Source organism: Osmia lignaria, unplaced genomic scaffold, assembly GCF_051020975.1.
Source record: "Osmia lignaria lignaria isolate PbOS001 unplaced genomic scaffold, iyOsmLign1 scaffold0002, whole genome shotgun sequence".
NCBI classification, from domain to species: domain Eukaryota; kingdom Metazoa; phylum Arthropoda; class Insecta; order Hymenoptera; family Megachilidae; genus Osmia; species Osmia lignaria.
Window position 1 is genome coordinate 29,974,366 of NW_027478159.1, and position 72,089 is coordinate 30,046,454.

Consider the following 72,089-nt stretch of genomic DNA (forward strand, 5'->3'; position numbering starts at 1 on the left):
CTTAACATTTTGCCATAGCTTGCTTCGTTTCCGAGATATTTGCAGATTTATCTCAAGGGAAGGGGCCTGACGGACATATTTCGAGATACTTCTTCTTCTTGTTGTTCTTCTTCTGCACAGCTAAGCTGGAAGTGGCATTTGCGGCTCGCACTAGTGCAGAGTTATCTCAAAGAAAGGGGCCACGGTGTTTCTGTATCTCTATTATGTTGGTGCGGCTTCGGAACTTTTAAATATCTCGATATATCTCGAAAACTACGCTTCTGATCAAAAAATATCATAGAACATAAAAAGTAGGAAACTTCATTCTCTACAAAAAAGGTCTCTTAACATTTTGCCATAGCTCGCTTCGTTTCCGAGATGTTTGCAGATTTATCTCAAGGGAAGGGGCCTGACGGACATATTTCGAGATATTTCTTCTTCTTGTTGTTCTTCTTCTGCACAGCTAAGCTGGAAGTGGCATTTGCGGCTCGCACTAGAGCAGAGTTATCTCAAAGAAAGGGGCCACGGTGTTTCTGTATCTCTATTATGTTGGTGCGGCTTCGGAACTTTTAAATATCTTGATATATCTCGAGAACTACGCATCTGATCAAAAAATATCATAGAACATAAATTGTAGGAAACATAATTCTCTACAAAAAACGTCTCTAAACATTTTGCCATAGCTCGCTTCGTTTCCGAGATATTTGCAGATTCAGCTCAAAGGAACGGGCCTGACGGACATATTTCGAGATATTTCTTCTTCTTGTTGTTCTTCTTCTGCACAGCTAAGCTGGAAGTGGCATTTGCAGCTCGCAATAGTGCAGAGTAATCTCAAAGAAAGGGGCCACGGTGTTTCTGTATCTCTATTATGTTGGTGCGGCTTCGGAACTTTTAAATATCTTGATATATCTCGAGAACTACGCATCTGATCAAAAAATATCATAGAACATAAAAAGTAGGAAACTTAATTCTCTACAAAAAAGGTCTCTTAACATTTTGCCATAGCTCGCTGGGTTTCCGAGATACTTGCAGATTTATCTCAAGGGAAGGGGCCTGACGGACATATTTCGAGATATTTCTTCTTCTTGTTGTCCTTCTTCTGCACCGCTAAGCTGGAAGTGGCATTTGCGGCTCGCACTAGTGCAGAGTTATCTCAAAGAAACGGGCCACGGTGTTTCTGTATCTCTATTATGTTGGTGCGGCTTCGGAACTTTTAAATATCTCGATACATCTCGAAAACTACGCTTCTGATCAAAAAATATCATAGAACATAAATTGTAGGAAACATAATTCTCTACAAAAAACGTCTCTTAACATTTTGCCATAGCTCGCTTCGTTTCCGAGATATTTGCAGATTCAGCTCAAAGGAACGGGCCTGACGGACATATTTCGAGATATTTCTTCTTCTTGTTGTTCTTCCTCTGCACAGCTAAGCTGGAAGTGGCATTTGCAGCTCGCAATAGTGCAGAGTAATCTCAAAGAAAGGGGCCACGGTGTTTCTGTATCTCTATTATGTTGGTGCGGCTTCGGAACTTTTAAATATCTTGATATATCTCGAGAACTACGCATCTGATCAAAAAATACCATAGAACATAAAAAGTAGGAAACTTAATTCTCTACAAAAAGGTCTGTCAACATTTTGCCATAGCTCGCTTCGTTTCCGAGATATTTGCAGATTTATCTCAAGGGAAGGGGCCTGACGGACATATTTCGAGATATTTCATCTTCTTGTTGTTCTTCTTCTGCACAGCTAAGCTGGAAGTGGCATTTGCGGCTCGCACTAGTGCAGAGTTATCTCAAAGAAAGGGGCCACGGTGTTTCTGTATCTCCATTATGTTGGTGCGGCTTCGGAACTTTTAAATATCTTGATATATCTCGAGAACTACGCATCTGATCAAAAAATATCATAGAACATAAAAAGTAGGAAACTTAATTCTCTACAAAAAAGGTCTCTTAACATTTTGCCATAGCTCGCTTCGTTTCCGAGATATTTGCAGATTTATCTCAAGGGAAGGGGCCTGACGGACATATTTCGAGATACTTCTTCTTCTTGTTGTTCTTCTTCTGCACAGCTAAGCTGGAAGTGGCATTTGCGGCTCGCACTAGTGCAGAGTTATCTCAAAGAAAGGGGCCACGGTGTTTCTGTATCTCTATTATGTTGGTGCGGCTTCGGAACTTTTAAATATCTCGATATATCTCGAAAACTACGCTTCTGATCAAAAAATATCATAGAACATAAAAAGTAGGAAACTTCATTCTCTACAAAAAAGGTCTCTTAACATTTTGCCATAGCTCGCTTCGTTTCCGAGATGTTTGCAGATTTATCTCAAGGGAAGGGGCCTGACGGACATATTTCGAGATATTTCTTCTTCTTGTTGTTCTTCTTCTGCACAGCTAAGCTGGAAGTGGCATTTGCGGCTCGCACTAGAGCAGAGTTATCTCAAAGAAAGGGGCCACGGTGTTTCTGTATCTCTATTATGTTGGTGCGGCTTCGGAACTTTTAAATATCTTGATATATCTCGAGAACTACGCATCTGATCAAAAAATATCATAGAACATAAAAAGTAGGAAACTTAATTCTCTACAAAAAAGGTCTCTTATCATTTTGCCATAGCTCGCTTCGTTTCCGAGATATTTGCAGATTTATCTCAAGGGAAGGGGCCTGACGGACATATTTCGAGATATTTCTTCTTCTTGTTGTTCTTCCTCTGCACAGCTAAGCTGGAAGTGGCATTTGCAGCTCGCAATAGTGCAGAGTCATCTCAAAGAAAGGGGCCACGGTGTTTCTGTATCTCTATTATGTTGGTGCGGCTTCGGAACTTTTAAATATCTTGATATATCTCGAGAACTACGCATCTGATCAAAAAATATCATAGAACATAAAAAGTAGGAAACTTAATTCTCTACAAAAAAGGTCTCTTATCATTTTGCCATAGCTCGCTTCGTTTCCGAGATATTTGCAGATTTATCTCAAGGGAAGGGGCCTGACGGACATATTTCGAGATATTTCTTCTTCTTGTTGTTCTTCCTCTGCACAGCTAAGCTGGAAGTGGCATTTGCAGCTCGCAATAGTGCAGAGTTATCTCAAAGAAAGGGGCCACGGTGTTTCTGTACCTCTAGTATGTTGGTGCGGCTTCGGAACTTTTAAGTATCTTGATATATCTCGAGAACCACGCATCTGATCAAAAAATATCATAGAACATAAAAAGTAGGAAACTTAATTCTCTACAAAAAAGGTATCTTAACATTTTGCCATAGTTCGCTTCGTTTCCGAGATATTTGCAGATTTATCTCAAGGGAAGGGGCCTGACGGACATATTTCGTGATATTTCTTCTTCTTGTTGTTCTTCTTCTGCACAGCTAAGCTGGAAGTGGCATTTGCGGCTCGCACTAGTGCAGAGTTATCTCAAAGAAAGGGGCCACGGTGTTTCTGTATCTCTATTATGTTGGTGCGGCTTCGGAACTTTTAAATATCTTGATATATCTCGAGAACTACGCATCTGATCAAAAAATATCATAGAACATAAAAAGTAGGAAACTTAATTCTCTACAAGAAAGGTCTCTTAACATTTTGCCATAGCTCGCTTCGTTTCCGAGATATTTGCAGATTTATCTCAAGGGAAGGGGCCTGACGGACATATTTCGAGATATTTCTTCTTATTGTTGTTCTTCTTCTGCACAGCTAAGCTGGAAGTGGCATTTGCAGCTCGCAATAGTGCAGAGTTATCTCAAAGAAAGGGGCCACGGTGTTTCTGTATCTCTATTATGTTGGTGCAGCTTCGGAACTTTTAAATATCTTGATATATCTCGAGAACTACGCATCTGATCAAAAAATATCATGGAACATAAAAAGTAGAAAACTTTATTCTCTACAAAAACGGTCTTTTAACATTTTGCCATAGCTCGCTTCGTTTCCGACATATTTGCAGATTTATCTCAAGGGAAGGGGCCTGACGGACATATTTCGAGATATTTCTTCTTCTTGTTGTTCTTCTTCTGCACAGCTAAGCTGGAAGTGGCATTTGCAGCTCGCAATAGTGCATAGTTATCTCAAAGAAAGGGGCCACGGTGTTTCTGTATCTCTATTATGTTGGTGCGGCTTCGGAGCTTTTAAATATCTTGATATATCTCGAGAACTACGCTTCTGATCAAAAAATATCATAGAACATAAATTGTAGGAAACATAATTCTCTACAAAAAAGGTCTCTTAACATTTTGCCATAGCTCGCTTCGTTTCCGAGATATTTGCAGATTTATCTCAAGGGAAGGGGCCTGACGGACATATTTCGAGATATTTCTTCTTCCTGTTGTTCTTCTTCTGCACAGCTAAGCTGGAAGTGGCATTTGCAGCCCGCAATAGTGCAGAGTTATCTCAAAGAAAGAGGCCACGGTGTTTCTGTACCTCTATTATGTTGGTGCAGCTTCGGAACTTTTAAATATCTTGATATATCTCGAGAACTACGCATCTGATCAAAAAATATCATAGAACATAAAAAGTAGGAAACCTAATTTTCTACAAAAAACGTCTCTTAACATTTTGCCGTAGCCCGCTTCGTTTCCGAGATATTTGCAGATTTATCTCAAGGGTAGGGGCCTGACGGACATATTTCGAGATATTTCTTCTTCTTGTTGTTCTTCCTCTGCACAGCTAAGCTGGAAGTGGCAATTGCGGCTCGCACTAGTGCAGAGTTATCTCAAAGAAAGGGGCCACGGTGTTTCTGTATCTCTATTATGTTGGTGCGGCTTCGGAACTTTTAAATATCTTGATATATCTCGAGAACTACGCATCTGATCAAAAAATATCATAGAACATAAAAAGTAGGAAACTTAATTCTCTACAAAAAAGGTCTCTTAACATTTTGCCATAGCTCGCTGGGTTTCCGAGATACTTGCAGATTTATCTCAAGGGAAGGGGCCTGACGGACATATTTCGAGATATTTCTTCTTCTTGTTGTCCTTCTTCTGCACCGCTAAGCTCGAAGTGGCATTTGCGGCTCGCACTAGTGCAGAGTTATCTCAAAGAAACGGGCCACGGTGTTTCTGTATCTCTATTATGTTGGTGCGGCTTCGGAACTTTTAAATATCTCGATACATCTCGAAAACTACGCTTCTGATCAAAAAATATCATAGAACATAAATTGTAGGAAACATAATTCTCTACAAAAAACGTCTCTTAACATTTTGCCATAGCTCGCTTCGTTTCCGAGATATTTGCAGATTCAGCTCAAAGGAACGGGCCTGACGGACATATTTCGAGATATTTCTTCTTCTTGTTGTTCTTCCTCTGCACAGCTAAGCTGGAAGTGGCATTTGCAGCTCGCAATAGTGCAGAGTAATCTCAAAGAAAGGGGCCACGGTGTTTCTGTATCTCTATTATGTTGGTGCGGCTTCGGAACTTTTAAATATCTTGATATATCTCGAGAACTACGCATCTGATCAAAAAATACCATAGAACATAAAAAGTAGGAAACTTAATTCTCTACAAAAAGGTCTGTCAACATTTTGCCATAGCTCGCTTCGTTTCCGAGATATTTGCAGATTTATCTCAAGGGAAGGGGCCTGACGGACATATTTCGAGATATTTCATCTTCTTGTTGTTCTTCTTCTGCACAGCTAAGCTGGAAGTGGCATTTGCGGCTCGCACTAGTGCAGAGTTATCTCAAAGAAAGGGGCCACGGTGTTTCTGTATCTCCATTATGTTGGTGCGGCTTCGGAACTTTTAAATATCTTGATATATCTCGAGAACTACGCATCTGATCAAAAAATATCATAGAACATAAAAAGTAGGAAACTTAATTCTCTACAAAAAAGGTCTCTTAACATTTTGCCATAGCTCGCTTCGTTTCCGAGATATTTGCAGATTTATCTCAAGGGAAGGGGCCTGACGGACATATTTCGAGATACTTCTTCTTCTTGTTGTTCTTCTTCTGCACAGCTAAGCTGGAAGTGGCATTTGCGGCTCGCACTAGTGCAGAGTTATCTCAAAGAAAGGGGCCACGGTGTTTCTGTATCTCTATTATGTTGGTGCGGCTTCGGAACTTTTAAATATCTTGATATATCTCGAAAACTACGCTTCTGATCAAAAAATATCATAGAACATAAAAAGTAGGAAACTTCATTCTCTACAAAAAAGGTCTCTTAACATTTTGCCATAGCTCGCTTCGTTTCCGAGATGTTTGCAGATTTATCTCAAGGGAAGGGGCCTGACGGACATATTTCGAGATATTTCTTCTTCTTGTTGTTCTTCTTCTGCACAGCTAAGCTGGAAGTGGCATTTGCGGCTCGCACTAGAGCAGAGTTATCTCAAAGAAAGGGGCCACGGTGTTTCTGTATCTCTATTATGTTGGTGCGGCTTCGGAACTTTTAAATATCTTGATATATCTCGAGAACTACGCATCTGATCAAAAAATATCATAGAACATAAAAAGTAGGAAACTTAATTCTCTACAAAAAAGGTCTCTTATCATTTTGCCATAGCTCGCTTCGTTTCCGAGATATTTGCAGATTTATCTCAAGGGAAGGGGCCTGACGGACATATTTCGAGATATTTCTTCTTCTTGTTGTTCTTCCTCTGCACAGCTAAGCTGGAAGTGGCATTTGCAGCTCGCAATAGTGCAGAGTAATCTCAAAGAAAGGGGCCACGGTGTTTCTGTATCTCTATTATGTTGGTGCGGCTTCGGAACTTTTAAATATCTTGATATATCTCGAGAACTACGCATCTGATCAAAAAATATCATAGAACATAAAAAGTAGGAAACTTAATTCTCTACAAAAAAGGTCTCTTATCATTTTGCCATAGCTCGCTTCGTTTCCGAGATATTTGCAGATTTATCTCAAGGGAAGGGGCCTGACGGACATATTTCGAGATATTTCTTCTTCTTGTTGTTCTTCCTCTGCACAGCTAAGCTGGAAGTGGCATTTGCAGCTCGCAATAGTGCAGAGTTATCTCAAAGAAAGGGGCCACGGTGTTTCTGTACCTCTAGTATGTTGGTGCGGCTTCGGAACTTTTAAGTATCTTGATATATCTCGAGAACCACGCATCTGATCAAAAAATATCATAGAACATAAAAAGTAGGAAACTTAATTCTCTACAAAAAAGGTATCTTAACATTTTGCCATAGTTCGCTTCGTTTCCGAGATATTTGCAGATTTATCTCAAGGGAAGGGGCCTGACGGACATATTTCGTGATATTTCTTCTTCTTGTTGTTCTTCTTCTGCACAGCTAAGCTGGAAGTGGCATTTGCGGCTCGCACTAGTGCAGAGTTATCTCAAAGAAAGGGGCCACGGTGTTTCTGTATCTCTACTATGTTGGTGCGGCTTCGGAACTTTTAAATATCTTGATATATCTCGAGAACTACGCATCTGATCAAAAAATATCATAGAACATAAAAAGTAGGAAACTTAATTCTCTACAAGAAAGGTCTCTTAACATTTTGCCATAGCTCGCTTCGTTTCCGAGATATTTGCAGATTTATCTCAAGGGAAGGGGCCTGACGGACATATTTCGAGATATTTCTTCTTATTGTTGTTCTTCTTCTGCACAGCTAAGCTGGAAGTGGCATTTGCAGCTCGCAATAGTGCAGAGTTATCTCAAAGAAAGGGGCCACGGTGTTTCTGTATCTCTATTATGTTGGTGCAGCTTCGGAACTTTTAAATATCTTGATATATCTCGAGAACTACGCATCTGATCAAAAAATATCATGGAACATAAAAAGTAGAAAACTTAATTCTCTACAAAAACGGTCTTTTAATATTTTGCCATAGCTCGCTTCGTTTCCGACATATTTGCAGATTTATCTCAAGGGAAGGGGCCTGACGGACATATTTCGAGATATTTCTTCTTCTTGTTGTTCTTCTTCTGCACAGCTAAGCTGGAAGTGGCATTTGCAGCTCGCAATAGTGCATAGTTATCTCAAAGAAAGGGGCCACGGTGTTTCTGTATCTCTATTATGTTGGTGCGGCTTCGGAGCTTTTAAATATCTTGATATATCTCGAGAACTACGCTTCTGATCAAAAAATATCATAGAACATAAATTGTAGGAAACATAATTCTCTACAAAAAAGGTCTCTTAACATTTTGCCATAGCTCGTTTCGTTTCCGAGATATTTGCAGATATATCTCAAGGGAAGGGGCCTAACGGACATATTTCGTGTTATTTCTTCTTCTTGTTGTTCTTCTTCTGCACAGCTAAAGTGGAAGTGGCATTTCCAGCTCGCAATAGTGCAGAGTTATCTCAAAGAAAGGGGCCACGGTGTTTCTGTATCTCTATTATGTTGGTGCGGCTTCGGAACTTTTAAATATCTTGATATATCTCGAGAACTACGCATCTGATCAAAAAATATCATAGAACATAAAAAGTAGGAAACCTAATTTTCTACAAAAAACGTCTCTTAACATTTTGCCGTAGCTCGCTTCGTTTCCGAGATATTTGCAGATTTATCTCAAGGGAAGGGGCCTGACGGACATATTTCGAGATATTTCTTCTTCTTGTTGTTCTTCCTCTGCACAGCTAAGCTGGAAGTGGCAATTGCGGCTCGCACTAGTGCAGAGTTATCTCAAAGAAAGGGGCCACGGTGTTTCTGTATCTCTATTATGTTGGTGCGGCTTCGGAACTTTTAAATATCTTGATATATCTCGAGAACTACGCATCTGATCAAAAAATATCATAGAACATAAAAAGTAGGAAACTTAATTCTCTACAAAAAAGGTCTCTTAACATTTTGCCATAGCTCGCTGGGTTTCCGAGATACTTGCAGATTTATCTCAAGGGAAGGGGCCTGACGGACATATTTCGAGATATTTCTTCTTCTTGTTGTCCTTCTTCTGCACCGCTAAGCTGGAAGTGGCATTTGCGGCTCGCACTAGTGCAGAGTTATCTCAAAGAAACGGGCCACGGTGTTTCTGTATCTCTATTATGTTGGTGCGGCTTCGGAACTTTTAAATATCTCGATACATCTCGAAAACTACGCTTCTGATCAAAAAATATCATAGAACATAAATTGTAGGAAACATAATTCTCTACAAAAAACGTCTCTTAACATTTTGCCATAGCTCGCTTCGTTTCCGAGATATTTGCAGATTCAGCTCAAAGGAACGGGCCTGACGGACATATTTCGAGATATTTCTTCTTCTTGTTGTTCTTCCTCTGCACAGCTAAGCTGGAAGTGGCATTTGCAGCTCGCAATAGTGCAGAGTAATCTCAAAGAAAGGGGCCACGGTGTTTCTGTATCTCTATTATGTTGGTGCGGCTTCGGAACTTTTAAATATCTTGATATATCTCGAGAACTACGCATCTGATCAAAAAATACCATAGAACATAAAAAGTAGGAAACTTAATTCTCTACAAAAAGGTCTGTCAACATTTTGCCATAGCTCGCTTCGTTTCCGAGATATTTGCAGATTTATCTCAAGGGAAGGGGCCTGACGGACATATTTCGAGATATTTCATCTTCTTGTTGTTCTTCTTCTGCACAGCTAAGCTGGAAGTGGCATTTGCGGCTCGCACTAGTGCAGAGTTATCTCAAAGAAAGGGGCCACGGTGGTTCTGTATCTCCATTATGTTGGTGCGGCTTCGGAACTTTTAAATATCTTGATATATCTCGAGAACTACGCATCTGATCAAAAAATATCATAGAACATAAAAAGTAGGAAACTTAATTCTCTACAAAAAAGGTCTCTTAACATTTTGCCATAGCTCGCTTCGTTTCCGAGATATTTGCAGATTTATCTCAAGGGAAGGGGCCTGACGGACATATTTCGAGATACTTCTTCTTCTTGTTGTTCTTCTTCTGCACAGCTAAGCTGGAAGTGGCATTTGCGGCTCGCACTAGTGCAGAGTTATCTCAAAGAAAGGGGCCACGGTGTTTCTGTATCTCTATTATGTTGGTGCGGCTTCGGAACTTTTAAATATCTCGATATATCTCGAAAACTACGCTTCTGATCAAAAAATATCATAGAACATAAAAAGTAGGAAACTTCATTCTCTACAAAAAAGGTCTCTTAACATTTTGCCATAGCTCGCTTCGTTTCCGAGATGTTTGCAGATTTATCTCAAGGGAAGGGGCCTGACGGACATATTTCGAGATATTTCTTCTTCTTGTTGTTCTTCTTCTGCACAGCTAAGCTGGAAGTGGCATTTGCGGCTCGCACTAGAGCAGAGTTATCTCAAAGAAAGGGGCCACGGTGTTTCTGTATCTCTATTATGTTGGTGCGGCTTCGGAACTTTTAAATATCTTGATATATCTCGAGAACTACGCATCTGATCAAAAAATATCATAGAACATAAATTGTAGGAAACATAATTCTCTACAAAAAACGTCTCTAAACATTTTGCCATAGCTCGCTTCGTTTCCGAGATATTTGCAGATTCAGCTCAAAGGAACGGGCCTGACGGACATATTTCGAGATATTTCTTCTTCTTGTTGTTCTTCTTCTGCACAGCTAAGCTGGAAGTGGCATTTGCAGCTCGCAATAGTGCAGAGTAATCTCAAAGAAAGGGGCCACGGTGTTTCTGTATCTCTATTATGTTGGTGCGGCTTCGGAACTTTTAAATATCTTGATATATCTCGAGAACTACGCATCTGATCAAAAAATATCATAGAACATAAAAAGTAGGAAACTTAATTCTCTACAAAAAAGGTCTCTTAACATTTTGCCATAGCTCGCTTCGTTTCCGAGATATTTGCAGATTTATCTCAAGGGAAGGGGCCTGACGGACATATTTCGAGATATTTCTTCTTCTTGTTGTTCTTCTTCTGCACAGCTAAGCTGGAAGTGGCATTTGCAGCTCGCAATAGTGCAGAGTTGTCTCAAAGAAGGGGGCCACGGTGTTTCTGTATCTCTATTATGTTGGTGCGGCTTCGGAACTTTTAAATATCTTGATATATCTCGAGAACTACGCATCTGATCAAAAAATATCATAGAACATAAAAAGTAGGAAACTTAATTCTCTACAAAAAAGGTCTCTAAACATTTTGCCATAGCTCGCTTCGTTTCCGAGATATTGGCAGATTTATCTCAAGGGAAGGGGCCTGACGGACATATTTCGAGATATTTCTTCTTCTTGTTGTTCTTCCTCTGCACAGCTAAGCTGGAAGTGGCATTTGCAGCTCGCAATAGTGCAGAGTAATCTCAAAGAAAGGGGCCACGGTGTTTCTGTATCTCTATTATGTTGGTGCGGCTTCGGAACTTTTAAATATCTTGATATATCTCGAGAACTACGCATCTGATCAAAAAATATCATAGAACATAAAAAGTAGGAAACTTAATTCTCTGCAACAAAGGTCTCTTAACATTTTGCCATAGCTCGCTTCGTTTCCGAGATATTTGCAGATTTATCTCAAGGGAAGGGGCCTGACGGACATATTTCGAGATATTTCTTCTTCTTGTTGTTCTTCCTCTGCACAGCTAAGCTGGAAGTGGCATTTGCAGCTCGCAATAGTGCATAGTTATCTCAAAGAAAGGGGCCACGGTGTTTCTGTATCTCTATCATGTTGGTGCGGCTTCGGAACTTTTAAATATCTTGATATATCTCGAGAACTACGCATCTGATCAAAAAATATCATAGAACATAAAAAGTAGGAAACTTAATTCTCTGCAACAAAGGTCTCTTAACATTTTGCCATAGCTCGCTTCGTTTCCGAGATATTTGCAGATTTATCTCGAGGGAAGGGGCCTGACGGACATATTTCGAGATATTTCTTCTTCTTGTTGTTCTTCTTCTGCACAGCTAAGCTGGAAGTGGCATTTGCGGCTCGCACTAGTGCAGAGTTATCTCAAAGAAAGGGGCCACGGTGTTTCTGGATCTCTATTATGTTGGTGCGGCTTCGGAACTTTTAAATATCTCGATATATCTCGAAAACTACGCTTCTGATCAGAAAATATCATATAACATAAATTGTAGGAAACATAATTCTCTACAAAAAAGGTCTCTTAACATTTTGCCATAGCTCGTTTCGTTTCCGAGATATTTGCAGATATATCTCAAGGGAAGGGGCCTGACGGACATATTTCGAGATATTTCTTCTTCTTGTTGTTCTTCTTCTGCACAGCTAAACTGGAAGTGGCATTTGCAGCTCGCAATAGTGCATAGTTATCTCAAAGAAAGGGGCCACGGTGTTTCTGTATCTCTATTATGTTGGTGCGGCTTCGGAACTTTTAAATATCTTGATGTATCTCGAGAACTACGAATCTGATCAAAAAATATCATAGAACATAAAAAGTAGGAAACTTAATTCTCTACAAAAAAGGTCTCTTAACATTATGCCATAGCTCGCTTCGTTTCCGAGATATTTGCAGATTTATCTCGAGGGAAGGGGCCTGACGGACATATTTCGAGATATTTCTTCTTCTTGTTGTTCTTCTTCTGCACAGCTAAGCTGGAAGTGGCATTTGCGGCTCGCACTAGTGCAGAGTTATCTCAAAGAAAGGGGCCACGGTGTTTCTGGATCTCTATTATGTTGGTGCGGCTTCGGAACTTTTAAATATCTCGATATATCTCGAAAACTACGCTTCTGATCAGAAAATATCATATAACATAAATTGTAGGAAACATAATTCTCTACAAAAAAGGTCTCTTAACATTTTGCCATAGCTCGTTTCGTTTCCGAGATATTTGCAGATATATCTCAAGGGAAGGGGCCTGACGGACATATTTCGAGATATTTCTTCTTCTTGTTGTTCTTCTTCTGCACAGCTAAACTGGAAGTGGCATTTCCAGCTCGCAATAGTGCAGAGTTATCTCAAAGAAAGGGGCCACGGTGTTTCTGTATCTCTATTATGTTGGTGCGGCTTCGGAACTTTTAAATATCTTGATGTATCTCGAGAACTACGAATCTGATCAAAAAATATCATAGAACATAAAAAGTAGGAAACTTAATTCTCTACAAAAAAGGTCTCTAAACATTTTGCCATAGCTCGCTTCGTTTCCGAGATATTTGCTGATTTATCTCAAGGGAAGGGGCCTGACGGACATATTTCGAGATATTTCTTCTTCTTGTTGTTCTTCCTCTGCACAGCTAAGCTGGAAGTGGCATTTGCAGCTCGCAATAGTGCAGAGTAATCTCAAAGAAAGGGGCCACGGTGTTTCTGTATCTCTATTATGTTGGTGCGGCTTCGGAACTTTTAAATATCTTGATATATCTCGAGAACTACGCATCTGATCAAAAAATATCATAGAACATAAAAAGTAGGAAACTTAATTCTCTGCAACAAAGGTCTCTTAACATTTTGCCATAGCTCGCTTCGTTTCCGAGATATTTGCAGATTTATCTCAAGGGAAGGGGCCTGACGGACATATTTCGAGATATTTCTTCTTCTTGTTGTTCTTCCTCTGCACAGCTAAGCTGGAAGTGGCATTTGCAGCTCGCAATAGTGCATAGTTATCTCAAAGAAAGGGGCCACGGTGTTTCTGTATCTCTATCATGTTGGTGCGGCTTCGGAACTTTTAAATATCTTGATATATCTCGAGAACTACGCATCTGATCAAAAAATATCATAGAACATAAAAAGTAGGAAACTTAATTCTCTGCAACAAAGGTCTCTTAACATTTTGCCATAGCTCGCTTCGTTTCCGAGATATTTGCAGATTTATCTCGAGGGAAGGGGCCTGACGGACATATTTCGAGATATTTCTTCTTCTTGTTGTTCTTCTTCTGCACAGCTAAGCTGGAAGTGGCATTTGCGGCTCGCACTAGTGCAGAGTTATCTCAAAGAAAGGGGCCACGGTGTTTCTGGATCTCTATTATGTTGGTGCGGCTTCGGAACTTTTAAATATCTCGATATATCTCGAAAACTACGCTTCTGATCAGAAAATATCATATAACATAAATTGTAGGAAACATAATTCTCTACAAAAAAGGTCTCTTAACATTTTGCCATAGCTCGTTTCGTTTCCGAGATATTTGCAGATATATCTCAAGGGAAGGGGCCTGACGGACATATTTCGAGATATTTCTTCTTCTTGTTGTTCTTCTTCTGCACAGCTAAACTGGAAGTGGCATTTGCAGCTCGCAATAGTGCATAGTTATCTCAAAGAAAGGGGCCACGGTGTTTCTGTATCTCTATTATGTTGGTGCGGCTTCGGAACTTTTAAATATCTTGATGTATCTCGAGAACTACGAATCTGATCAAAAAATATCATAGAACATAAAAAGTAGGAAACTTAATTCTCTACAAAAAAGGTCTCTTAACATTATGCCATAGCTCGCTTCGTTTCCGAGATATTTGCAGATTTATCTCGAGGGAAGGGGCCTGACGGACATATTTCGAGATATTTCTTCTTCTTGTTGTTCTTCTTCTGCACAGCTAAGCTGGAAGTGGCATTTGCGGCTCGCACTAGTGCAGAGTTATCTCAAAGAAAGGGGCCACGTTGTTTCTGGATCTCTATTATGTTGGTGCGGCTTCGGAACTTTTAAATATCTCGATATATCTCGAAAACTACGCTTCTGATCAGAAAATATCATATAACATAAATTGTAGGAAACATAATTCTCTACAAAAAAGGTCTCTTAACATTTTGCCATAGCTCGTTTCGTTTCCGAGATATTTGCAGATATATCTCAAGGGAAGGGGCCTGACGGACATATTTCGAGATATTTCTTCTTCTTGTTGTTCTTCTTCTGCACAGCTAAACTGGAAGTGGCATTTCCAGCTCGCAATAGTGCAGAGTTATCTCAAAGAAAGGGGCCACGGTGTTTCTGTATCTCTATTATGTTGGTGCGGCTTCGGAACTTTTAAATATCTTGATGTATCTCGAGAACTACGAATCTGATCAAAAAATATCATAGAACATAAAAAGTAGGAAACTTAATTCTCTACAAAAAAGGTCTCTTAACATTATGCCATAGCTCGCTTCGTTTCCGAGATATTTGCTGATTTATCTCAAGGGAAGGGGCCTGACGGACATATTTCGAGATATTTCTTCTTCTTGTTGTTCTTCTTCTGCACAGCTAAGCTGGAAGTGGCATTTGCAGCTCGCAATAGTGCAGAGTTATCTCAAAGAAAGGGGCCACGGTGTTTCTGTATCTCTATTATGTTGGTGTGGCTTCGGAACTTTTAAATATCTTGATATATCTCAAGAACTACGCATCTGATCAAAAAATATCATAGAACATAAATAGTAGGAAACTTAATTCTCTACAAAAAAGGTCCCTCAACATTTTGCCATAGCTCGCTTCGTTTCCGAGATATTTGCACATTTATCTGAAGGGAAGCGGCCTAACGGACATATTTCGAGATATTTCTTCTTCTTGTTGTTCTTCTTCTGCACAGCTAAGCTGGAAGTGGCATTTGCGGCTCGCACTAGTGCAGAGTTATCTCAAAGAAAGGGGCCACGGTGTTTCTGTATCTCTATTATGTTGGTGCGGCTTCGGAACTTTTAAATATCTCGATATATCTCGAAAACTACGCTTCTGATCAAAAAATATCATAGCACATAAATTGTAGGAAACATAATTCTCTACAAAAAACGTCTCTTAACATTTTGTCATAGCTCGCTTCGTTTCCGAGATATTTGCAGATTTATCTCAAGGGAAGGGGCCTGACGGACATATTTCGAGATATTTCTTCTTCTTGTTGTTCTTCTTCTGCACAGCTAGACTGGAAGTGGCATTTCCAGCTCGCAATAGTGCAGAGTTATCTCAAAGAATGGGGCCACGGTGTTTCTGTATCTCTATTATGTTGGTGCGGCTTCGGAACTTTTAAATATCTTGATATATCTCGAGAACTACGCATCTGATCAAAAAATATCATAGAACATAAAAAGTAGGAAACTTAATTCTCTACAAATAAGGTCTCTTAACATTTTGCCATAGCTCGCTTCGTTTCGGAGATATTTGCAGATTTATCTCAACGGAAGGGGCCTGACGGACATATTTCGAGATATTTCTTCTTCTTGTTGTTCTTCCGCTGCACAGCTAAGCTGGAAGTGGCATTTGCAGCTCGCAATAGTGCAGAGTAATCTCAAAGAAAGGGGCCACGGTGTTTCTGTATCTCTATTATGTTGGTGCGGCTTCGGAACTTTTAAATATCTTGATATATCTCGAGAACTACGCATCTGATCAAAAAATATCATAGAACATAAAAAGTAGGAAACCTAATTTTCTACAAAAAACGTCTCTTAACATTTTGCCGTAGCTCGCTTCGTTTCCGAGATATTTGCAGATTTATCTCAAGGGAAGGGGCCTGACGGACATATTTCGAGATATTTCTTCTTCTTGTTGTTCTTCCTCTGCACAGCTAAGCTGGAAGTGGCAATTGCGGCTCGCACTAGTGCAGAGTTATCTCAAAGAAAGGGGCCACGGTGTTTCTGTATCTCCATTATGTTGGTGCGGCTTCGGAACTTTTAAATATCTTGATATATCTCGAGAACTACGCATCTGATCAAAAAATATCATAGAACATAAAAAGTAGGAAACTTAATTCTCTACAAAAAAGGTCTCTTAACATTTTGCCATAGCTCGCTTCGTTTCCGAGATATTTGCAGATTTATCTCAAGGGAAGGGGCCTGACGGACATATTTCGAGATACTTCTTCTTCTTGTTGTTCTTCTTCTGCACAGCTAAGCTGGAAGTGGCATTTGCGGCTCGCACTAGTGCAGAGTTATCTCAAAGAAAGGGGCCACGGTGTTTCTGTATCTCTATTATGTTGGTGCGGCTTCGGAACTTTTAAATATCTCGATATATCTCGAAAACTACGCTTCTGATCAAAAAATATCATAGAACATAAAAAGTAGGAAACTTCATTCTCTACAAAAAAGGTCTCTTAACATTTTGCCATAGCTCGCTTCGTTTCCGAGATGTTTGCAGATTTATCTCAAGGGAAGGGGCCTGACGGACATATTTCGAGATATTTCTTCTTCTTGTTGTTCTTCTTCTGCACAGCTAAGCTGGAAGTGGCATTTGCGGCTCGCACTAGAGCAGAGTTATCTCAAAGAAAGGGGCCACGGTGTTTCTGTATCTCTATTATGTTGGTGCGGCTTCGGAACTTTTAAATATCTTGATATATCTCGAGAACTACGCATCTGATCAAAAAATATCATAGAACATAAATTGTAGGAAACATAATTCTCTACAAAAAACGTCTCTAAACATTTTGCCATAGCTCGCTTCGTTTCCGAGATATTTGCAGATTCAGCTCAAAGGAACGGGCCTGACGGACATATTTCGAGATATTTCTTCTTCTTGTTGTTCTTCTTCTGCACAGCTAAGCTGGAAGTGGCATTTGCAGCTCGCAATAGTGCAGAGTAATCTCAAAGAAAGGGGCCACGGTGTTTCTGTATCTCTATTATGTTGGTGCGGCTTCGGAACTTTTAAATATCTTGATATATCTCGAGAACTACGCATCTGATCAAAAAATATCATAGAACATAAAAAGTAGGAAACTTAATTCTCTACAAAAAAGGTCTCTTAACATTTTGCCATAGCTCGCTTCGTTTCCGAGATATTTGCAGATTTATCTCAAGGGAAGGGGCCTGACGGACATATTGCGAGATATTTCTTCTTCTTGTTGTTCTTCTTCTGCACAGCTAAGCTGGAAGTGGCATTTGCAGCTCGCAATAGTGCAGAGTTATCTCAAAGAAGGGGGCCACGGTGTTTCTGGATCTCTATTATGTTGGTGCGGCTTCGGAACTTTTAAATATCTTGATATATCTCGAGAACTACGCATCTGATCAAAAAATATCATAGAACATAAAAAGTAGGAAACTTAATTCTCTACAAAAAAGGTCTCTAAACATTTTGCCATAGCTCGCTTCGTTTCCGAGATATTTGCAGATTTATCTCCAGGGAAGGGGCCTGACGGACATATTTCGAGATATTTCTTCTTCTTGTTGTTCTTCTTCTGCACAGCTAAGCTGGAAGTGGCATTTGCGGCTCGCACTAGTGCAGAGTTATCTCAAAGAAAGGGGCCACGGTGTTTCTGTATCTCTATTATGTTGGTGCGGCTTCGGAACTTTTAAATATCTCGATATATCTCGAAAACTACGCTTCTGATCAAAAAACATCATAGAACATAAATTGTAGGAAACATAATTCTCTACAAAAAACGTGTCTTAACATTTTGCCATAGCTCGCTTCGTTTCCGAGATATTTGCAGATTCAGCTCAAAGGAACGGGCCTGACGGACATATTTCGAGATATTTCTTCTTCTTGTTGTTCTTCCTCTGCACAGCTAAGCTGGAAGTGGCATTTGCAGCCCGCAATAGTGCAGAGTTATCTCAAAGAAAGAGGCCACGGTGTTTCTGTACCTCTATTATGTTGGTGCAGCTTCGGAACTTTTAAATATCTTGATATATCTCGAGAACTACGCATCTGATCAAAAAATATCATAGAACATAAAAAGTAGGAAACCTAATTTTCTACAAAAAACGTCTCTTAACATTTTGCCGTAGCTCGCTTCGTTTCCGAGATATTTGCAGATTTATCTCAAGGGAAGGGGCCTGACGGACATATTTCGAGATATTTCTTCTTCTTGTTGTTCTTCCTCTGCACAGCTAAGCTGGAAGTGGCAATTGCGGCTCGCACTAGTGCAGAGTTATCTCAAAGAAAGGGGCCACGGTGTTTCTGTATCTCCATTATGTTGGTGCGGCTTCGGAACTTTTAAATATCTTGATATATCTCGAGAACTACGCATCTGATCAAAAAATATCATAGAACATAAAAAGTAGGAAACTTAATTCTCTACAAAAAAGGTCTCTTAACATTTTGCCATAGCTCGCTTCGTTTCCGAGATATTTGCAGATTTATCTCAAGGGAAGGGGCCTGACGGACATATTTCGAGATACTTCTTCTTCTTGTTGTTCTTCTTCTGCACAGCTAAGCTGGAAGTGGCATTTGCGGCTCGCACTAGTGCAGAGTTATCTCAAAGAAAGGGGCCACGGTGTTTCTGTATCTCTATTATGTTGGTGCGGCTTCGGAACTTTTAAATATCTCGATATATCTCGAAAACTACGCTTCTGATCAAAAAATATCATAGAACATAAAAAGTAGGAAACTTCATTCTCTACAAAAAAGGTCTCTTAACATTTTGCCATAGCTCGCTTCGTTTCCGAGATGTTTGCAGATTTATCTCAAGGGAAGGGGCCTGACGGACATATTTCGAGATATTTCTTCTTCTTGTTGTTCTTCTTCTGCACAGCTAAGCTGGAAGTGGCATTTGCGGCTCGCACTAGAGCAGAGTTATCTCAAAGAAAGGGGCCACGGTGTTTCTGTATCTCTATTATGTTGGTGCGGCTTCGGAACTTTTAAATATCTTGATATATCTCGAGAACTACGCATCTGATCAAAAAATATCATAGAACATAAATTGTAGGAAACATAACTCTCTACAAAAAACGTCTCTAAACATTTTGCCATAGCTCGCTTCGTTTCCGAGATATTTGCAGATTCAGCTCAAAGGAACGGGCCTGACGGACATATTTCGAGATATTTCTTCTTCTTGTTGTTCTTCTTCTGCACAGCTAAGCTGGAAGTGGCATTTGCAGCTCGCAATAGTGCAGAGTAATCTCAAAGAAAGGGGCCACGGTGTTTCTGTATCTCTATTATGTTGGTGCGGCTTCGGAACTTTTAAATATCTTGATATATCTCGAGAACTACGCATCTGATCAAAAAATATCATAGAACATAAAAAGTAGGAAACTTAATTCTCTACAAAAAAGGTCTCTTAACATTTTGCCATAGCTCGCTTCGTTTCCGAGATATTTGCAGATTTATCTCAAGGGAAGGGGCCTGACGGACATATTGCGAGATATTTCTTCTTCTTGTTGTTCTTCTTCTGCACAGCTAAGCTGGAAGTGGCATTTGCAGCTCGCAATAGTGCAGAGTTATCTCAAAGAAGGGGGCCACGGTGTTTCTGGATCTCTATTATGTTGGTGCGGCTTCGGAACTTTTAAATATCTTGATATATCTCGAGAACTACGCATCTGATCAAAAAATATCATAGAACATAAAAAGTAGGAAACTTAATTCTCTACAAAAAAGGTCTCTAAACATTTTGCCATAGCTCGCTTCGTTTCCGAGATATTTGCAGATTTATCTCCAGGGAAGGGGCCTGACGGACATATTTCGAGATATTTCTTCTTCTTGTTGTTCTTCTTCTGCACAGCTAAGCTGGAAGTGGCATTTGCGGCTCGCACTAGTGCAGAGTTATCTCAAAGAAAGGGGCCACGGTGTTTCTGTATCTCTATTATGTTGGTGCGGCTTCGGAACTTTTAAATATCTCGATATATCTCGAAAACTACGCTTCTGATCAAAAAACATCATAGAACATAAATTGTAGGAAACATAATTCTCTACAAAAAACGTGTCTTAACATTTTGCCATAGCTCGCTTCGTTTCCGAGATATTTGCAGATTCAGCTCAAAGGAACGGGCCTGACGGACATATTTCGAGATATTTCTTCTTCTTGTTGTTCTTCCTCTGCACAGCTAAGCTGGAAGTGGCATTTGCAGCCCGCAATAGTGCAGAGTTATCTCAAAGAAAGAGGCCACGGTGTTTCTGTACCTCTATTATGTTGGTGCAGCTTCGGAACTTTTAAATATCTTGATATATCTCGAGAACTACGCATCTGATCAAAAAATATCATAGAACATAAAAAGTAGGAAACCTAATTTTCTACAAAAAACGTCTCTTAACATTTTGCCGTAGCTCGCTTCGTTTCCGAGATATTTGCAGATTTATCTCAAGGGAAGGGGCCTGACGGACATATTTCGAGATATTTCTTCTTCTTGTTGTTCTTCCTCTGCACAGCTAAGCTGGAAGTGGCATTTGCGGCTCGCACTAGTGCAGAGTTATCTCAAAGAAAGGGGCCACGGTGTTTCTGTATCTCTATTATGTTGGTGCGGCTTCGGAACTTTTAAATATCTCGATATATCTCGAAAACTACGCTTCTGATCAAAAAATATCATAGAACATAAAAAGTAGGAAACATCATTCTCTACAAAAAAGGTCTCTTAACATTTTGCCATAGCTCGCTTCGTTTCCGAGATGTTTGCAGATTTATCTCAAGGGAAGGGGCCTGACGGACATATTTCGAGATATTTCTTCTTCTTGTTGTTCTTCTTCTGCACAGCTAAGCTGGAAGTGGCATTTGCGGCTCGCACTAGAGCAGAGTTATCTCAAAGAAAGGGGCCACGGTGTTTCTGTATCTCTATTATGTTGGTGCGGCTTCGGAACTTTTAAATATCTTGATATATCTCGAGAACTACGCATCTGATCAAAAAATATCATAGAACATAAATTGTAGGAAACATAACTCTCTACAAAAAACGTCTCTAAACATTTTGCCATAGCTCGCTTCGTTTCCGAGATATTTGCAGATTCAGCTCAAAGGAACGGGCCTGACGGACATATTTCGAGATATTTCTTCTTCTTGTTGTTCTTCTTCTGCACAGCTAAGCTGGAAGTGGCATTTGCAGCTCGCAATAGTGCAGAGTAATCTCAAAGAAAGGGGCCACGGTGTTTCTGTATCTCTATTATGTTGGTGCGGCTTCGGAACTTTTAAATATCTTGATATATCTCGAGAACTACGCATCTGATCAAAAAATATCATAGAACATAAAAAGTAGGAAACTTAATTCTCTACAAAAAAGGTCTCTTAACATTTTGCCATAGCTCGCTTCGTTTCCGAGATATTTGCAGATTTATCTCAAGGGAAGGGGCCTGACGGACATATTGCGAGATATTTCTTCTTCTTGTTGTTCTTCTTCTGCACAGCTAAGCTGGAAGTGGCATTTGCAGCTCGCAATAGTGCAGAGTTATCTCAAAGAAGGGGGCCACGGTGTTTCTGGATCTCTATTATGTTGGTGCGGCTTCGGAACTTTTAAATATCTTGATATATCTCGAGAACTACGCATCTGATCAAAAAATATCATAGAACATAAAAAGTAGGAAACTTAATTCTCTACAAAAAAGGTCTCTAAACATTTTGCCATAGCTCGCTTCGTTTCCGAGATATTTGCAGATTTATCTCCAGGGAAGGGGCCTGACGGACATATTTCGAGATATTTCTTCTTCTTGTTGTTCTTCTTCTGCACAGCTAAGCTGGAAGTGGCATTTGCGGCTCGCACTAGTGCAGAGTTATCTCAAAGAAAGGGGCCACGGTGTTTCTGTATCTCTATTATGTTGGTGCGGCTTCGGAACTTTTAAATATCTCGATATATCTCGAAAACTACGCTTCTGATCAAAAAACATCATAGAACATAAATTGTAGGAAACATAATTCTCTACAAAAAACGTGTCTTAACATTTTGCCATAGCTCGCTTCGTTTCCGAGATATTTGCAGATTCAGCTCAAAGGAACGGGCCTGACGGACATATTTCGAGATATTTCTTCTTCTTGTTGTTCTTCCTCTGCACAGCTAAGCTGGAAGTGGCATTTGCAGCCCGCAATAGTGCAGAGTTATCTCAAAGAAAGAGGCCACGGTGTTTCTGTACCTCTATTATGTTGGTGCAGCTTCGGAACTTTTAAATATCTTGATATATCTCGAGAACTACGCATCTGATCAAAAAATATCATAGAACATAAAAAGTAGGAAACCTAATTTTCTACAAAAAACGTCTCTTAACATTTTGCCGTAGCTCGCTTCGTTTCCGAGATATTTGCAGATTTATCTCAAGGGAAGGGGCCTGACGGACATATTTCGAGATATTTCTTCTTCTTGTTGTTCTTCCTCTGCACAGCTAAGCTGGAAGTGGCAATTGCGGCTCGCACTAGTGCAGAGTTATCTCAAAGAAAGGGGCCACGGTGTTTCTGTATCTCCATTATGTTGGTGCGGCTTCGGAACTTTTAAATATCTTGATATATCTCGAGAACTACGCATCTGATCAAAAAATATCATAGAACATAAAAAGTAGGAAACTTAATTCTCTACAAAAAAGGTCTCTTAACATTTTGCCATAGCTCGCTTCGTTTCCGAGATATTTGCAGATTTATCTCAAGGGAAGGGGCCTGACGGACATATTTCGAGATACTTCTTCTTCTTGTTGTTCTTCTTCTGCACAGCTAAGCTGGAAGTGGCATTTGCGGCTCGCACTAGTGCAGAGTTATCTCAAAGAAAGGGGCCACGGTGTTTCTGTATCTCTATTATGTTGGTGCGGCTTCGGAACTTTTAAATATCTCGATATATCTCGAAAACTACGCTTCTGATCAAAAAATATCATAGAACATAAAAAGTAGGAAACTTCATTCTCTACAAAAAAGGTCTCTTAACATTTTGCCATAGCTCGCTTCGTTTCCGAGATGTTTGCAGATTTATCTCAAGGGAAGGGGCCTGACGGACATATTTCGAGATATTTCTTCTTCTTGTTGTTCTTCTTCTGCACAGCTAAGCTGGAAGTGGCATTTGCGGCTCGCACTAGAGCAGAGTTATCTCAAAGAAAGGGGCCACGGTGTTTCTGTATCTCTATTATGTTGGTGCGGCTTCGGAACTTTTAAATATCTTGATATATCTCGAGAACTACGCATCTGATCAAAAAATATCATAGAACATAAATTGTAGGAAACATAATTCTCTACAAAAAACGTCTCTAAACATTTTGCCATAGCTCGCTTCGTTTCCGAGATATTTGCAGATTCAGCTCAAAGGAACGGGCCTGACGGACATATTTCGAGATATTTCTTCTTCTTGTTGTTCTTCTTCTGCACAGCTAAGCTGGAAGTGGCATTTGCAGCTCGCAATAGTGCAGAGTAATCTCAAAGAAAGGGGCCACGGTGTTTCTGTATCTCTATTATGTTGGTGCGGCTTCGGAACTTTTAAATATCTTGATATATCTCGAGAACTACGCATCTGATCAAAAAATATCATAGAACATGAAAAGTAGGAAACTTAATTCTCTACAAAAAAGGTCTCTAAACATTTTGCCATAGCTCGCTTCGTTTCCGAGATATTTGCAGATTTATCTCCAGGGAAGGGGCCTGACGGACATATTTCGAGATATTTCTTCTTCTTGTTGTTCTTCTTCTGCACAGCTAAGCTGGAAGTGGCATTTGCGGCTCGCACTAGTGCAGAGTTATCTCAAAGAAAGGGGCCACGGTGTTTCTGTATCTCTATTATGTTGGTGCGGCTTCGGAACTTTTAAATATCTCGATATATCTCGAAAACTACGCTTCTGATCAAAAAATATCATAGAACATGAATTGTAGGAAACATAATTCTGTACAAAAAACGTCTCTTAACATTTTGCCATAGCTCGTTTCGTTTCCGAGATATGTGCAGATTCAGCTTAAAGGAACGGGCCTGACGGACATATTTCGAGATACTTCTTCTTCTTGTTGTTCTTCCTCTGCACAGCTAAGCTGGAAGTGGCATTTGCAGCTCGCAATAGTGCAGAGTTATCTCAAAGAAGGGGGCCACGGTGTTTCTGTATCTCTATTATGTTGGTGCGGCTTCGGAACTTTTAAATATCTTGATATATCTCGAGAACTGCGCATCTGATCAAAAAATATCATAGAAAATAAAAAGTAGGAAACTTAATTCTCTACAAAAAAGGTCTCTTAACATTTTGCCATAGCTCGCTTCGTTTCCGAGATATTTGCAGATTTATCTCAAGGGAAGGGGCCTGACGGACATATTTCGAGATATTTCTTCTTCTTGTTGTTCTTCTTCTGCACAGCTAAGCTGGAAGTGGCATTTGCGGCTCGCACTAGTGCAGAGTTATCTCGAAGAAAGGGGCCACGGTGTTTCTGTATCTCTATTATGTTGGTGCGGCTTCGGAACTTTCAAATATCTTGATATATCTCGAGAACTACGCATCTGATCAAAAAATATCATAGAACATAAAAAGTAGGAAACTTAATTCTCTACAAAAAAGGTCTCTTATCATTTTGCCATAGCTCGCTTCGTTTCCGAGATATTTGCAGATTTATCTCAAGGGAAGGGGCCTGACGGACATATTTCGAGATATTTCTTCTTCTTGTTGTTCTTCCTCTGCACAGCTAAGCTGGAAGTGGCATTTGCAGCTCGCAATAGTGCAGAGTAATCTCAAAGAAAGGGGCCACGGTGTTTCTGTATCTCTATTATGTTGGTGCGGCTTCGGAACTTTTAAATATCTTGATATATCTCGAGAACTACGCATCTGATCAAAAAATATCATAGAACATAAAAAGTAGGAAACTTAATTCTCTACAAAAAAGGTCTCTTATCATTTTGCCATAGCTCGCTTCGTTTCCGAGATATTTGCAGATTTATCTCAAGGGAAGGGGCCTGACGGACATATTTCGAGATATTTCTTCTTCTTGTTGTTCTTCCTCTGCACAGCTAAGCTGGAAGTGGCATTTGCAGCTCGCAATAGTGCAGAGTTATCTCAAAGAAAGGGGCCACGGTGTTTCTGTACCTCTAGTATGTTGGTGCGGCTTCGGAACTTTTAAGTATCTTGATATATCTCGAGAACCACGCATCTGATCAAAAAATATCATAGAACATAAAAAGTAGGAAACTTAATTCTCTACAAAAAAGGTATCTTAACATTTTGCCATAGTTCGCTTCGTTTCCGAGATATTTGCAGATTTATCTCAAGGGAAGGGGCCTGACGGACATATTCCGTGATATTTCTTCTTCTTGTTGTTCTTCTTCTGCACAGCTAAGCTGGAAGTGGCATTTGCGGCTCGCACTAGTGCAGAGTTATCTCAAAGAAAGGGGCCACGGTGTTTCTGTATCTCTATTATGTTGGTGCGGCTTCGGAACTTTTAAATATCTTGATATATCTCGAGAACTACGCATCTGATCAAAAAATATCATAGAACATAAAAAGTAGGAAACTTAATTCTCTACAAATAAGGTCTCTTAACATTTTGTCATAGCCCGCTTCGTTTCCGAGATATTTGCAGATTTATCTCAAGGGAAGGGGCCTGACGGACATATTTCGAGATATTTCTTCTTCTTGTTGTTATTCTTCTGCACAGCTAAGCTGGAAGTGGCATTTGCAGCTCGCAATAGTGCAGAGTTATCGCAAAGAAAGGGGCCACGGTGTTTCTGTATCTCTATTATGTTGGTGCGGCTTCGGAACTTTTAAATATCTTGATATATCTCGAGAACTACGCATCTGATCAAAAAATATCATAGAACATAAAAAGTAGGAAACTTAATTCTCTACAAAAAAGGTCTCTTATCATTTTGCCATAGCTCGCTTCGTTTCCGAGATATTTGCAGATTTATCTCAAGGGAAGGGGCCTGACGGACATATTTCGAGATATTTCTTCTTCTTGTTGTTCTTCCTCTGCACAGCTAAGCTGGACGTGGCATTTGCAGCTCGCAATAGTGCAGAGTTATCTCAAAGAAAGGGGCCACGGTGTTTCTGTACCTCTATTATGTTGGTGCGGCTTCGGAACTTTTAAATATCTTGATATATCTCGAGAACTACGCATCTGATCAAAAAATATCATAGAACATAAATTGTAGGAAACATAATTCTCTACAAAAAACGTCTCTAAACATTTTGCCATAGCTCGCTTCGTTTCCGAGATATTTGCAGATTCAGCTCAAAGGAACGGGCCTGACGGACATATTTCGAGATATTTCTTCTTCTTGTTGTTCTTCTTCTGCACAGCTAAGCTGGAAGTGGCATTTGCAGCTCGCAATAGTGCAGAGTAATCTCAAAGAAAGGGGCCACGGTGTTTCTGTATCTCTATTATGTTGGTGCGGCTTCGGAACTTTTAAATATCTTGATATATCTCGAGAACTACGCATCTGATCAAAAAATATCATAGAACATAAAAAGTAGGAAACTTAATTCTCTACAAAAAAGGTCTCTTAACATTTTGCCATAGCTCGCTTCGTTTCCGAGATATTTGCAGATTTATCTCAAGGGAAGGGGCCTGACGGACATATTGCGAGATATTTCTTCTTCTTGTTGTTCTTCTTCTGCACAGCTAAGCTGGAAGTGGCATTTGCAGCTCGCAATAGTGCAGAGTTATCTCAAAGAAGGGGGCCACGGTGTTTCTGTATCTCTATTATGTTGGTGCGGCTTCGGAACTTTTAAATATCTTGATATATCTCGAGAACTACGCATCTGATCAAAAAATATCATAGAACATAAAAAGTAGGAAACTTAATTCTCTACAAAAAAGGTCTCTAAACATTTTGCCATAGCTCGCTTCGTTTCCGAGATATTTGCAGATTTATCTCAAGGGAAGGGGCCTGACGGACATATTTCGAGATATTTCTTCTTCTTGTTGTTCTTCTTCTGCACAGCTAAGCTGGAAGTGGCATTTGCGGCTCGCACTAGTGCAGAGTTATCTCAAAGAAAGGGGCCACGGTGTTTCTGTATCTCTATTATGTTGGTGCGGCTTCGGAACTTTTAAATATCTCGATATATCTCGAAAACTACGCTTCTGATCAAAAAATATCATAGAACATGAATTGTAGGAAACATAATTCTGTACAAAAAACGTCTCTTAACATTTTGCCATAGCTCGTTTCGTTTCCGAGATATGTGCAGATTCAGCTTAAAGGAACGGGCCTGACGGACATATTTCGAGATACTTCTTCTTCTTGTTGTTCTTCCTCTGCACAGCTAAGCTGGAAGTGGCATTTGCAGCTCGCAATAGTGCAGAGTTATCTCAAAGAAGGGGGCCACGGTGTTTCTGTATCTCTATTATGTTGGTGCGGCTTCGGAACTTTTAAATATCTTGATATATCTCGAGAACTGCGCATCTGATCAAAAAATATCATAGAAAATAAAAAGTAGGAAACTTAATTCTCTACAAAAAAGGTCTCTTAACATTTTGCCATAGCTCGCTTCGTTTCCGAGATATTTGCAGATTTATCTCAAGGGAAGGGGCCTGACGGACATATTTCGAGATGTTTCTTCTTCTTGTTGTTCTTCTTCTGCACAGCTAAGCTGGAAGTGGCATTTGCGGCTCGCACTAGTGCAGAGTTATCTCGAAGAAAGGGGCCACGGTGTTTCTGTATCTCTATTATGTTGGTGCGGCTTCGGAACTTTCAAATATCTTGATATATCTCGAGAACTACGCATCTGATCAAAAAATATCATAGAACATAAAAAGTAGGAAACTTAATTCTCTACAAAAAAGGTCTCTTATCATTTTGCCATAGCTCGCTTCGTTTCCGAGATATTTGCAGATTTATCTCAAGGGAAGGGGCCTGACGGACATATTTCGAGATATTTCTTCTTCTTGTTGTTCTTCCTCTGCACAGCTAAGCTGGAAGTGGCATTTGCAGCTCGCAATAGTGCAGAGTAATCTCAAAGAAAGGGGCCACGGTGTTTCTGTATCTCTATTATGTTGGTGCGGCTTCGGAACTTTTAAATATCTTGATATATCTCGAGAACTACGCATCTGATCAAAAAATATCATAGAACATAAAAAGTAGGAAACTTAATTCTCTACAAAAAAGGTCTCTTATCATTTTGCCATAGCTCGCTTCGTTTCCGAGATATTTGCAGATTTATCTCAAGGGAAGGGGCCTGACGGACATATTTCGAGATATTTCTTCTTCTTGTTGTTCTTCCTCTGCACAGCTAAGCTGGAAGTGGCATTTGCAGCTCGCAATAGTGCAGAGTTATCTCAAAGAAAGGGGCCACGGTGTTTCTGTACCTCTAGTATGTTGGTGCGGCTTCGGAACTTTTAAGTATCTTGATATATCTCGAGAACCACGCATCTGATCAAAAAATATCATAGAACATAAAAAGTAGGAAACTCAATTCTCTACAAAAAAGGTATCTTAACATTTTGCCATAGTTCGCTTCGTTTCCGAGATATTTGCAGATTTATCTCAAGGGAAGGGGCCTGACGGACATATTTCGTGATATTTCTTCTTCTTGTTGTTCTTCTTCTGCACAGCTAAGCTGGAAGTGGCATTTGCGGCTCGCACTAGTGCAGAGTTATCTCAAAGAAAGGGGCCACGGTGTTTCTGTATCTCTATTATGTTGGTGCGGCTTCGGAACTTTTAAATATCTTGATATATCTCGAGAACTACGCATCTGATCAAAAAATATCATAGAACATAAAAAGTAGGAAACTTAATTCTCTACAAATAAGGTCTCTTAACATTTTGTCATAGCCCGCTTCGTTTCCGAGATATTTGCAGATTTATCTCAAGGGAAGGGGCCTGACGGACATATTTCGAGATATTTCTTCTTCTTGTTGTTATTCTTCTGCACAGCTAAGCTGGAAGTGGCATTTGCAGCTCGCAATAGTGCAGAGTTATCGCAAAGAAAGGGGCCACGGTGTTTCTGTATCTCTATTATGTTGGTGCGGCTTCGGAACTTTTAAATATCTTGATATATCTCGAGAACTACGCATCTGATCAAAAAATATCATAGAACATAAAAAGTAGGAAACTTAATTCTCTACAAGAAAGGTCTCTTAACATTTTGCCATAGCTCGCTTCGTTTCCGAGATATTTGCAGATTTATCTCAAGGGAAGGGGCCTGACGGACATATTTCGAGATATTTCTTCTTATTGTTGTTCTTCTTCTGCACAGCTAAGCTGGAAGTGGCATTTGCAGCTCGCAATAGTGCAGAGTTATCTCAAAGAAAGGGGCCACGGTGTTTCTGTATCTCTATTATGTTGGTGCAGCTTCGGAACTTTTAAATATCTTGATATATCTCGAGAACTACGCATCTGATCAAAAAATATCATGGAACATAAAAAGTAGAAAACTTAATTCTCTACAAAAACGGTCTTTTAACATTTTGCCATAGCTCGCTTCGTTTCCGACATATTTGCAGATTTATCTCAAGGGAAGGGGCCTGACGGACATATTTCGAGATATTTCTTCTTCTTGTTGTTCTTCTTCTGCACAGCTAAGCTGGAAGTGGCATTTGCAGCTCGCAATAGTGCATAGTTATCTCAAAGAAAGGGGCCACGGTGTTTCTGTATCTCTATTATGTTGGTGCGGCTTCGGAGCTTTTAAATATCTTGATATATCTCGAGAACTACGCTTCTGATCAAAAAATATCATAGAACATAAATTGTAGGAAACATAATTCTCTCCAAAAAAGGTCTCTTAACATTTTGCCATAGCTCGTTTCGTTTCCGAGATATTTGCAGATATATCTCAAGGGAAGGGGCCTAACGGACATATTTCGTGTTATTTCTTCTTCTTGTTGTTCTTCTTCTGCACAGCTAAAGTGGAAGTGGCATTTCCAGCTCGCAATAGTGCAGAGTTATCTCAAAGAAAGGGGCCACGGTGTTTCTGTATCTCTATTATGTTGGTGCGGCTTCGGAACTTTTAAATATCTTGATATATCTCGAGAAGTACGCATCTGATCAAAAAATATCATAGAACATAAAAAGTAGGAAACTTAATTCTCTACAAAAAAGGTCTCCTAACATTATGCCATAGCTCGCTTCGTTTCCGAGATATTTGCTGATTTATCTCAAGGGAAGGGGCCTGACGGACATATTTCGAGATATTTCTTCTTCTTGTTGTTCTTCTTCTGCACAGCTAAACTGGAAGTGGCATTTCCAGCTCGCAATAGTGCAGAGTTATCTCAAAGAAAGGGGCCACGGTGTTTCTGTATCTCTATTATGTTGGTGCGGCTTCGGAACTTTTAAATATCTTGATATATCTCGAGAACTACGCATCTGATCAAAAAATATCATAGAACATAAAAAGTAGGAAACTTAATTCTCTACAAAAAAGGTCTCTTAACATTTTGCCATAGCTCGCTTCGTTTCCGAGATGTTTGCAGATTTATCTCAAGGGAAGGGGCCTGACGGACATATTTCGAGATATTTCTTCTTCTTGTTGTCCTTCTTCTGCACAGCTAAGCTGGAAGTGGCATTTGCGGCTCGCACTATTGCAGAGTTATCTCAAAGAAAGGGGCCACGTTGTTTCTGTATCTCTATTATGTTGGTGCGGCTTCGGAACTTTTAAATATCTCGATATATCTCGAAAACTACGCTTCTGATCAAAAAACATCATAGAACATAAATTGTAGGAAACATAATTCTCTACAAAAAACGTGTCTTAACATTTTGCCATAGCTCGCTTCGTTTCCGAGATATTTGCAGATTCAGCTCAAAGGAACGGGCCTGACGGACATATTTCGAGATATTTCTTCTTCTTGTTGTTCTTCCTCTGCACAGCTAAGCTGGAAGTGGCATTTGCAGCCCGCAATAGTGCAGAGTTATCTCAAAGAAAGAGGCCACGGTGTTTCTGTACCTCTATTATGTTGGTGCAGCTTCGGAACTTTTAAATATCTTGATATATCTCGAGAACTACGCATCTGATCAAAAAATATCATAGAACATAAAAAGTAGGAAACCTAATTTTCTACAAAAAACGTCTCTTAACATTTTGCCGTAGCTCGCTTCGTTTCCGAGATATTTGCAGATTTATCTCAAGGGAAGGGGCCTGACGGACATATTTCGAGATATTTCTTCTTCTTGTTGTTCTTCCTCTGCACAGCTAAGCTGGAAGTGGCAATTGCGGCTCGCACTAGTGCAGAGTTATCTCAAAGAAAGGGGCCACGGTGTTTCTGTATCTCTATTATGTTGGTGCGGCTTCGGAACTTTTAAATATCTTGATATATCTCGAGAACTACGCATCTGATCAAAAAATATCATAGAACATAAAAGGTAGGAAACTTAATTCTCTACAAAAAAGGTCTCTTAACATTTTGCCATAGCTCGCTGGGTTTCCGAGATACTTGCAGATTTATCTCAAGGGAAGGGGCCTGACGGACATATTTCGAGATATTTCTTCTTCTTGTTGTCCTTCTTCTGCACCGCTAAGCTGGAAGTGGCATTTGCGGCTCGCACTAGTGCAGAGTTATCTCAAAGAAACGGGCCACGGTGTTTCTGTATCTCTATTATGTTGGTGCGGCTTCGGAACTTTTAAATATCTCGATACATCTCGAAAACTACGCTTCTGATCAAAAAATATCATAGAACATAAATTGTAGGAAACATAATTCTCTACAAAAAACGTCTCTTAACATTTTGCCATAGCTCGCTTCGTTTCCGAGATATTTGCAGATTCAGCTCAAAGGAACGGGCCTGACGGACATATTTCGAGATATTTCTTCTTCTTGTTGTTCTTCCTCTGCACAGCTAAGCTGGAAGTGGCATTTGCAGCTCGCAATAGTGCAGAGTAATCTCAAAGAAAGGGGCCACGGTGTTTCTGTATCTCTATTATGTTGGTGCGGCTTCGGAACTTTTAAATATCTTGATATATCTCGAGAACTACGCATCTGATCAAAAAATACCATAGAACATAAAAAGTAGGAAACTTAATTCTCTACAAAAAGGTCTGTCAACATTTTGCCATAGCTCGCTTCGTTTCCGAGATATTTGCAGATTTATCTCAAGGGAAGGGGCCTGACGGACATATTTCGAGATATTTCATCTTCTTGTTGTTCTTCTTCTGCACAGCTAAGCTGGAAGTGGCATTTGCGGCTCGCACTAGTGCAGAGTTATCTCAAAGAAAGGGGCCACGGTGTTTCTGTATCTCCATTATGTTGGTGCGGCTTCGGAACTTTTAAATATCTTGATATATCTCGAGAACTACGCATCTGATCAAAAAATATCATAGAACATAAAAAGTAGGAAACTTCATTCTCTACAAAAAAGGTCTCTTAACATTTTGCCATAGCTCGCTTCGTTTCCGAGATGTTTGCAGATTTATCTCAAGGGAAGGGGCCTGACGGACATATTTCGAGATATTTCTTCTTCTTGTTGTTCTTCTTCTGCACAGCTAAGCTGGAAGTGGCATTTGCGGCTCGCACTAGAGCAGAGTTATCTCAAAGAAAGGGGCCACGGTGTTTCTGTATCTCTATTATGTTGGTGCGGCTTCGGAACTTTTAAATATCTTGATATATCTCGAGAACTACGCATCTGATCAAAAAATATCATAGAACATAAAAAGTAGGAAACTTAATTCTCTACAAAAAAGGTCTCTGAACATTTTGCCATAGCTCGCTTCGTTTCCGCGATATTTGCAGATTTATCTCAAGGGAAGGGGCCTGACGGACATATTTCGAGATATTTCTTCTTCTTGTTGTTCTTCTTCTGCACAGCTAAGCTGGAAGTGGCATTTGCAGCTCGCAATAGTGCAGAGTTATCTCAAAGAAGGGGGCCACGGTGTTTCTGTATCTCTATTATGTTGGTGCGGCTTCGGAACTTTTAAATATCTTGATATATCTCGAGAACTACGCATCTGATCAAAAAATATCATAGAACATAAAAAGTAGGAAACTTAATTCTCTACAGAAAAGGTATCTTAACATTTTGCCATAGTTCGCTTCGTTTCCGAGATATTTGCAGATTTATCTCAAGGGAAGGGGCCTGACGGACATATTTCGTGATATTTCTTCTTCTTGTTGTTCTTCTTCTGCACAGCTAAGCTGGAAGTGGCATTTGCGGCTCGCACTAGTGCAGAGTTATCTCAAAGAAAGGGGCCACGTTGTTTCTGTATCTCTATTATGTTGGTGCGGCTTCGGAACTTTTAAATATCTCGATATATCTCGAAAACTACGCTTCTGATCAAAAAACATCATAGAACATAAATTGTAGGAAACATAATTCTCTACAAAAAACGTGTCTTAACATTTTGCCATAGCTCGCTTCGTTTCCGAGATATTTGCAGATTCAGCTCAAAGGAACGGGCCTGACGGACATATTTCGAGATATTTCTTCTTCTTGTTGTTCTTCCTCTGCACAGCTAAGCTGGAAGTGGCATTTGCAGCCCGCAATAGTGCAGAGTTATCTCAAAGAAAGAGGCCACGGTGTTTCTGTACCTCTATTATGTTGGTGCAGCTTCGGAACTTTTAAATATCTTGATATATCTCGAGAACTACGCATCTGATCAAAAAATATCATAGAACATAAAAAGTAGGAAACCTAATTTTCTACAAAAAACGTCTCTTAACATTTTGCCGTAGCTCGCTTCGTTTCCGAGATATTTGCAGATTTATCTCAAGGGAAGGGGCCTGACGGACATATTTCGAGATATTTCTTCTTCTTGTTGTTCTTCCTCTGCACAGCTAAGCTGGAAGTGGCAATTGCGGCTCGCACTAGTGCAGAGTTATCTCAAAGAAAGGGGCCACGGTGTTTCTGTATCTCTATTATGTTGGTGCGGCTTCGGAACTTTTAAATATCTTGATATATCTCGAGAACTACGCATCTGATCAAAAAATATCATAGAACATAAAAGGTAGGAAACTTAATTCTCTACAAAAAAGGTCTCTTAACATTTTGCCATAGCTCGCTGGGTTTCCGAGATACTTGCAGATTTATCTCAAGGGAAGGGGCCTGACGGACATATTTCGAGATATTTCTTCTTCTTGTTGTCCTTCTTCTGCACCGCTAAGCTGGAAGTGGCATTTGCGGCTCGCACTAGTGCAGAGTTATCTCAAAGAAACGGGCCACGGTGTTTCTGTATCTCTATTATGTTGGTGCGGCTTCGGAACTTTTAAATATCTCGATACATCTCGAAAACTACGCTTCTGATCAAAAAATATCATAGAACATAAATTGTAGGAAACATAATTCTCTACAAAAAACGTCTCTTAACATTTTGCCATAGCTCGCTTCGTTTCCGAGATATTTGCAGATTCAGCTCAAAGGAACGGGCCTGACGGACATATTTCGAGATATTTCTTCTTCTTGTTGTTCTTCCTCTGCACAGCTAAGCTGGAAGTGGCATTTGCAGCTCGCAATAGTGCAGAGTAATCTCAAAGAAAGGGGCCACGGTGTTTCTGTATCTCTATTATGTTGGTGCGGCTTCGGAACTTTTAAATATCTTGATATATCTCGAGAACTACGCATCTGATCAAAAAATACCATAGAACATAAAAAGTAGGAAACTTAATTCTCTACAAAAAGGTCTGTCAACATTTTGCCATAGCTCGCTTCGTTTCCGAGATATTTGCAGATTTATCTCAAGGGAAGGGGCCTGACGGACATATTTCGAGATATTTCATCTTCTTGTTGTTCTTCTTCTGCACAGCTAAGCTGGAAGTGGCATTTGCGGCTCGCACTAGTGCAGAGTTATCTCAAAGAAAGGGGCCACGGTGTTTCTGTATCTCCATTATGTTGGTGCGGCTTCGGAACTTTTAAATATCTTGATATATCTCGAGAACTACGCATCTGATCAAAAAATATCATAGAACATAAAAAGTAGGAAACTTCATTCTCTACAAAAAAGGTCTCTTAACATTTTGCCATAGCTCGCTTCGTTTCCGAGATGTTTGCAGATTTATCTCAAGGGAAGGGGCCTGACGGACATATTTCGAGATATTTCTTCTTCTTGTTGTTCTTCTTCTGCACAGCTAAGCTGGAAGTGGCATTTGCGGCTCGCACTAGAGCAGAGTTATCTCAAAGAAAGGGGCCACGGTGTTTCTGTATCTCTATTATGTTGGTGCGGCTTCGGAACTTTTAAATATCTTGATATATCTCGAGAACTACGCATCTGATCAAAAAATATCATAGAACCTAAAAAGTAGGAAACTTAATTCTCTACAAAAAAGGTCTCTGAACATTTTGCCATAGCTCGCTTCGTTTCCGCGATATTTGCAGATTTATCTCAAGGGAAGGGGCCTGACGGACATATTTCGAGATATTTCTTCTTCTTGTTGTTCTTCTTCTGCACAGCTAAGCTGGAAGTGGCATTTGCAGCTCGCAATAGTGCAGAGTTATCTCAAAGAAGGGGGCCACGGTGTTTCTGTATCTCTATTATGTTGGTGCGGCTTCGGAACTTTTAAATATCTTGATATATCTCGAGAACTACGCATCTGATCAAAAAATATCATAGAACATAAAAAGTAGGAAACTTAATTCTCTACAGAAAAGGTATCTTAACATTTTGCCATAGTTCGCTTCGTTTCCGAGATATTTGCAGATTTATCTCAAGGGGAGGGGCCTGACGGACATATTTCGTGATATTTCTTCTTCTTGTTGTTCTTCTTCTGCACAGCTAAGCTGGAAGTGGCATTTGCGGCTCGCACTAGTGCAGAGTTATCTCAAAGAAAGGGGCCACGGTGTTTCTGTATCTCTATTATGTTGGTGCGGCTTCGGAACTTTTAAATATCTTGATATATCTCGAGAACTGCGCATCTGACCAAAAAATATCATAGAACATAAAAAGTAGGAAACTTAATTCTCTACAAATAAGGTCTCTTAACATTTTGTCATAGCCCGCTTCGTTTCCGAGATATTTGCAGATTTATCTCAAGGGAAGGGGCCTGACGGACATATTTCGAGATATTTCTTCTTCTTGTTGTTATTCTTCTGCACAGCTAAGCTGGAAGTGGCATTTGCAGCTCGCAATAGTGCAGAGTTATCGCAAAGAAAGGGGCCACGGTGTTTCTGTATCTCTATTATGTTGGTGCGGCTTCGGAACTTTTAAATATCTTGATATATCTCGAGAACTACGCATCTGATCAAAAAATATCATAGAACATAAAAAGTAGGAAACTTAATTCTCTACAAAAAAGGTCTCTTATCATTTTGCCATAGCTCGCTTCGTTTCCGAGATATTTGCAGATTTATCTCAAGGGAAGGGGCCTGACGGACATATTTCGAGATATTTCTTCTTCTTGTTGTCCTTCTTCTGCACCGCTAAGCTGGAAGTGGCATTTGCGGCTCGCACTAGTGCAGAGTTATCTCAAAGAAACGGGCCACGGTGTTTCTGTATCTCTATTATGTTGGTGCGGCTTCGGAACTTTTAAATATCTCGATACATCTCGAAAACTACGCTTCTGATCAAAAAATATCATAGAACATAAATTGTAGGAAACATAATTCTCTACAAAAAACGTCTCTTAACATTTTGCCATAGCTCGCTTCTTTTCCGAGATATTTGCAGATTCAGCTCAAAGGAACGGGCCTGACGGACATATTTCGAGATATTTCTTCTTCTTGTTGTTCTTCCTCTGCACAGCTAAGCTGGAAGTGGCATTTGCAGCTCGCAATAGTGCAGAGTAATCTCAAAGAAAGGGGCCACGGTGTTTCTGTATCTCTATTATGTTGGTGCGGCTTCGGAACTTTTAAATATCTTGATATATCTCGAGAACTACGCATCTGATCAAAAAATACCATAGAACATAAAAAGTAGGAAACTTAATTCTCTACAAAAAGGTCTGTCAACATTTTGCCATAGCTCGCTTCGTTTCCGAGATATTTGCAGATTTATCTCAAGGGAAGGGGCCTGACGGACATATTTCGAGATATTTCATCTTCTTGTTGTTCTTCTTCTGCACAGCTAAGCTGGAAGTGGCATTTGCGGCTCGCACTAGTGCAGAGTTATCTCAAAGAAAGGGGCCACGGTGTTTCTGTATCTCCATTATGTTGGTGCGGCTTCGGAACTTTTAAATATCTTGATATATCTCGAGAACTACGCATCTGATCAAAAAATATCATAGAACATAAAAAGTAGGAAACTTAATTCTCTACAAAAAAGGTCTCTTAACATTTTGCCATAGCTCGCTTCGTTTCCGAGATATTTGCAGATTTATCTCAAGGGAAGGGGCCTGACGGACATATTTCGAGATATTTCTTCTTCTTGTTGTTCTTCTTCTGCACAGCTAAGCTGGAAGTGGCATTTGCAGCTCGCAATAGTGCAGAGTTATCTCAAAGAAGGGGGCCACGGTGTTTCTGTATCTCTATTATGTTGGTGCGGCTTCGGAACTTTTAAATATCTTGATATATCTCGAGAACTACGCATCTGATCAAAAAATATCATAGAACATAAAAAGTAGGAAACTTAATTCTCTACAGAAAAGGTATCTTAACATTTTGCCATAGTTCGCTTCGTTTCCGAGATATTTGCAGATTTATCTCAAGGGAAGGGGCCTGACGGACATATTTCGTGATATTTCTTCTTCTTGTTGTTCTTCTTCTGCACAGCTAAGCTGGAAGTGGCATTTGCGGCTCGCACTAGTGCAGAGTTATCTCAAAGAAAGGGGCCACGGTGTTTCTGTATCTCTATTATGTTGGTGCGGCTTCGGAACTTTTAAATATCTTGATATATCTCGAGAACTGCGCATCTGACCAAAAAATATCATAGAACATAAAAAGTAGGAAACTTAATTCTCTACAAATAAGGTCTCTTATCATTTTGTCATAGCCCGCTTCGTTTCCGAGATATTTGCAGATTTATCTCAAGGGAAGGGGCCTGACGGACATATTTCGAGATATTTCTTCTTCTTGTTGTTATTCTTCTGCACAGCTAAGCTGGAAGTGGCATTTGCAGCTCGCAATAGTGCAGAGTTATCGCAAAGAAAGGGGCCACGGTGTTTCTGTATCTCTATTATGTTGGTGCGGCTTCGGAACTTTTAAATATCTTGATATATCTCGAGAACTACGCATCTGATCAAAAAATATCATAGAACATAAAAAGTAGAAAACTTAATTCTCTACAAAAAAGGTCTCTTATCATTTTGCCATAGCTCGCTTCGTTTCCGAGATATTTGCAGATTTATCTCAAGGGAAGGGGCCTGACGGACATATTTCGAGATATTTCTTCTTCTTGTTGTCCTTCTTCTGCACCGCTAAGCTGGAAGTGGCATTTGCGGCTCGCACTAGTGCAGAGTTATCTCAAAGAAACGGGCCACGGTGTTTCTGTATCTCTATTATGTTGGTGCGGCTTCGGAACTTTTAAATATCTCGATACATCTCGAAAACTACGCTTCTGATCAAAAAATATCATAGAACATAAATTGTAGGAAACATAATTCTCTACAAAAAACGTCTCTTAACATTTTGCCATAGCTCGCTTCGTTTCCGAGATATTTGCAGATTCAGCTCAAAGGAACGGGCCTGACGGACATATTTCGAGATATTTCTTCTTCTTGTTGTTCTTCCTCTGCACAGCTAAGCTGGAAGTGGCATTTGCAGCTCGCAATAGTGCAGAGTAATCTCAAAGAAAGGGGCCACGGTGTTTCTGTATCTCTATTATGTTGGTGCGGCTTCGGAACTTTTAAATATCTTGATATATCTCGAGAACTACGCATCTGATCAAAAAATACCATAGAACATAAAAAGTAGGAAACTTAATTCTCTACAAAAAGGTCTGTCAACATTTTGCCATAGCTCGCTTCGTTTCCGAGATATTTGCAGATTTATCTCAAGGGAAGGGGCCTGACGGACATATTTCGAGATATTTCATCTTCTTGTTGTTCTTCTTCTGCACAGCTAAGCTGGAAGTGGCATTTGCGGCTCGCACTAGTGCAGAGTTATCTCAAAGAAAGGGGCCACGGTGTTTCTGTATCTCCATTATGTTGGTGCGGCTTCGGAACTTTTAAATATCTTGATATATCTCGAGAACTACGCATCTGATCAAAAAATATCATAGAACATAAAAAGTAGGAAACTTAATTCTCTACAAAAAAGGTCTCTTAACATTTTGCCATAGCTCGCTTCGTTTCCGAGATATTTGCAGATTTATCTCAAGGGAAGGGGCCTGACGGACATATTTCGTGATATTTCTTCTTCTTGTTGTTCTTCTTCTGCACAGCTAAGCTGGAAGTGGCATTTGCGGCTCGCACTAGTGCAGAGTCATCTCAAAGAAAGGGGCCACGGTGTTTCTGTATCTCTATTATGTTGGTGCGGCTTCGGAACTTTTAAATATCTTGATATATCTCGAGAACTGCGCATCTGACCAAAAAATATCATAGAACATAAAAAGTAGGAAACTTAATTCTCTACAAATAAGGTCTCTTAACATTTTGTCATAGCCCGCTTCGTTTCCGAGATATTTGCAGATTTATCTCAAGGGAAGGGGCCTGACGGACATATTTCGAGATATTTCTTCTTCTTGTTGTTATTCTTCTGCACAGCTAAGCTGGAAGTGGCATTTGCAGCTCGCAATAGTGCAGAGTTATCGCAAAGAAAGGGGCCACGGTGTTTCTGTATCTCTATTATGTTGGTGCGGCTTCGGAACTTTTAAATATCTTGATATATCTCGAGAACTACGCATCTGATCAAAAAATATCATAGAACATAAAAAGTAGAAAACTTAATTCTCTACAAAAAAGGTCTCTTATCATTTTGCCATAGCTCGCTTCGTTTCCGAGATATTTGCAGATTTATCTCAAGGGAAGGGGCCTGACGGACATATTTCGAGATATTTCTTCTTCTTGTTGTCCTTCTTCTGCACCGCTAAGCTGGAAGTGGCATTTGCGGCTCGCACTAGTGCAGAGTTATCTCAAAGAAACGGGCCACGGTGTTTCTGTATCTCTATTATGTTGGTGCGGCTTCGGAACTTTTAAATATCTCGATACATCTCGAAAACTACGCTTCTGATCAAAAAATATCATAGAACATAAATTGTAGGAAACATAATTCTCTACAAAAAACGTCTCTTAACATTTTGCCATAGCTCGCTTCGTTTCCGAGATATTTGCAGATTCAGCTCAAAGGAACGGGCCTGACGGACATATTTCGAGATATTTCTTCTTCTTGTTGTTCTTCCTCTGCACAGCTAAGCTGGAAGTGGCATTTGCAGCTCGCAATAGTGCAGAGTAATCTCAAAGAAAGGGGCCACGGTGTTTCTGTATCTCTATTATGTTGGTGCGGCTTCGGAACTTTTAAATATCTTGATATATCTCGAGAACTACGCATCTGATCAAAAAATACCATAGAACATAAAAAGTAGGAAACTTAATTCTCTACAAAAAGGTCTGTCAACATTTTGCCATAGCTCGCTTCGTTTCCGAGATATTTGCAGATTTATCTCAAGGGAAGGGGCCTGACGGACATATTTCGAGATATTTCATCTTCTTGTTGTTCTTCTTCTGCACAGCTAAGCTGGAAGTGGCATTTGCGGCTCGCACTAGTGCAGAGTTATCTCAAAGAAAGGGGCCACGGTGTTTCTGTATCTCCATTATGTTGGTGCGGCTTCGGAACTTTTAAATATCTTGATATATCTCGAGAACTACGCATCTGATCAAAAAATATCATAGAACATAAAAAGTAGGAAACTTAATTCTCTACAAAAAAGGTCTCTTAACATTTTGCCATAGCTCGCTTCGTTTCCGAGATATTTGCAGATTTATCTCAAGGGAAGGGGCCTGACGGACATATTTCGAGATATTTCTTCTTCTTGTTGTTCTTCTTCTGCACAGCTAAGCTGGAAGTGGCATTTGCAGCTCGCAATAGTGCAGAGTTATCTCAAAGAAGGGGGCCACGGTGTTTCTGTATCTCTATTATGTTGGTGCGGCTTCGGAACTTTTAAATATCTTGATATATCTCGAGAACTACGCATCTGATCAAAAAATATCATAGAACATAAAAAGTAGGAAACTTAATTCTCTACAGAAAAGGTATCTTAACATTTTGCCATAGTTCGCTTCGTTTCCGAGATATTTGCAGATTTATCTCAAGGGAAGGGGCCTGACGGACATATTTCGTGATATTTCTTCTTCTTGTTGTTCTTCTTCTGCACAGCTAAGCTGGAAGTGGCATTTGCGGCTCGCACTAGTGCAGAGTTATCTCAAAGAAAGGGGCCACGGTGTTTCTGTATCTCTATTATGTTGGTGCGGCTTCGGAACTTTTAAATATCTTGATATATCTCGAGAACTGCGCATCTGACCAAAAAATATCATAGAACATAAAAAGTAGGAAACTTAATTCTCTACAAATAAGGTCTCTTAACATTTTGTCATAGCCCGCTTCGTTTCCGAGATATTTGCAGATTTATCTCAAGGGAAGGGGCCTGACGGACATATTTCGAGATATTTCTTCTTCTTGTTGTTATTCTTCTGCACAGCTAAGCTGGAAGTGGCATTTGCAGCTCGCAATAGTGCAGAGTTATCGCAAAGAAAGGGGCCACGGTGTTTCTGTATCTCTATTATGTTGGTGCGGCTTCGGAACTTTTAAATATCTTGATATATCTCGAGAACTACGCATCTGATCAAAAAATATCATAGAACATAAAAAGTAGGAAACTTAATTCTCTACAAAAAAGGTCTCTTATCATTTTGCCATAGCTCGCTTCGTTTCCGAGATATTTGCAGATTTATCTCAAGGGAAGGGGCCTGACGGACATATTTCGAGATATTTCTTCTTCTTGTTGTCCTTCTTCTGCACCGCTAAGCTGGAAGTGGCATTTGCGGCTCGCACTAGTGCAGAGTTATCTCAAAGAAACGGGCCACGGTGTTTCTGTATCTCTATTATGTTGGTGCGGCTTCGGAACTTTTAAATATCTCGATACATCTCGAAAACTACGCTTCTGATCAAAAAATATCATAGAACATAAATTGTAGGAAACATAATTCTCTACAAAAAACGTCTCTTAACATTTTGCCATAGCTCGCTTCGTTTCCGAGATATTTGCAGATTCAGCTCAAAGGAACGGGCCTGACGGACATATTTCGAGATATTTCTTCTTCTTGTTGTTCTTCCTCTGCACAGCTAAGCTGGAAGTGGCATTTGCAGCTCGCAATAGTGCAGAGTAATCTCAAAGAAAGGGGCCACGGTGTTTCTGTATCTCTATTATGTTGGTGCGGCTTCGGAACTTTTAAATATCTTGATATATCTCGAGAACTACGCATCTGATCAAAAAATACCATAGAACATAAAAAGTAGGAAACTTAATTCTCTACAAAAAGGTCTGTCAACATTTTGCCATAGCTCGCTTCGTTTCCGAGATATTTGCAGATTTATCTCAAGGGAAGGGGCCTGACGGACATATTTCGAGATATTTCATCTTCTTGTTGTTCTTCTTCTGCACAGCTAAGCTGGAAGTGGCATTTGCGGCTCGCACTAGTGCAGAGTTATCTCAAAGAAAGGGGCCACGGTGTTTCTGTATCTCCATTATGTTGGTGCGGCTTCGGAACTTTTAAATATCTTGATATATCTCGAGAACTACGCATCTGATCAAAAAATATCATAGAACATAAAAAGTAGGAAACTTAATTCTCTACAAAAAAGGTCTCTTAACATTTTGCCATAGCTCGCTTCGTTTCCGAGATATTTGCAGATTTATCTCAAGGGAAGGGGCCTGACGGACATATTTCGAGATATTTCTTCTTCTTGTTGTTCTTCTTCTGCACAGCTAAGCTGGAAGTGGCATTTGCAGCTCGCAATAGTGCAGAGTTATCTCAAAGAAGGGGGCCACGGTGTTTCTGTATCTCTATTATGTTGGTGCGGCTTCGGAACTTTTAAATATCTTGATATATCTCGAGAACTACGCATCTGATCAAAAAATATCATAGAACATAAAAAGTAGGAAACTTAATTCTCTACAGAAAAGGTATCTTAACATTTTGCCATAGTTCGCTTCGTTTCCGAGATATTTGCAGATTTATCTCAAGGGAAGGGGCCTGACGGACATATTTCGTGATATTTCTTCTTCTTGTTGTTCTTCTTCTGCACAGCTAAGCTGGAAGTGGCATTTGCGGCTCGCACTAGTGCAGAGTTATCTCAAAGAAAGGGGCCACGGTGTTTCTGTATCTCTATTATGTTGGTGCGGCTTCGGAACTTTTAAATATCTTGATATATCTCGAGAACTGCGCATCTGACCAAAAAATATCATAGAACATAAAAAGTAGGAAACTTAATTCTCTACAAATAAGGTCTCTTAACATTTTGTCATAGCCCGCTTCGTTTCCGAGATATTTGCAGATTTATCTCAAGGGAAGGGGCCTGACGGACATATTTCGAGATATTTCTTCTTCTTGTTGTTATTCTTCTGCACAGCTAAGCTGGAAGTGGCATTTGCAGCTCGCAATAGTGCAGAGTTATCGCAAAGAAAGGGGCCACGGTGTTTCTGTATCTCTATTATGTTGGTGCGGCTTCGGAACTTTTAAATATCTTGATATATCTCGAGAACTACGCATCTGATCAAAAAATATCATAGAACATAAAAAGTAGGAAACTTAATTCTCTACAAAAAAGGTCTCTTATCATTTTGCCATAGCTCGCTTCGTTTCCGAGATATTTGCAGATTTATCTCAAGGGAAGGGGCCTGACGGACATATTTCGAGATATTTCTTCTTCTTGTTGTCCTTCTTCTGCACCGCTAAGCTGGAAGTGGCATTTGCGGCTCGCACTAGTGCAGAGTTATCTCAAAGAAACGGGCCACGGTGTTTCTGTATCTCTATTATGTTGGTGCGGCTTCGGAACTTTTAAATATCTCGATACATCTCGAAAACTACGCTTCTGATCAAAAAATATCATAGAACATAAATTGTAGGAAACATAATTCTCTACAAAAAACGTCTCTTAACATTTTGCCATAGCTCGCTTCGTTTCCGAGATATTTGCAGATTCAGCTCAAAGGAACGGGCCTGACGGACATATTTCGAGATATTTCTTCTTCTTGTTGTTCTTCCTCTGCACAGCTAAGCTGGAAGTGGCATTTGCAGCTCGCAATAGTGCAGAGTAATCTCAAAGAAAGGGGCCACGGTGTTTCTGTATCTCTATTATGTTGGTGCGGCTTCGGAACTTTTAAATATCTTGATATATCTCGAGAACTACGCATCTGATCAAAAAATACCATAGAACATAAAAAGTAGGAAACTTAATTCTCTACAAAAAGGTCTGTCAACATTTTGCCATAGCTCGCTTCGTTTCCGAGATATTTGCAGATTTATCTCAAGGGAAGGGGCCTGACGGACATATTTCGAGATATTTCATCTTCTTGTTGTTCTTCTTCTGCACAGCTAAGCTGGAAGTGGCATTTGCGGCTCGCACTAGTGCAGAGTTATCTCAAAGAAAGGGGCCACGGTGTTTCTGTATCTCCATTATGTTGGTGCGGCTTCGGAACTTTTAAATATCTTGATATATCTCGAGAACTACGCATCTGATCAAAAAATATCATAGAACATAAAAAGTAGGAAACTTAATTCTCTACAAAAAAGGTCTCTTAACATTTTGCCATAGCTCGCTTCGTTTCCGAGATATTTGCAGATTTATCTCAAGGGAAGGGGCCTGACGGACATATTTCGAGATATTTCTTCTTCTTGTTGTTCTTCTTCTGCACAGCTAAGCTGGAAGTGGCATTTGCAGCTCGCAATAGTGCAGAGTTATCTCAAAGAAGGGGGCCACGGTGTTTCTGTATCTCTATTATGTTGGTGCGGCTTCGGAACTTTTAAATATCTTGATATATCTCGAGAACTACGCATCTGATCAAAAAATATCATAGAACATAAAAAGTAGGAAACTTAATTCTCTACAGAAAAGGTATCTTAACATTTTGCCATAGTTCGCTTCGTTTCCGAGATATTTGCAGATTTATCTCAAGGGAAGGGGCCTGACGGACATATTTCGTGATATTTCTTCTTCTTGTTGTTCTTCTTCTGCACAGCTAAGCTGGAAGTGGCATTTGCGGCTCGCACTAGTGCAGAGTTATCTCAAAGAAAGGGGCCACGGTGTTTCTGTATCTCTATTATGTTGGTGCGGCTTCGGAACTTTTAAATATCTTGATATATCTCGAGAACTGCGCATCTGACCAAAAAATATCATAGAACATAAAAAGTAGGAAACTTAATTCTCTACAAATAAGGTCTCTTAACATTTTGTCATAGCCCGCTTCGTTTCCGAGATATTTGCAGATTTATCTCAAGGGAAGGGGCCTGACGGACATATTTCGAGATATTTCTGCTTCTTGTTGTTATTCTTCTGCACAGCTAAGCTGGAAGTGGCATTTGCAGCTCGCAATAGTGCAGAGTTATCGCAAAGAAAGGGGCCACGGTGTTTCTGTATCTCTATTATGTTGGTGCGGCTTCGGAACTTTTAAATATCTTGATATATCTCGAGAACTACGCATCTGATCAAAAAATATCATAGAACATAAAAAGTAGAAAACTTAATTCTCTACAAAAAAGGTCTCTTATCATTTTGCCATAGCTCGCTTCGTTTCCGAGATATTTGCAGATTTATCTCAAGGGAAGGGGCCTGACGGACATATTTCGAGATATTTCTTCTTCTTGTTGTCCTTCTTCTGCACCGCTAAGCTGGAAGTGGCATTTGCGGCTCGCACTAGTGCAGAGTTATCTCAAAGAAACGGGCCACGGTGTTTCTGTATCTCTATTATGTTGGTGCGGCTTCGGAACTTTTAAATATCTCGATACATCTCGAAAACTACGCTTCTGATCAAAAAATATCATAGAACATAAATTGTAGGAAACATAATTCTCTACAAAAAACGTCTCTTAACATTTTGCCATAGCTCGCTTCGTTTCCGAGATATTTGCAGATTCAGCTCAAAGGAACGGGCCTGACGGACATATTTCGAGATATTTCTTCTTCTTGTTGTTCTTCCTCTGCACAGCTAAGCTGGAAGTGGCATTTGCAGCTCGCAATAGTGCAGAGTAATCTCAAAGAAAGGGGCCACGGTGTTTCTGTATCTCTATTATGTTGGTGCGGCTTCGGAACTTTTAAATATCTTGATATATCTCGAGAACTACGCATCTGATCAAAAAATACCATAGAACATAAAAAGTAGGAAACTTAATTCTCTACAAAAAGGTCTGTCAACATTTTGCCATAGCTCGCTTCGTTTCCGAGATATTTGCAGATTTATCTCAAGGGAAGGGGCCTGACGGACATATTTCGAGATATTTCATCTTCTTGTTGTTCTTCTTCTGCACAGCTAAGCTGGAAGTGGCATTTGCGGCTCGCACTAGTGCAGAGTTATCTCAAAGAAAGGGGCCACGGTGTTTCTGTATCTCCATTATGTTGGTGCGGCTTCGGAACTTTTAAATATCTTGATATATCTCGAGAACTACGCATCTGATCAAAAAATATCATAGAACATAAAAAGTAGGAAACTTAATTCTCTACAAAAAAGGTCTCTTAACATTTTGCCATAGCTCGCTTCGTTTCCGAGATATTTGCAGATTTATCTCAAGGGAAGGGGCCTGACGGACATATTTCGAGATACTTCTTCTTCTTGTTGTTCTTCTTCTGCACAGCTAAGCTGGAAGTGGCATTTGCGGCTCGCACTAGTGCAGAGTTATCTCAAAGAAAGGGGCCACGGTGTTTCTGTATCTCTATTATGTTGGTGCGGCTTCGGAACTTTTAAATATCTCGATATATCTCGAAAACTACGCTTCTGATCAAAAAATATCATAGAACATAAAAAGTAGGAAACTTCATTCTCTACAAAAAAGGTCTCTTAACATTTTGCCATAGCTCGCTTCGTTTCCGAGATGTTTGCAGATTTATCTCAAGGGAAGGGGCCTGACGGACATATTTCGAGATATTTCTTCTTCTTGTTGTTCTTCTTCTGCACAGCTAAGCTGGAAGTGGCATTTGCGGCTCGCACTAGAGCAGAGTTATCTCAAAGAAAGGGGCCACGGTGTTTCTGTATCTCTATTATGTTGGTGCGGCTTCGGAACTTTTAAATATCTTGATATATCTCGAGAACTACGCATCTGATCAAAAAATATCATAGAACATAAATTGTAGGAAACATAATTCTCTACAAAAAACGTCTCTAAACATTTTGCCATAGCTCGCTTCGTTTCCGAGATATTTGCAGATTCAGCTCAAAGGAACGGGCCTGACGGACATATTTCGAGATATTTCTTCTTCTTGTTGTTCTTCTTCTGCACAGCTAAGCTGGAAGTGGCATTTGCAGCTCGCAATAGTGCAGAGTAATCTCAAAGAAAGGGGCCACGGTGTTTCTGTATCTCTATTATGTTGGTGCGGCTTCGGAACTTTTAAATATCTTGATATATCTCGAGAACTACGCATCTGATCAAAAAATATCATAGAAAATAAAAAGTAGGAAACTTAATTCTCTACAAAAAAGGTCTCTTAACATTTTGCCATAGCTCGCTTCGTTTCCGAGATATTTGCAGATTTATCTCAAGGGAAGGGGCCTGACGGACATATTTCGAGATATTTCTTCTTCTTGTTGTTCTTCTTCTGCACAGCTAAGCTGGAAGTGGCATTTGCAGCTCGCAATAGTGCAGAGTTATCTCAAAGAAGGGGGCCACGGTGTTTCTGTATCTCTATTATGTTGGTGCGGCTTCGGAACTTTTAAATATCTTGATATATCTCGAGAACTACGCATCTGATCAAAAAATATCATAGAACATAAAAAGTAGGAAACTTAATTCTCTACAAAAAAGGTCTCTAAACATTTTGCCATAGCTCGCTTCGTTTCCGAGATATTTGCAGATTTATCTCAAGGGAAGGGGCCTGACGGACATATTTCGAGATATTTCTTCTTCTTGTTGTTCTTCTTCTGCACAGCTAAGCTGGAAGTGGCATTTGCGGCTCGCACTAGTGCAGAGTTATCTCAAAGAAAGGGGCCACGGTGTTTCTGTATCTCTATTATGTTGGTGCGGCTTCGGAACTTTTAAATATCTCGATATATCTCGAAAACTACGCTTCTGATCAAAAAATATCATAGAACATGAATTGTAGGAAACATAATTCTGTACAAAAAACGTCTCTTAACATTTTGCCATAGCTCGTTTCGTTTCCGAGATATGTGCAGATTCAGCTTAAAGGAACGGGCCTGACGGACATATTTCGAGATACTTCTTCTTCTTGTTGTTCTTCCTCTGCACAGCTAAGCTGGAAGTGGCATTTGCAGCTCGCAATAGTGCAGAGTTATCTCAAAGAAAGGGGCCACGGTGTTTCTGTACCTCTAGTATGTTGGTGCGGCTTCGGAACGTTTAAGTATCTTGATATATCTCGAGAACCACGCATCTGATCAAAAAATATCATAGAACATAAAAAGTAGGAAACTTAATTCTCTACAAAAAAGGTATCTTAACATTTTGCCATAGTTCGCTTCGTTTCCGAGATATTTGCAGATTTATCTCAAGGGAAGGGGCCTGACGGACATATTTCGTGATATTTCTTCTTCTTGTTGTTCTTCTTCTGCACAGCTAAGCTGGAAGTGGCATTTGCGGCTCGCACTAGTGCAGAGTTATCTCAAAGAAAGGGGCCACGGTGTTTCTGTATCTCTATTATGTTGGTGCGGCTTCGGAACTTTTAAATATCTTGATATATCTCGAGAACTACGCATCTGATCAAAAAATATCATAGAACATAAAAAGTAGGAAACTTAATTCTCTACAAATAAGGTCTCTTAACATTTTGTCATAGCCCGCTTCGTTTCCGAGATATTTGCAGATTTATCTCAAGGGAAGGGGCCTGACGGACATATTTCGAGATATTTCTTCTTCTTGTTGTTATTCTTCTGCACAGCTAAGCTGGAAGTGGCATTTGCAGCTCGCAATAGTGCAGAGTTATCGCAAAGAAAGGGGCTACGGTGTTTCTGTATCTCTATTATGTTGGTGCGGCTTCGGAACTTTTAAATATCTTGATATATCTCGAGAACTACGCATCTGATCAAAAAATATCATAGAACATAAAAAGTAGGAAACTTAATTCTCTACAAGAAAGGTCTCTTAACATTTTGCCATAGCTCGCTTCGTTTCCGAGATATTTGCAGATTTATCTCAAGGGAAGGGGCCTGACGGACATATTTCGAGATATTTCTTCTTATTGTTGTTCTTCTTCTGCACAGCTAAGCTGGAAGTGGCATTTGCAGCTCGCAATAGTGCAGAGTTATCTCAAAGAAAGGGGCCACGGTGTTTCTGTATCTCTATTATGTTGGTGCAGCTTCGGAACTTTTAAATATCTTGATATATCTCGAGAACTACGCATCTGATCAAAAAATATCATGGAACATAAAAAGTAGAAAACTTAATTCTCTACAAAAACGGTCTTTTAACATTTTGCCATAGCTCGCTTCGTTTCCGACATATTTGCAGATTTATCTCAAGGGAAGGGGCCTGACGGACATATTTCGAGATATTTCTTCTTCTTGTTGTTCTTCTTCTGCACAGCTAAGCTGGAAGTTGCATTTGCAGCTCGCAATAGTGCATAGTTATCTCAAAGAAAGGGGCCACGGTGTTTCTGTATCTCTATTATGTTGGTGCGGCTTCGGAGCTTTTAAATATCTTGATATATCTCGAGAACTACGCTTCTGATCAAAAAATATCATAGAACATAAATTGTAGGAAACATAATTCTCTACAAAAAAGGTCTCTTAACATTTTGCCATAGCTCGTTTCGTTTCCGAGATATTTGCAGATATATCTCAAGGGAAGGGGCCTAACGGACATATTTCGTGTTATTTCTTCTTCTTGTTGTTCTTCTTCTGCACAGCTAAACTGGAAGTGGCATTTCCAGCTCGCAATAGTGCAGAGTTATCTCAAAGAAAGGGGCCACGGTGTTTCTGTATCTCTATTATGTTGGTGCGGCTTCGGAACTTTTAAATATCTTGATATATCTCGAGAACTACGCATCTGATCAAAAAATATCATAGAACATAAAAAGTAGGAAACTTAATTCTCTACAAAAAAGGTCTCTTAACATTATGCCATAGCTCGCTTCGTTTCCGAGATATTTGCTGATTTATCTCAAGGGAAGGGGCCTGACGGACATATTTCGAGATATTTCTTCTTCTTGTTGTTCTTCTTCTGCACAGCTAAACTGGAAGTGGCATTTCCAGCTCGCAATAGTGCAGAGTTATCTCAAAGAAAGGGGCCACGGTGTTTCTGTATCTCTATTATGTTGGTGCGGCTTCGGAGCTTTTAAATATCTTGATATATCTCGAGAACTACGCTTCTGATCAAAAAATATCATAGAACATAAATTGTAGGAAACATAATTCTCTACAAAAAAGGTCTCTTAACATTTTGCCATAGCTCGTTTCGTTTCCGAGATATTTGCAGATATATCTCAAGGGAAGGGGCCTAACGGACATATTTCGTGTTATTTCTTCTTCTTGTTGTTCTTCTTCTGCACAGCTAAACTGGAAGTGGCATTTCCAGCTCGCAATAGTGCAGAGTTATCTCAAAGAAAGGGGCCACGGTGTTTCTGTATCTCTATTATGTTGGTGCGGCTTCGGAACTTTTAAATATCTTGATATATCTCGAGAACTACGCATCTGATCAAAAAATATCATAGAACATAAAAAGTAGGAAACTTAATTCTCTACAAAAAAGGTCTCTTAACATTATGCCATAGCTCGCTTCGTTTCCGAGATATTTGCTGATTTATCTCAAGGGAAGGGGCCTGACGGACATATTTCGAGATATTTCTTCTTCTTGTTGTTCTTCTTCTGCACAGCTAAACTGGAAGTGGCATTTCCAGCTCGCAATAGTGCAGAGTTATCTCAAAGAAAGGGGCCACGGTGTTTCTGTATCTCTATTATGTTGGTGCGGCTTCGGAACTTTTAAATATCTTGATATATCTCGAGAACTACGCATCTGATCAAAAAATATCATAGAACATAAAAAGTAGGAAACTTAATTCTCTACAAATAAGGTCTCTTAACATTTTGCCATAGCTCGCTTCGTTTCCGAGATATTTGCAGATTTATCTCGAGGGAAGGGGCCTGACGGACATATTTCGAGATATTTCTTCTTCTTGTTGTTCTTCTTCTGCACAGCTAAGCTGGAAGTGGCATTTGCGGCTCGCACTAGTGCAGAGTTATCTCAAAGAAAGGGGCCACGGTGTTTCTGGATCTCTATTATGTTGGTGCGGCTTCGGAACTTTTAAATATCTCGATATATCTCGAAAACTACGCTTCTGATCAGAAAATATCATATAACATAAATTGTAGGAAACATAATTCTCTACAAAAAAGGTCTCTTAACATTTTGCAATAGCTCGTTTCGTTTCCGAGATATTTGCAGATATATCTCAAGGGAAGGGGCCTGACGGACATATTTCGAGATATTTCTTCTTCTTGTTGTTCTTCTTCTGCACAGCTAAACTGGAAGTGGCATTTCCAGCTCGCAATAGTGCAGAGTTATCTCAAAGAAAGGGGCCACGGTGTTTCTGTATCTCTATTATGTTGGTGCGGCTTCGGAACTTTTAAATATCTTGATATATCTCGAGAACTACGCATCTGATCAAAAAATATCATAGAACATAAAAAGTGGGAAACTTAATTCTCTACAAAAAAGGTCTCTTAACATTATGCCATAGCTCGCTTCGTTTCCGAGATATTTGCTGATTTATCTCAAGGGAAGGGGCCTGACGGACATACTTCGAGATATTTCTTCTTCTTGTTGTTCTTCTTCTGCACAGCTAAACTGGAAGTAGCATTTCCAGCTCACAATAGTGCAGAGTTATCTCAAAGAAAGGGGCCACGGTGTTTCTGTATCTCTATTATGTTGGTGCGGCTTCGGAACTTTTAAATATCTTGATATATCTCGAGAACTACGCATCTGATCAAAAAATATCATAGAACATAAAAAGTAGGAAACTTAATTCTCTACAAATAAGGTCTCTTAACATTTTGCCATAGCTCGCTTCGTTTCGGAGATATTTGCAGATTTATCTCAAGGGAAGGGGCCTGACGGACATATTTCGAGATATTTCTTCTTCTTGTTGTTCTTCTTCTGCACAGCTAAGCTGGAAGTGGCATTTGCAGCTCGCAATAGTGCAGAGTTATCTCCAAGAAAGGGTCCACGGTGTTTCTGTATCTCTATTATGTTGGTGCGGCTTCGGAACTTTTAAATATCTTGATATATCTCGAGAACTGCGCATCTGATCAAAAAATATCATAGAACATAAAAAGTAGGAAACTTAATTCTCTACAAGAAAGGTCTCTTAACATTTTGCCATAGCTCGCTTCGTTTCCGAGATATTTGCAGATTTATCTCAAGGGATGGGGCCTGACGGACATATTTCGAGATATTTCTTCTTCTTGTTGTTCTTCTTCTGCACATCTAAGCTGGAAGTGGCATTTGCAGCTCGCAATAGTGCAGAGTTATCTCAAAGAAAGCGGCCACGGTGTTTCTGTACCTCTATTATGTTGGTGCAGCTTCGGAACTTTTAAATATCTTGATATATCTCGAGATCTACGCATCTGATCAAAAAATATCATAGAAGATAAAAAGTAGGAAACTTAATTCTCTACGAAAAAGGTCTCTTAACATTTTGCCATAGCTCGCTTTCTTTCCGAGATATTGGAAGATTTATCTCAAGGGAAGGGTCCTAACGGACATATCTCGAGATATTTCTTCTTCTTGTTGTTCTTCTTCTGCACAGCTAAGCTGGAAGTGGCATTTGCGGCTCGCACTAGTGCAGAGTTATCTCAAAGAAAGGGGCCACGGTGTTTCTGTATCTCTATTATGTTGGTGCGGCTTCGGAACTTTTAAATATCTTGATATATCTCGAGAACTACGCATCTGATCAAAAAATATCATGGAACATAAAAAGTAGAAAACTTAATTCTCTACAAAAACGGTCTTTTAACATTTTGCCATAGCTCGCTTCGTTTCCGACATATTTGCAGATTTATCTCAAGGGAAGGGGCCTGACGGACATATTTCGAGATATTTCTTCTTCTTGTTGTTCTTCTTCTGCACAGCTAAGCTGGAAGTGGCATTTGCAGCTCGCAATAGTGCATAGTTATCTCAAAGAAAGGGGCCACGGTGTTTCTGTATCTCTATTATGTTGGTGCGGCTTCGGAGCTTTTAAATATCTTGATATATCTCGAGAACTACGCTTCTGATCAAAAAATATCATAGAACATAAATTGTAGGAAACATAATTCTCTACAAAAAAGGTCTCTTAACATTTTGCCATAGCTCGTTTCGTTTCCGAGATATTTGCAGATATATCTCAAGGGAAGGGGCCTAACGGACATATTTCGTGTTATTTCTTCTTCTTGTTGTTCTTCTTCTGCACAGCTAAACTGGAAGTGGCATTTCCAGCTCGCAATAGTGCAGAGTTATCTCAAAGAAAGGGGCCACGGTGTTTCTGTATCTCTATTATGTTGGTGCGGCTTCGGAACTTTTAAATATCTTGATATATCTCGAGAACTACGCATCTGATCAAAAAATATCATAGAACATAAAAAGTAGGAAACTTAATTCTCTACAAAAAAGGTCTCTTAACATTATGCCATAGCTCGCTTCGTTTCCGAGATATTTGCTGATTTATCTCAAGGGAAGGGGCCTGACGGACATATTTCGAGATATTTCTTCTTCTTGTTGTTCTTCTTCTGCACAGCTAAACTGGAAGTGGCATTTCCAGCTCGCAATAGTGCAGAGTTATCTCAAAGAAAGGGGCCACGGTGTTTCTGTATCTCTATTATGTTGGTGCGGCTTCGGAGCTTTTAAATATCTTGATATATCTCGAGAACTACGCTTCTGATCAAAAAATATCATAGAACATAAATTGTAGGAAACATAATTCTCTACAAAAAAGGTCTCTTAACATTTTGCCATAGCTCGTTTCGTTTCCGAGATATTTGCAGATATATCTCAAGGGAAGGGGCCTAACGGACATATTTCGTGTTATTTCTTCTTCTTGTTGTTCTTCTTCTGCACAGCTAAACTGGAAGTGGCATTTCCAGCTCGCAATAGTGCAGAGTTATCTCAAAGAAAGGGGCCACGGTGTTTCTGTATCTCTATTATGTTGGTGCGGCTTCGGAACTTTTAAATATCTTGATATATCTCGAGAACTACGCATCTGATCAAAAAATATCATAGAACATAAAAAGTAGGAAACTTAATTCTCTACAAAAAAGGTCTCTTAACATTATGCCATAGCTCGCTTCGTTTCCGAGATATTTGCTGATTTATCTCAAGGGAAGGGGCCTGACGGACATATTTCGAGATATTTCTTCTTCTTGTTGTTCTTCTTCTGCACAGCTAAACTGGAAGTGGCATTTCCAGCTCGCAATAGTGCAGAGTTATCTCAAAGAAAGGGGCCACGGTGTTTCTGTATCTCTATTATGTTGGTGCGGCTTCGGAACTTTTAAATATCTTGATATATCTCGAGAACTACGCATCTGATCAAAAAATATCATAGAACATAAAAAGTGGGAAACTTAATTCTCTACAAAAAAGGTCTCTTAACATTATGCCATAGCTCGCTTCGTTTCCGAGATATTTGCTGATTTATCTCAAGGGAAGGGGCCTGACGGACATACTTCGAGATATTTCTTCTTCTTGTTGTTCTTCTTCTGCACAGCTAAACTGGAAGTAGCATTTCCAGCTCACAATAGTGCAGAGTTATCTCAAAGAAAGGGGCCACGGTGTTTCTGTATCTCTATTATGTTGGTGCGGCTTCGGAACTTTTAAATATCTTGATATATCTCGAGAACTACGCATCTGATCAAAAAATATCATAGAACATAAAAAGTAGGAAACTTAATTCTCTACAAATAAGGTCTCTTAACATTTTGCCATAGCTCGCTTCGTTTCGGAGATATTTGCAGATTTATCTCAAGGGAAGGGGCCTGACGGACATATTTCGAGATATTTCTTCTTCTTGTTGTTCTTCTTCTGCACAGCTAAGCTGGAAGTGGCATTTGCAGCTCGCAATAGTGCAGAGTTATCTCCAAGAAAGGGTCCACGGTGTTTCTGTATCTCTATTATGTTGGTGCGGCTTCGGAACTTTTAAATATCTTGATATATCTCGAGAACTGCGCATCTGATCAAAAAATATCATAGAACATAAAAAGTAGGAAACTTAATTCTCTACAAGAAAGGTCTCTTAACATTTTGCCATAGCTCGCTTCGTTTCCGAGATATTTGCAGATTTATCTCAAGGGATGGGGCCTGACGGACATATTTCGAGATATTTCTTCTTCTTGTTGTTCTTCTTCTGCACATCTAAGCTGGAAGTGGCATTTGCAGCTCGCAATAGTGCAGAGTTATCTCAAAGAAAGCGGCCACGGTGTTTCTGCACCTCTATTATGTTGGTGCAGCTTCGGAACTTTTAAATATCTTGATATATCTCGAGATCTACGCATCTGATCAAAAAATATCATAGAAGATAAAAAGTAGGAAACTTAATTCTCTACGAAAAAGGTCTCTTAACATTTTGCCATAGCTCGCTTTCTTTCCGAGATATTGGAAGATTTATCTCAAGGGAAGGGGCCTAACGGACATATCTCGAGATATTTCTTCTTCTTGTTGTTCTTCTTCTGCACAGCTAAGCTGGAAGTGGCATTTGCGGCTCGCACTAGTGCAGAGTTATCTCAAAGAAAGGGGCCACGGTGTTTCTGTATCTCTATTATGTTGGTGCGGCTTCGGAACTTTTAAATATCTTGATATATCTCGAGAACTACGCATCTGATCAAAAAATATGATAGAACATAAAAAGTAGGAAACTTAATTCTCTACAAAAAAGGTCTCTTATCATTTTGCCATAGCTCGCTTCGTTTCCGAGATATTTGCAGATTTATCTCAAGGGAAGGGGCCTAACGGACATATTTCGTGTTATTTCTTCTTCTTGTTGTTCTTCTTCTGCACAGCTAAACTGGAAGTGGCATTTCCAGCTCGCAATAGTGCAGAGTTATCTCAAAGAAAGGGGCCACGGTGTTTCTGTATCTCTATTATGTTGGTGCGGCTTCGGAACTTTTAAATATCTTGATATATCTCGAGAACTACGCATCTGATCAAAAAATATCATAGAACATAAAAAGTAGGAAACTTAATTCTCTACAAAAAAGGTCTCTTAACATTATGCCATAGCTCGCTTCGTTTCCGAGATATTTGCTGATTTATCTCAAGGGAAGGGGCCTGACGGACATATTTCGAGATATTTCTTCTTCTTGTTGTTCTTCTTCTGCACAGCTAAACTGGAAGTGGCATTTCCAGCTCGCAATAGTGCAGAGTTATCTCAAAGAAAGGGGCCACGGTGTTTCTGTATCTCTATTATGTTGGTGCGGCTTCGGAACTTTTAAATATCTTGATATATCTCGAGAACTACGCATCTGATCAAAAAATATCATAGAACATAAAAAGTAGGAAACTTAATTCTCTACAAATAAGGTCTCTTAACATTTTGCCATAGCTCGCTTCGTTTCCGAGATATTTGCAGATTTATCTCGAGGGAAGGGGCCTGACGGACATATTTCGAGATATTTCTTCTTCTTGTTGTTCTTCTTCTGCACAGCTAAGCTGGAAGTGGCATTTGCGGCTCGCACTAGTGCAGAGTTATCTCAAAGAAAGGGGCCACGGTGTTTCTGGATCTCTATTATGTTGGTGCGGCTTCGGAACTTTTAAATATCTCGATATATCTCGAAAACTACGCTTCTGATCAGAAAATATCATATAACATAAATTGTAGGAAACATAATTCTCTACAAAAAAGGTCTCTTAACATTTTGCAATAGCTCGTTTCGTTTCCGAGATATTTGCAGATATATCTCAAGGGAAGGGGCCTGACGGACATATTTCGAGATATTTCTTCTTCTTGTTGTTCTTCTTCTGCACAGCTAAACTGGAAGTGGCATTTCCAGCTCGCAATAGTGCAGAGTTATCTCAAAGAAAGGGGCCACGGTGTTTCTGTATCTCTATTATGTTGGTGCGGCTTCGGAACTTTTAAATATCTTGATATATCTCGAGAACTACGCATCTGATCAAAAAATATCATAGAACATAAAAAGTAGGAAACTTAATTCTCTACAAATAAGGTCTCTTAACATTTTGCCATAGCTCGCTTCGTTTCGGAGATATTTGCAGATTTATCTCAAGGGAAGGGGCCTGACGGACATATTTCGAGATATTTCTTCTTCTTGTTGTTCTTCTTCTGCACAGCTAAGCTGGAAGTGGCATTTGCAGCTCGCAATAGTGCAGAGTTATCTCCAAGAAAGGGTCCACGGTGTTTCTGTATCTCTATTATGTTGGTGCGGCTTCGGAACTTTTAAATATCTTGATATATCTCGAGAACTGCGCATCTGATCAAAAAATATCATAGAACATAAAAAGTAGGAAACTTAATTCTCTACAAGAAAGGTCTCTTAACATTTTGCCATAGCTCGCTTCGTTTCCGAGATATTTGCAGATTTATCTCAAGGGATGGGGCCTGACGGACATATTTCGAGATATTTCTTCTTCTTGTTGTTCTTCTTCTGCACATCTAAGCTGGAAGTGGCATTTGCAGCTCGCAATAGTGCAGAGTTATCTCAAAGAAAGCGGCCACGGTGTTTCTGTACCTCTATTATGTTGGTGCAGCTTCGGAACTTTTAAATATCTTGATATATCTCGAGATCTACGCATCTGATCAAAAAATATCATAGAAGATAAAAAGTAGGAAACTTAATTCTCTACGAAAAAGGTCTCTTAACATTTTGCCATAGCTCGCTTTCTTTCCGAGATATTGGAAGATTTATCTCAAGGGAAGGGGCCTAACGGACATATCTCGAGATATTTCTTCTTCTTGTTGTTCTTCTTCTGCACAGCTAAGCTGGAAGTGGCATTTGCGGCTCGCACTAGTGCAGAGTTATCTCAAAGAAAGGGGCCACGGTGTTTCTGTATCTCTATTATGTTGGTGCGGCTTCGGAACTTTTAAATATCTTGATATATCTCGAGAACTACGCATCTGATCAAAAAATATCATAAAACATAAAAAGTAGGAAACTTAATTCTCTACAAATGAGGTCTCTTAACATTTTGCCATAGCCCGCTTCGTTTCCGAGATATTTGCAGATTTATCTCAAGGGAAGGGGCCTGACGGACATATTTCGAGATATTTCTTCTTCTTGTTGTTCTTCTTCTGCACAGCTAAGCTGGAAGTGGCATTTGCAGCTCGCAATAGTGCAGAGTTATCTCAAAGAAAGCGGCCACGGTGTTTCTGTACCTCTATTATGTTGGTGCAGCTTCGGAACTTTTAAATATCTTGATATATCTCGAGATCTACGAATCTGATCAAAAAATATCATAGAACATAAAAAGTAGGAAACTTAATTCTCTACAAAAAAGGTCTCTTGACATTTTGCCATAGCTCGCTTCGTTTCCGAGATATTGGCAGATTTATCTCAAGGGAAGGGGCCTGACGGACATATTTCGAGATATTTCTTCTTCTTGTTGTTCTTCTTCTGCACAGCTAAGCTGGAAGTGGCATTTGCAGCTCGCAATAGTGCATAGTTATCTCAAAGAAAGGGGCCACGGTGTTTCTGTATCTCTATCATGTTGGTGCGGCTTCGGAACTTTTAAATATCTTGATATATCTCGAGAACTACGCATCTGATCAAAAAATATCATAGAACATAAAAAGTAGGAAACTTAATTCTCTGCAACAAAGGTCTCTTAACATTTTGCCATAGCTCGCTTCGTTTCCGAGATATTTGCAGATTTATCTCGAGGGAAGGGGCCTGACGGACATATTTCGAGATATTTCTTCTTCTTGTTGTTCTTCTTCTGCACAGCTAAGCTGGAAGTGGCATTTGCGGCTCGCACTAGTGCAGAGTTATCTCAAAGAAAGGGGCCACGGTGTTTCTGGATCTCTATTATGTTGGTGCGGCTTCGGAACTTTTAAATATCTCGATATATCTCGAAAACTACGCTTCTGATCAGAAAATATCATATAACATAAATTGTAGGAAACATAATTCTCTACAAAAAAGGTCTCTTAACATTTTGCCATAGCTCGTTTCGTTTCCGAGATATTTGCAGATATATCTCAAGGGAAGGGGCCTGACGGACATATTTCGAGATATTTCTTCTTCTTGTTGTTCTTCTTCTGCACAGCTAAACTGGAAGTGGCATTTCCAGCTCGCAATAGTGCAGAGTTATCTCAAAGAAAGGGGCCACGGTGTTTCTGTATCTCTATTATGTTGGTGCGGCTTCGGAACTTTTAAATATCTTGATGTATCTCGAGAACTACGAATCTGATCAAAAAATATCATAGAACATAAAAAGTAGGAAACTTAATTCTCTACAAAAAAGGTCTCTTAACATTATGCCATAGCTCGCTTCGTTTCCGAGATATTTGCTGATTTATCTCAAGGGAAGGGGCCTGACGGACATATTTCGAGATATTTCTTCTTCTTGTTGTTCTTCTTCTGCACAGCTAGACTGGAAGTGGCATTTCCAGCTCGCAATAGTGCAGAGTTATCTCAAAGAATGGGGCCACGGTGTTTCTGTATCTCTATTATGTTGGTGCGGCTTCGGAACTTTTAAATATCTTGATATATCTCGAGAACTACGCATCTGATCAAAAAATATCATAGAACATAAAAAGTAGGAAACTTAATTCTCTACAAATAAGGTCTCTTAACATTTTGCCATAGCTCGCTTCGTTTCGGAGATATTTGCAGATTTATCTCAACGGAAGGGGCCTGACGGACATATTTCGAGATATTTCTTCTTCTTGTTGTTCTTCTTCTGCACAGCTAAGCTGGAAGTGGCATTTGCAGCTCGCAATAGTGCAGAGTTATCTCAAAGAAAGGGTCCATGGTGTTTCTGTATCTCTATTATGTTGGTGCGGCTTCGGAACTTTTAAATATCTTGATATATCTCGAGAACTACGCATCTAATCAAAAAATATCATAGAACATAAAAAGTAGGAAACTTAATTCTCTACAAGAAAGGTCTCTTAACATTTTGCCATAGCTCGCTTCGTTTCCGAGATATTTGCAGATTTATCTCAAGGGATGGGGCCTGACGGACATATTTCGAGATATTTCTTCTTCTTGTTGTTCTTCTTCTGCACATCTAAGCTGGAAGTGGCATTTGCAGCTCGCAATAGTGCAGAGTTATCTCAAAGAAAGCGGCCACGGTGTTTCTGTACCTCTATTATGTTGGTGCAGCTTCGGAACTTTTAAATATCTTGATATATCTCGAGATCTACGCATCTGATCAAAAAATATGATAGAACATAAAAAGTAGGAAACTTAATTCTCTACAAAAAAGGTCTCTTGACATTTTGCCATAGCTCACTTCGTTTCCGAGATATTGGCAGATTTATCTCAAGGGAAGGGGCCTGACGGACATATTTCGAGATATTTCTTCTTCTTGTTGTTCTTCCTCTGCACAGCTAAGCTGGAAGTGGCATTTGCAGCTCGCAATAGTGCAGAGTAATCTCAAAGAAAGGGGCCACGGTGTTTCTGTATCTCTATTATGTTGGTGCGGCTTCGGAACTTTTAAATATCTTGATATATCTCGAGAACTACGCATCTGATCAAAAAATATGATAGAACATAAAAAGTAGGAAACTTAATTCTCTACAAAAAAGGTCTCTTATCATTTTGCCATAGCTCGCTTCGTTTCCGAGATATTTGCAGATTTATCTCAAGGGAAGGGGCCTGACGGACATATTTCGAGATATTTCTTCTTCTTGTTGTTCTTCCTCTGCACAGCTAAGCTGGAAGTGGCATTTGCAGCTCGCAATAGTGCATAGTTATCTCAAAGAAAGGGGCCACGGTGTTTCTGTATCTCTATCATGTTGGTGCGGCTTCGGAACTTTTAAATATCTTGATATATCTCGAGAACTACGCATCTGATCAAAAAATATCATAGAACATAAAAAGTAGGAAACTTAATTCTCTGCAACAAAGGTCTCTTAACATTTTGCCATAGCTCGCTTCGTTTCCGAGATATTTGCAGATTTATCTCGAGGGAAGGGGCCTGACGGACATATTTCGAGATATTTCTTCTTCTTGTTGTTCTTCTTCTGCACAGCTAAGCTGGAAGTGGCATTTGCGGCTCGCACTAGTGCAGAGTTATCTCAAAGAAAGGGGCCACGGTGTTTCTGGATCTCTATTATGTTGGTGCGGCTTCGGAACTTTTAAATATCTTGATATATCTCGAGAACTACGCATCTGATCAAAAAATATCATAGAACATAAAAAGTAGGAAACTTAATTCTCTACAAATAAGGTCTCTTAACATTTTGTCATAGCCCGCTTCGTTTCCGAGATATTTGCAGATTTATCTCAAGGGAAGGGGCCTGACGGACATATTTCGAGATATTTCTTCTTCTTGTTGTTATTCTTCTGCACAGCTAAGCTGGAAGTGGCATTTGCAGCTCGCAATAGTGCAGAGTTATCGCAAAGAAAGGGGCCACGGTGTTTCTGTATCTCTATTATGTTGGTGCGGCTTCGGAACTTTTAAATATCTTGATATATCTCGAGAACTACGCATCTGATCAAAAAATATCATAGAACATAAAAAGTAGGAAACTTAATTCTCTACAAGAAAGGTCTCTTAACATTTTGCCATAGCTCGCTTCGTTTCCGAGATATTTGCAGATTTATCTCAAGGGAAGGGGCCTGACGGACATATTTCGAGATATTTCTTCTTATTGTTGTTCTTCTTCTGCACAGCTAAGCTGGAAGTGGCATTTGCAGCTCGCAATAGTGCAGAGTTATCTCAAAGAAAGGGGCCACGGTGTTTCTGTACCTCTAGTATGTTGGTGCGGCTTCGGAACTTTTAAGTATCTTGATATATCTCGAGAACCACGCATCTGATCAAAAAATATCATAGAACATAAAAAGTAGGAAACTTAATTCTCTACAAATAAGGTCTCTTAACATTTTGCCATAGCTCGCTTCGTCTCGGAGATATTTGCAGATTTATCTCAAGGGAAGGGGCCTGACGGACATATTTCGAGATATTTCTTCTTCTTGTTGTTCTTCTTCTGCACAGCTAAGCTGGAAGTGGCATTTGCAGCTCGCAATAGTGCAGAGTTATCTCAAAGAAAGGGTCCACGGTGTTTCTGTATCTCTATTATGTTGGTGCGGCTTCGGAACTTTTAAATATCTTGATATATCTCGAGAACTACGCATCTAATCAAAAAATATCATAGAACATAAAAAGTAGGAAACTTAATTCTCTACAAGAAAGGTCTCTTAACATTTTGCCATAGCTCGCTTCGTTTCCGAGATATTTGCAGATTTATCTCAAGGGATGGGGCCTGACGGACATATTTCGAGATATTTCTTCTTCTTGTTGTTCTTCTTCTGCACATCTAAGCTGGAAGTGGCATTTGCAGCTCGCAATAGTGCAGAGTTATCTCAAAGAAAGCGGCCACGGTGTTTCTGTACCTCTATTATGTTGGTGCAGCTTCGGAACTTTTAAATATCTTGATATATCTCGAGATCTACGCATCTGATCAAAAAATATGATAGAACATAAAAAGTAGGAAACTTAATTCTCTACAAAAAAGGTCTCTTGACATTTTGCCATAGCTCGCTTCGTTTCCGAGATATTGGCAGATTTATCTCAAGGGAAGGGGCCTGACGGACATATTTCGAGATATTTCTTCTTCTTGTTGTTCTTCTTCTGCACAGCTAAACTGGAAGTGGCATTTCCAGCTCGCAGTAGTGCAGAGTTATCTCAAAGAAAGGGGCCACGGTGTTTCTGTATCTCTATTATGTTGGTGCGGCTTCGGAACTTTTAAATATCTTGATATATCTCGAGAACTACGCATCTGATCAAAAAATATCATAGAACATAAAAAGTAGGAAACTTAATTCTCTACAAAAAAGGTCTCTTAACATTATGCCATAGCTCGCTTCGTTTCCGAGATATTTGCTGATTTATCTCAAGGGAAGGGGCCTGACGGACATATTTCGAGATATTTCTTCTTCTTGTTGTTCTTCTTCTGCACAGCTAAACTGGAAGTGGCATTTCCAGCTCGCAATAGTGCAGAGTTATCTCAAAGAAAGGGGCCACGGTGTTTCTGTATCTCTATTATGTTGGTGCGGCTTCGGAACTTTTAAATATCTTGATATATCTCGAGAACTACGCATCTGATCAAAAAATATCATAGAACATAAAAAGTAGGAAACTTAATTCTCTACAAATAAGGTCTCTTAACATTTTGCCATAGCTCGCTTCGTTTCGGAGATATTTGCAGATTTATCTCAAGGGAAGGGGCCTGACGGACATATTTCGAGATATTTCTTCTTCTTGTTGTTCTTCTTCTGCACAGCTAAGCTGGAAGTGGCATTTGCAGCTCGCAATAGTGCAGAGTTATCTCCAAGAAAGGGTCCACGGTGTTTCTGTATCTCTATTATGTTGGTGCGGCTTCGGAACTTTTAAATATCTTGATATATCTCGAGAACTGCGCATCTGATCAAAAAATATCATAGAAGGTAAAAAGTAGGAAACTTAATTCTCTACAAGAAAGGTCTCTTAACATTTTGCCATAGCTCGCTTCGTTTCCGAGATATTTGCAGATTTATCTCAAGGGATGGGGCCTGACGGACATATTTCGAGATATTTCTTCTTCTTGTTGTTCTTCTTCTGCACATCTAAGCTGGAAGTGGCATTTGCAGCTCGCAATAGTGCAGAGTTATCTCAAAGAAAGCGGCCACGGTGTTTCTGTACCTCTATTATGTTGGTGCAGCTTCGGAACTTTTAAATATCTTGATATATCTCGAGATCTACGCATCTGATCAAAAAATATCATAGAAGATAGAAAGTAGGAAACTTAATTCTCTACAAAAAAGGTCTCTTAACATTTTGCCATAGCTCGCTTTGTTTCCGAGATATTGGCAGATTCATCTCAAGGGAAGGGGCCTGACCGACATATTTCGAGATATTTCTTCTTCTTGTTGTTCTTCTTCTGCACAGCTAAGCTGGAAGTGGCATTTGCGGCTCGCACTAGTGCAGAGTTATCTCAAAGAAAGGGGCCACGGTGTTTCTGTATCTCTATTATGTTGGTGCGGCTTCGGAACTTTTAAATATCTTGATATATCTCGAGAACTACGCATCTGATCAAAAAATATCATAAAACATAAAAAGTAGGAAACTTAATTCTCTACAAATAAGGTCTCTTAACATTTTGCCATAGCCCGCTTCGTTTCCGAGATATTTGCAGATTTATCTCAAGGGAAGGGGCCTGACGGACATATTTCGAGATATTTCTTCTTCTTGTTGTTATTCTTCTGCACAGCTAAGCTGGAAGTGGCATTTGCAGCTCGCAATAGTGCAGAGTTATCGCAAAGAAAGGGGCCACGGTGTTTCTGTATCTCTATTATGTTCGTGCGGCTTCGGAACTTTTAAATATCTTGATATATCTCGAGAACTACGCATCTGATCAAAAAATATCATAGAACATAAAAAGTAGGAAACTTAATTGTCTGCAACAAAGGTCTCTTAACATTTTGCCATAGCTCGCTTCGTTTCCGAGATATTTGCAAATTTATCTCGAGGGAAGGGGCCTGACGGACATATTTCGAGATATTTCTTCTTCTTGTTGTTCTTCTTCTGCACAGCTAAGCTGGAAGTGGCATTTGCGGCTCGCACTAGTGCAGAGTTATCTCAAAGAAAGGGGCCACGGTGTTTCTGGATCTCTATTATGTTGGTGCGGCTTCGGAACTTTTAAATATCTCGATATATCTCGAAAACTACGCTTCTGATCAGAAAATATCATATAACATAAATTGTAGGAAACATAATTCTCTACAAAAAAGGTCTCTTAACATTTTGCCATAGCTCGTTTCGTTTCCGAGATATTTGCAGATATATCTCAAGGGAAGGGGCCTGACGGACATATTTGGAGATATTTCTTCTTCTTGTTGTTCTTCTTCTGCACAGCTAAACTGGAAGTGGCATTTCCATCTCGCAATAGTGCAGAGTTATCTCAAAGAAAGGGGCCACGGTGTTTCTGTATCTCTATTATGTTGGTGCGGCTTCGGAACTTTTAAATATCTTGATATATCTCGAGAACTACGCATCTGATCAAAAAATATCATAGAACATAAAAAGTAGGAAACTTAATTCTCTACAAAAAAGGTCTCTTAACATTATGCCATAGCTCGCTTCGTTTCCGAGATATTTGCTGATTTATCTCAAGGGAAGGGGCCTGACGGACATATTTCGAGATATTTCTTCTTCTTGTCGTTCTTCTTCTGCACAGCTAAACTGGAAGTGGCATTTCCAGCTCGCAATAGTGCAGAGTTATCTCAAAGAATGGGGCCACGGTGTTTCTGTATCTCTATTATGTTGGTGCGGCTTCGGAACTTTTAAATATCTTGATATATCTCGAGAACTACGCATCTGATCAAAAAATATCATAGAACATAAAAAGTAGGAAACTTAATTCTCTACAAATCAGGTCTCTTAACATTTTGCCATAGCTCGCTTCGTTTCGGAGATATTTGCAGATTTATCTCAAGGGAAGGGGCCTGACGGACATATTTCGAGATATTTCTTCTTCTTGTTGTTCTTCTTCTGCACAGCTAAGCTGGAAGTGGCATTTGCAGCTCGCAATAGTGCAGAGTTATCTCAAAGAAAGGGTCCACGGTGTTTCTGTATCTCTATTATGTTGGTGCGGCTTCGGAACTTTTAAATATCTTGATATATCTCGAGAACTACGCATCTAATCAAAAAATATCATAGAACATAAAAAGTAGGAAACTTAATTCTCTACAAGAAAGGTCTCTTAACATTTTGCCATAGCTCGCTTCGTTTCCGAGATATTTGCAGATTTATCTCAAGGGAAGGGGCCTAACGGACATATTTCGTGATATTTCTTCTTCTTGTTGTTCTTCTTCTGCACAGCTAAGCTGGAAGTGGCATTTGCGGCTCGCACTAGTGCAGAGTTATCTCAAAGAAAGGGGCCACGGTGTTTCTGGATCTCTATTATGTTGGTGCGGCTTCGGCACTTTTAAATATCTTGATATATCTCGAGAACTACGCATCTGATCAAAAAATATCATAGAACATAAAAAGTAGGAAACTTAATTCTCTACGAAAAAGGTCTCTTAACATTATGCCATAGCTCGCTTCGTTTCCGAGATATTTGTAGATGTATCTCAAGGGAAGGGGCCTCACGGACATGTTTCGAGATATTTCTTCTTCTTGTTGTTCTTCTTCTGCACAGCTAAGCTGGAAGTGGCATTTGCAGCTCGCAATAGTGCAGAGTTATCTCAAAGAAAGGGTCCACGGTGTTTCTGTATCTCTATTATGTTGGTGCGGCTTCGGAACTTTTAAATATCTTGGTATAACTCGAGAACTACGCATCTGATCAAAAAATATCATAGAACATAAAAAGTACGAAACTTAATTCTCTACAAAAAAGGTCTCTTAATATTTTGCCATAGCTCGCTTGGTTTCCGAGATATATGCAGATTTATCTCAAGGGAAGGGGCCTGACGGACATATTTCGAGATATTTCTTCTTCTTGTTGTTCTTCTTCTGCACAGCTAAGCTGGAAGTGGCATTTGCGGCTCGCACAAGTGCAGAGTTATGTCAAAGAAAGGGGCCACGGTGTTTCTGTATCTCTATTATGTTGGTGCGGCTTCGGAACTTTTAAATATCTTGATATATCTCGAGAACTACGCATATGATCAAAAAATATCATAGAACATAAAAAGTAGGAAACTTAATTCTCTACAAAAAAGGTCTCTTAACATTTTGCCATAGCTCGCTTCGTTTCCGAGATATTTGCAGATATATCTCAAGGGAAGGGGCCTGACGGACATGTTTCGAGATATTTCTTCTTCTTGTTGTTCTTCTTCTGCACAGCTAAACTGGAAGTGGCATTTCCAGCTCGCAATAGTGCAGAGTTATCTGAAAGAAAGGGGCCACGGTGTTTCTGTATCTCTATTATGTTGGTGCGGCTTCGGAACTTTTAAATATCTTGATATATCTCGAGAACTACGCATCTGATCAAAAAATATCATAGAACATAAAAAGTAGGAAACTTAATTCTCTACAAAAAAGGTCTCTTAACATTTTGCCATTGCTCGCTTCGTTTCCGAGATATTTGCAGATTTATCTCAAGGGAAGGGGCCTGACGGACATATTTCGAGATATTTCTTCTTCTTGTTGTTCTTCTTCTGCACAGGTAAGCTGGAAGTGGCATTTGCGGCTCGCACTAGTGCAGAGTTATCTCAAAGAAAGGGGCCACGGTGTTTCTGTATCTCTATTATGTTGGTGCGGCTTCGGAACTTTTAAATATCTTGATATATCTCGAGAACTACGCATGTGATCAAAAAATATCATAGAACATAAAAAGTAGGAAACTTAATTCTCTACAAATAAGGTCTCTTAACATTTTGCCATAGCTCGCTTCGTTTCCGAGATACTTGCAGATTTATCTCAAGGGAAGGGGCCTGACGGACATATTTCGAGATATATCTTCTTCTTGTTGTTCTTCTTCTGCACAGCTAAGCTGGAAGTGGCATTTGCAGCTCGCAATAGTGCAGAGTTATCTCAAAGAAAGGGGCCACGGTGTTTCTGTATCTCTATTATGTTGGTGCGGCTTCGGAACTTTTAAATATCTTGATATATCTCGAGAAGTACGCATCTGATCAAAAAATATCATAGAACATAGAAAGTAGGAAACTTAATTCTCTACAAAAAAGGTCTCTTAACATTTTGCCATAGCTCGCTTCGTTTCCGAGATATTTGCAGATTTATCTCAAGGGAAGGGGCCTGACGGACATATTTCGAGATATTTCTTCTTCTTGTTGTTCTTCTTCTGCACAGCTAAGCTGGAAGTGGCATTTGCGGCTCGCACTAGTGCAGAGTTATCTCAAAGAAAGGGGCCACGGTGTTTCTGGATCTCTATTATGTTGGTGCGGCTTCGGAACTTTTAAATATCTCGATATATCTCGAAAAGTACGCTTCTGATCAAAAAATATCATAGAACATGAATTGTAGGAAACATAATTCTCTACAAAAAAGGTCTCTTAACATTTTGCCATAGCTCGTTTCGTTTCCGAGATATTTGCAGATATATCTCAAGGGAAGGTGCCTGACGGACATATTTCGAGATATTTCTTCTTCTTGTTGTTCTTCTTCTGCACAGCTAAACTGGAAGTGGCATTTCCAGCTCGCAATAGTGCAGAGTTATCTCAAAGAAAGGGGCCACGGTGTTTCTGTATCTCTATTATGTTGGTGCGGCTTCGGAACTTTTAAATATCTTGATATATCTCGAGAACTACGCATCTGATCAAAAAATATCATAGAACATAAAAAGTAGGAAACTTAATTCTCTACAAAAAAGGTCTCTTAACATTTTGCCATTGCTCGCTTCGTTTCCGAGATATTTGCAGATTTATCTCAAGGGAAGGGGCCTGACGGACATATTTCGAGATATTTCTTCTTCTTGTTGTTCTTCTTCTGCACAGCTAAGCTGGACGTGGCATTTCTGGCTCGCACTAGTGCAGAGTTATCTCAAAGAAAGGGGCCACGGTGTTTCTGTATCTCTATTATGTTGGTGCGGCTTCGGAACTTTTAAATATCTCGATATATCTCGAAAACTACGCTTCTGATCAAAAAATATCATAGAACATAACTTGTAGGAGACATAATTCTCTACAAAAAAGGTCTCTTAACGTTTTGCCATAGCTCGCTTCGTTTCCGAGATATTTGCAGATATATCTCAAGGGAAGGGGCCTAACGGACATATTTCGAGATATTTCTTCTTCTTGTTGTTCTTCTTCTGCACAGCTAAGCTGGAAGTGGCATTTGCAGCTCGCAATAGTGCAGAGTTATCTCAAAGAAAGGGGCCACGGTGTTTCTGTATCTCTATTATGTTGGTGCGGCTTCGGAACTTTTAAATATCTCGATATATCTCGAAAACTACGCTTCTGATCAAAAAATATCATAGAACATAACTTGTAGGAGACATAATTCTCTACAAAAAAGGTCTCTTAACATTTTGCCATAGCTCGCTTCGTTTCCGAGATATTTGCAGATATATCTCAAGGGAAGGGGCCTGACGGACATATTTCGAGATATTTCTTCTTCTTGTTGTTCTTCTTCTGCACAGCTAAGCTGGACGTGGCATTTCTGGCTCGCACTAGTGCAGAGTTATCTCAAAGAAAGGGGCCACGGTGTTTCTGTATCTCTATTATGTTGGTGCGGCTTCGGAACTTTTAAATATCTTGATATATCTCGAGAACTACGCATCTGATCAAAAAATATCATAGAACATAAAAAGTAGGAAACTTAATTCTCTACAAATAAGGTCTCTTAACATTTTGCCATAGCTCGCTTCGTTTCCGAGATATTTGCAGATTTATCTCAAGGGAAGGGGCCTGACGGACATATTTCGAGATATTTCTTCTTCTCGTTGTTCTTCTTCTGCACAGCTAAGCTGGAAGTGGCATTTGCGGCCCGCACTAGTGCAGAGTTATCTCAAAGAAAGGGGCCACGGTGTTTCTGTATCTCTATTATGTTGGTGCGGCTTCGGAACTTTTAAATATCTCGATATATCTCGAAAACTACGCTTCTGATCAAAAAATATCATAGAACATAACTTGTAGGAGACATAATTCTCTACAAAAAAGGTCTCTTAACATTTTGCCATAGCTCGCTTCGTTTCCGAGATATTTGCAGATATATCTCAAGGGAAGGGGCCTGACGGACATATTTCGAGATATTTCTTCTTCTTGTTGTTCTTCTTCTGCACAGCTAAGCTGGAAGTGGCATTTGCAGCTCGCAATAGTGCAGAGTTATCTCAAAGAAAGGGGTCACGGTGTTTCTGTATCTCTATTATGTTGGTGCAGCTTCGGAACTTTTAAATATCTTGATATATCTCGAGAACAACGCATCTGATCAAAAAATATCATAGAACATAAAAAGTAGAAAACTTAATTCTCTACAAAAAAGGTCTCTTAACATTTTGCCATAGCTCGCTTCGTTTCCGAGATATATGCAGATTTATCTCAAGGGAAGGGGCCTGACGGACATATTTCGAGATATTTCTTCTTCTTGTTGTTCTTCTTCTGCACAGCTAAGCTGGAAGTGGCATTTGCAGCTCGCAATAGTGCAGAGTTATCTCAAAGAAAGGGGCCACGGTGTTTCTGTATCTCTATTATGTTGGTGCGGCTTCGGAACTTTTAAATATCTCGATATATCTCGAAAACTACGCTTCTGATCAAAAAATATCATAGAACATAACTTGTAGGAGACATAATTCTCTACAAAAAAGGTCTCTTAACATTTTGCCATAGCTCGCTTCGTTTCCGAGATATTTGCAGATATATCTCAAGGGAAGGGGCCTGACGGACATATTTCGAGATATTTCTTCTTCTTGTTGTTCTTCTTCTGCACAGCTAAACTGGAAGTGGCATTTCGAGCTCGCAATAGAGCAGAGTTATCTGAAAGGAAGGGGCCACGGTGTTTCTGTATCTCTATTATGTTGGTGCGGCTTCGGAACTTTTAAATATCTTGATATATCTCGAGAACTACGCATCTGATCAAAAAATATCATAGAACATAAAAAGTAGGAAACTTAATTCTCTACAAAAAAGGTCTCTTAACATTTTGCCATAGCTCGCTTCGTTTCCGAGATATTTGCAGATTTATCTCAAGGGAAGGGGCCTGACGGACATATTTCGAGATATTTCTTCTTCTTGTTGTTCTTCTTCTGCACAGCTAAGCTGGAAGTGGCATTTGCGGCTCGCACTAGTGCAGAGTTATCTCAAAGAAAGGGGCCACGGTGTTTCTGTATCTCTATTATGATGGTGCGGCTTCGGAACTTTTAAATATCTTGATATATCTCGAGAAGTACGCATCTGATCAAAAAATATCATAGAACATAGAAAGTAGGAAACTTAATTCTCTACAAAAAAGGTCTCTTAACATTTTGCCATAGCTCGCTTCGTTTCCGAGATATTTGCAGATTTATCTCAAGGGAAGGGGCCTGACGGACATATTTCGAGATATTTCTTCTTCTTGTTGTTCTTCTTCTGCACAGCTAAGCTGGAAGTGGCATTTGCGGCTCGCACTAGTGCAGAGTTATCTCAAAGAAAGGGGCCACGGTGTTTCTGGGTCTCTATTATGTTGGTGCGGCTTCGGAACTTTTAAATATCTCGATATATCTCGAAAACTACGCTTCTGATCAAAAAATATCATAGAACATAAATTGTAGGAAACATAATTCTCTACAAAAAAGTTCTCTTAACATTTTGCCATAGCTCGTTTCGTTTCCGAGATATTTGCAGATATATCTCAAGGGAAGGGGCCTGACGGACATATTTCGAGATATTTCTTCTTCTTGTTGTTCTTCTTCTGCACAGCTAAACTGGAAGTGGCATTTCCAGCTCGCAATAGTGCAGAGTTATCTCAAAGAAAGGGGCCACGGTGTTTCTGTATCTCTATTATGTTGGTGCGGCTTCGGAACTTTTAAATATCTTGATATATCTCGAGAACTACGCATCTGATCAAAAAATATCATAGAACATAAAAAGTACGACACATAATTCTCTACACAAAAGGTCTCTTAACATTTTGCCATAGCTCGTTTCGTTTCCGAGATATTTGCAGATATATCTCAAGGGAAGGGGCCTGACGGACATATTTCGAGATATTTCTTCTTCTTGTTGTTCTTCTTCTGCACAGCTAAGCTGGAAGTGGCATTTGCAGCTCGCAATAGTGCAGAGTTATCTCAAAGAAAGGGTCCACGGTGTTTCTGTATCTCTATTATGTTGGTGCGGCTTCAGAACTTTTAAATATCTTGGTATATCTCGAGAACTACGCATATGATCAAAAAATATCATAGAACATAAAAAGTAG